This window comes from Salvia splendens, chromosome 18 (assembly GCF_004379255.2).
Source record: "Salvia splendens isolate huo1 chromosome 18, SspV2, whole genome shotgun sequence".
Classification (NCBI taxonomy): Eukaryota; Viridiplantae; Streptophyta; class Magnoliopsida; order Lamiales; family Lamiaceae; genus Salvia; species Salvia splendens.
Genome location: NC_056049.1, coordinates 23776156 through 23828576, shown reverse-complemented (window position 1 = coordinate 23828576; position 52421 = coordinate 23776156). Strand labels below are relative to the sequence as shown.

Below are 52421 nucleotides of genomic sequence, written 5' to 3'. Positions count from 1 at the left end.
CTTCGGGGTCCTTCAAGCTCGATTCAACATTGTGAAGGCCCCGGCTCGGCTGTGGTACGTGAATAATATCGCCGACATCATGTTCACGTGTATTATATTACACAACATGATTATAGCCGACGAAGGGCCGAGGGCGGCTAGCTTCTACGACGAGGACGAAGCCGGAAGCTCAACAGCGAGGTCTCCCCTACGCCGAGGCGAGCATACGACGGTTGGCCAGAGGATCGAGACAAGACACACAATGCGCGATACTCGAATCCACAATCAACTACAAGAAGACCTAATCAACCACATGTGGGCGAAATTCGGCAACGAGTAGTGTCATTTTTAATTTTTAGGATTTTAATTATGTAATTTTTAATTTTTAGGATTTTAATTATGCAATGTTTAATTTTATTTGTCATTTGTAATATTTATTGTGGGTTTTAAATGAATTTTAATATTATGGAAATGTTTTTGTGTAATTGAATTTTATATTAATTGTGCTCGTCCTTGCGGAAGAGCACAGTTGTGGGTGTTGTGCTCTTGCCAGAGAGCAGGCATGAATAGTACCGCCCGGGCCCACAACCGTGCCGCTGGCAAGAGCACGGTTGTGGATGCTCTTAGGTTCGTTGATTACTTGTAGTGATCAAATGGCTTGAATATTTAAATTTAGTATGTAACATTATTGATTCATGAAATTGCCCTTATAACTTTGTAAATATGAATGGGCTGATTGAAAAGTTCGGGTCGACCCGAAACCTGATAAAGGAGCTGTCTAATACTATCTGACAAGACGACCACAGTTTATATAACAAACGCTACTCTTTGTTTAAAATTTTAATCATCGCCGACCCTAATATCGATTTCAATCCAACCGCGAAGCACCGGAGTTTGGCTGTGCCCTTCTAATCGGAGGTGAGATTTCCTGTCTTTTGTTACAGTCTTTGAGTTTTGTGATTTTTCGTGTGCCTGATTGAAAATTTTCTACTTCTTGTTCGCGCGCTCCGTTTGTGAATAATCCTAATCTTAGATCTGTTAGGTTTTGATGTGAGAACATGATGAGGAACTTGATTTAAGATTTTGTAGCACGTACGGTTCTATATTCCGTGTGAAATTATTTTTTCCCTGCTTCAATTTTTAATTTAGGGTTTCCGGATCTGATTGATTGCAGAAATTGGAAGAGGGTTGATTTTTATTGTTACTGAAATCGGAGTTCGAAGATGGCGGCGTTGACAGATATTCTGCCGAAGGCGAAATCTGCGGTCAATAGTAACTACGATCACTCTAACGATCCTTGGTTTAAAAGCCGGTATAGTTTATCTGAGGTGGAGGAGGAGATTGTGGCTGTGAGGGCTAAGCCAGTGCCTCCTTATTTGAAACGGGCTGGGTTTAAGCCGTCGAAGCCCGAGGATTTTGGGGATGGAGGGGCGTTTCCGGAGATTCATTATGCGCAGTATCCACTTGGGATGGGGAGGAGTAGGAGTAAGCCTGGTTCCAAGACTTTGCCTCTGACTGTGGACGAGCGTGGGAATTTGAGGTATGATACAATTGTGAGGCAGGACGAGAATGCTAAGAAGATAGTGTATTCGCAGCACTCGGATCTTGTTCCAGTCTTTGCCAAGGATGATGCGAAGGAGGATGACATGGATGTTGATGAGAAGCAGAAGGAGATTGATGAGACAACCCAGCAAACCAAGGCTGCGTTGGAGCAGATTGTTAATGTTAGGCTGAGTGCTGCGCAGCCTAAAAATGTTCCTAATACGTCCACGGATTCTAAGTTCATCAAGTATAAGCCGTCTCAGCAGTCTGCGGCTTTTAACTCAGGTGCTAAAGAGAGAATCATTCGGATGGTGGAGATGCCAGTAGACCCTTTAGAGCCTCCGAAGTTCAAGCACAAGAGGGTTCCGAAAGCTTCAGGCTCTCCACCAGTCCCGGTCATGCATTCTCCGCCTCGACCTGTGACTGTGAAGGACCAGCAGGACTGGAAAATCCCACCTTGCATATCTAACTGGAAGAACCCTAAAGGTTATACAATTCCTCTCGACAAGCGGCTGGCTGCTGATGGTCGTGGGCTGCAGGAGGTTCAGATTAACGATAACTTTGCAAAGTTATCTGAGGCTCTGTACGTTGCAGAACAGAAAGCTAGAGAGGCTGTTGCAGTTCGATCGAAGGTTCAAAAGGAGATGATGATGAAGGAAAAGGAGAAGAAAGAGAATGAGCTACGGGTGTTGGCACAGAAGGCAAGGTCCGAGAGAACTTGTGTTACTTCAGCAGGTGGCATATCAATGCCTTCTGAGAGAACCGCTAATGATGGTGATATGAGTGTGGAATATGAAAGGGGTAGGGATGAGAGAATTAGGGATGAGAGAGTTAGAGATGAAAGGGTTAGAGATGGACCCAAGGAAACAAGAGAAGAGAAAGAGGAAAGATTGGGAAGGGAAAAAATTCGTGCAGAACGGAAGAGAGAGAGGGAGAGGGAAAGACGACTAGAGGCAAAAGATGCTTCCATGGGGAAGAAGAGCAAGATCACCCGGGATAGAGACCGTGATATCAGTGAGAAAGTGGCTCTTGGGATGGCCAACACCGGAGCAAGAGGGGGTGAAGTTTTGTATGATCAGAGGCTGTTCAACCAGGAGAAAGGGATGGATTCTGGTTTTGCCATAGACGACGCTTACAACATCTACGACAAGGGCCTGTTTACTGCTCAATCTGCTATGACTACTCTGTACAGACCTAGTAAGAATGACGATGATGAGATGTATGGCGGAGCTGATGAGCAGCTCGATAAGATAAAGAAGACTGAGCGATTCAAGGTTGACAGGGCGTTCACTGGTACATCTGAGAGGTCTGGCCCAAGAGACAGGCCTATGGAGTTTGACAAGGAGCAGCCCGAAGAAGATCCCTTCGGTCTGGACCAGTTCTTGACGGAGGTCAAGACTGGTAAGAAAGCCATCGACAAAATTGGGAGCGGAGGTACCTTGAAGGCAAGTGCTGGATCCATGCGAGATGGGTCAGATGGATCTACTAGGTCCCATATTCAATTCAACAAGGGGGGACGTTGAGGAGGTAGATTACCTTTAGCTTATGTCCCAAGCTGCTTCTAATTCATCACTATGCTGTTCGAATTCAGAATGATATACGACTGTATTATGCATGATGGGATGTTGTCACTTGTTTGCACTTTTGATTATGCTTTGATCAACTGGCTGTGAGATTTACTATTCAGTGAGATGTCAGAAAATGCTAACCTTTTATGGGATTAGGGAAAGAAATGGGAGTTTATGTAAGGATTGTTGGGTTGTATGTGTAAAGTATGTATTTCGTGAGCAAACAAAATATATACTATTGTGCTATTGAGCAAACAAAATATATATATATATATATAGAGAGAGAGAGTTGTGATCAATGTCGAACTAATTTTAAAGACCGAACTAGAGACCAAATCTGGGTCATTAGATCTAGTTTTTTTGATGAGATGTGCTGATGTGTAAATTTTTCGGTCTTCATTACAAGCCCATATTACTTCATTATATAGGTTTATTACTTCATTCCGTACGTAATACCTTGAAACTACAACATGTTTTTACTTTCTTCCAGTAGGTTTTGAAACGATTCAACATATGTTTCATTTGAATTCATTGATCTGAGTTTTACTTTATTTACATTAAAAAATACAATTTATTCAAGTGCGTTTATTACTTCATTCAGAAACGTTTTTACTTCATTGGATAAGGTTTTTACTTCATTCCAGTAGAACTTCAAATGCTTCTACACATACTTCATTCCAATAATTTATTACATCATTCCATGTGTTTATTACACCATATCAGCGTTGTGGCAGTGGTGATAGATATTGTAGAGAGAAAGAACGGCACGCGACGGCAAAACCGCATTTACGTACTGGAATGAAGTAATAATCCTACTGGAATGAAGTAAAAATCTACTGGAATGTAGTGAAAACCTACTGGAATGAAGTTAAATCTTCGTAACATGTTAGTATGACTTATTTACCTTCGGATGAATTAAAATAGGCTCGTAATGAAGGCGAAAATAATTGATAAATTTGTGTCTCTCATCCATAAAAAACTAGATCTAAAAACACTAATTTGGTATGGTTCGGTGGTTCGGTCTTTAAGAGTGTATTTGTGAATAATGGGACTCTATATATATATATTTATATCGAGTGCAATGTAGATTGCTACTTTTCCACCCGCAAACTGCCTCACCAGTCATCACGATACCCATCGATCCCATCTCAAACGAGAATTGATCCATATATAACGTACTTTGATTTATTATAGTCATTTATTTAAATTGATAATACTCTCTTCGTCCACGGTATAATATCTTATTTTATTATTAAGTTACATTCATAAATAGAATTTCTTTATTATTTTGAATAAGAGAATCCAATATGCTATTAATCATCACCTATATTTTATTAGTATAATAATACTCTCTTCGTTCCTAAAAAGTATGAATATTGGTTCGGCACGGGTTTGGTGCATAATTAGTAAAGTAAAAGAGTGATAGAAAAAAAATTAAAGTATTATTAGTGGAAAATGATTCTCACCTTTTTAGAAAAAATATCAAAATTAGAAAATTGATATTTTCAGAAATGGACTAAAAAATAAATAATTCATACTTTTCAGAAAGTGCGTGGTCGGAGTTCTCCTTGGAACTTCCTTCAAGGGCACCGTCGACGTCACTAACAGCTACGCACGCAGGTTGTTATGACATAATAGGGATCAGTATTTCTAGATGTACTTCACTATTTCAGATCATTCGTGCTGAGGTTTTTCTCATAATTTTCTGTAACGTATTGACCTGATTTGAGCAGTGCCTTTTGAAGAAGATGAAAGGGACCATAGCATCTGGTTTCTTGATCATAACTACCATGAATCAATGTTTTCCATGTCCAGAAGAATAAATGGTTAGTTATTTTATCATGACCTGGCTGAATATATTTCAAAGTTTTGCATCTAATTCAACACATTTATCTCATGTCAGCCAAGGAGCATGTTGTGGGCTGGTATAGCACTGGTCCAAAACTAAAGGAAAATGATCTGAGTGTACATGGTCTTTTCAGTGAGTAAGATCTCTTTCTAATACTGTTATATTTTCCTTCGGGCTGATTCATAACAGATGTTTCTGTTTGCTGGTTAGTTGCTGCTGGTTTTTGTTGTTCATGACCTTATTAGAGACAATATCATGTTAAAAAAGATTCCTTTCAAGCATGGAACACAAACTTGTTCAGTGTCACTGTACAAACTCATTTTAGTCTATTCTTTACGTTGGATGCTAGCATTCGTCTCTACTTCTTCGGTTGCCTTACTGGTCAGATGTAAGGAACTTATTATTCAGTGTCACTGTCCAATTCAATGTTAAATTAAACAATTCATGTTATTTCAGCTATGTCCCCACTCCAGTCTTGGTCATTATTGACGTTCAACCAAAAGAGCTTGGGTCCTTGGGATAAGCCTATTACGCTGTTGAAGAGGTTAAAGAGGTATCTAGATACTACTGATGTTTTACTCTATGGCCATGTTTGGTTGACGAAAAAGAAAAGTTGACAAGGAAAATGATTCCAGGGAAAATGAATCCCAGGAATATGATTCCTAATAACTTTACTTTCCCGTGTTTGGAAAATATCGAGATTTTAAATTTTATATTTGATTTAAACACCAAACTAAAATTATACTCCTACTTATTATCATTTTTATTTATAAAAAAATAATAATATAAAGTTTTTAATAAATTATTAATTACGAATAATAATAATTATATTATTATAATTATTAATTTAAATATAGATTATACATATAGTATTTAAAATATTATTACAATTATAGTTACATAGAGTATTATAATCATTTAGGATTAATAACAAATATAATTATTATAATTATAATTATACATATTTAAGGATATTATAATTGAATAAATTTTATAATTTGAAATTTTACTAAGAATTTATTGATTAATTATTAATTTATAAAATAGTAATTTTTAATTATTATTATATAATTTATATTATTTAATTATATTTTAATTATTTAATAAATTATTATTATGATAATAACAAATATATATTATAATAATATAGTTATAATTATGATAATTTCAATTATTGTTATTTATTATACGATAATCAAATATGGTTTATAATTATAAAATATTTTTTATACATTGTAATTAATTAATTAATTAATTAATTAAAATAAAAGTATACTTATATTGCATTAAATATTAAAGAATCCTAAGACATGGAAAAAGAATATCTAAGAAAAGTTAGGATTCAAAATCCAGAAAGTTGTACTAACTTTCCTTATCTTGTGATTCTGATTACTTTCTCAAGTTGATTAAAAATCGAAACAAACACAAGATTTTAAAATTTAATGAATCAGATTACTTTTCCAGATATAATCCTGACAATTATACATGGCCTATTGGTAAATGTAAATTGTCTGTTTTTTCGTTCTTTGAGTTTGAAGTTCTTCCTACTCAATGGCACATTGGCACAAAATGTTCGCTTTCTAGAATTTTTCTATCTCATATCCAAAATCAATTTACTATTTAATATATTAAATTATAAACACATCATCATTGCGGCTCATATATATGATGGCCAAAATGACTTTCTCCAAATCAAAAAATGTGATACACAACTTACATGAGACAGAGATTGCCGTGGAAATATTGGGTGGAGAATTATTTATCTTATATTTAAATAATCCAATAAAAACGTAATGAGTAGTGTTTGTTTGCTCAAATATCATTTGCAATAAATAGTGATGTCTAGAAGTAGACAAACTTGTTATCAATTTGAACAGTGAGTTTTAGTAGTAGTATTTTATATCAAAACAAACTTGTGTTCCCACTCTATATATGTTATTTTGGATATATAGAGATTGCGTGGGTCTAAAAATAATGGTTGAATTTATAATTTTGTACATATTTTTACCCATTTTAGAGCAAACGTTTAGACTACTAGGTTCCCATATTCAATTAATTGAATTTGTGTTCACCTAGCTAGGACCATTTATAATTTTAATATCATAGTGGAACTATCATAAAATTGTTGAATGACGTTTATGAAAAAATTAAAAGTGCATGAAATTGAGAATAATATATTGCCTGCGGTATAATAGGTGGGGCTAAGGCGAATTCACTAAATTTTCCATCTCTAATTGTTTAAGATACAAATAAAATAGGTGTCTGATTTTAGGTAACTCATTTGGTAAAGGCTTAAATGTGATGAACTTGGAGATCACAAGTTCAGTCTTATAGTATATGAACAAAATTTCTTTTTTTTCTTTTTTTTAATACAAAGGATTAACTAGAGCTAATTACTCTAAAATGTTAAGTTTGATGGAGCCTTTAGCTTATCGAAAAAAAAATACATTAAACCAAAATGTCAAGTTTGAAAATACACTCAAAACATTGAGACATCTAAATGTGATATGCGCAGCATATCCTATTCTTGGAATAACCAAGGGTAATTTTTATCATTTGGCTCAAAAAAGGACTTTGAGTCCATTGTTGATTTATTATAGCGTTACAATTTACAAAACTTGTTGATGACAACAAACTCCCAAATTGAATCAATTGCAAATATGTAAGAACAAATATGATGTAGCAACCACAAAGAATAGATGTGAAGGAAATAACCACAGGTAGATATTCCAATGAAGTCTGTGTTGAACACCAATAATCAGATATTAACTTTCAAACCACCGAAACTAATCAAGATCATAGAAGGCTAGAGCATAATACATTTCATTTTTGGAAATCACAGGAATATCTGAAACTTAATTATTTACTAGAACAACATGGAACCACCTTAACAAAGCCTCAAAAGGCTGATCAGAATATATGAATCTTGCCATGTATATCATGCACATTTGTTAATAACTCTGGTCTTATTTCTACCACGCACCATCGGTCCAGGGAAAGAAAAGCCTTTGTTTTTCATACTCTTACTAGACGCTCTATCTATTAGTACCAGCCGCGGAGCTCCTTCTTCTCGAGCTACATTATATGAACCCTTTACTAGAATGTATTCCACCCGGCATTTGGAAAGGTTCTAACATCTTAAGGGTGCCGTTCTAAACTTCATAAGCTCACAAGCCCCTTTACTAGATTAAAGGCCAATAGACATCATCCCCCCTCCCCGAGCTAACAAATAAGCCCTAGATCAGCACACTAGAAGCATATCTTCATAGAAAGAAACCTAAATATGCAGCTTAAAAGGCTCTACTTCTATCTAGATTTATAAATAGAGAATCACGATGACCAAGCCCGAAAAATAGTATAAAGTTGATAACAAGCTGTATCTCATATTCTCATAAAGGGTTCAAAATAACAGATCAGACTCCTGATTGTTATCTCAAAATAAACTAGCTGAGATCAAACACAAAACACAAACCAACTGTGATGTTGCTTACAGATAAAACACACAAGTATTCATATTGAAACTGCACAATGACAATTAAGCCCAACTGCACAGCTGAACCCTATGAAACTGCAAAAGAAAGCATACAGCATATCCATCTCAGTACAAAGGCCTTGCAGAAGATCAAGAACTAAAACATACGAGACCAGATGCCAGAAATTAAGCACAGTGTAGTGGAAAAAGAGTTTACTCCTCGGAATACCGTAAGTTTATATACATTTATCAGCACAAATATCTCATGACACACTTCTCAGAGTTCAAATCCTCCATAGAAACACAATTCAAAGAAAGCACCAATCTTTATCTATAAACTTTAACACAAAGCCATACTCGGAGCAAAAGGTTAAGAGTGAATCAGATAAAACGTAAAGCAAATGTAAAGTTGCTTACATATAAAACACACAGCAGTAATCAGAATTTAAAACTGCATAATCACAAATTATCCCAACTGCACAACAGATCCCTATGAAGCTGCAAGAGAATGCAATGCAGAAATTCAAGAAATACAACCAACGAGACCAGATTCTATAAATGAGCATAACTTACTCCTCGCAACACCAGAAGTTTATATACATATATCAGCACACAAATGTCACACAGTTCAAATCCTCCATTGAGGCACAATTAACATAAAACCCCAATCTTTATATATAAACTTCAACACAGAGACATACTCGGAGCAAATAGTTAAATCAAATCACAGCTTAAACTAATAATCACTTCGGTACTCCCCATACCGATTATCATCCCTCGCAACCAAAACAACATCATTCTCCACCCTTTCCCCAATCTTCTCTTCCTCATATTTAATACCATCCTCCAATGCCATGCCTCCTAGAGCTCCTGCCGCTGCTCCCACCGCCAATCCCGTTCCCATCCCCATCCCCGGCTTCCCCACGGTCCGTTTATGGTAATCATACGGCGTGTAGTCCACCGGAGCGCTCGGCCCCGATGCCACCGATCCACCATAACTCGGCTGCCGCTCTAGAAAAGGACGCGGCGGCGGCGGCGGCGAGTAATAGGAAGAATAGTACCCCGAATGCGGATCCGAGTAGGAGTAATAAGGCTGCGGAGGCGGAGAAAACGACGACGGCGGCGGGAGAGTGGAATACGGAGAAGGAGAGTATCCTCTGTAAGGCATCGGCTGCGGAGGAGCGGAGAAATTGTAGTAATTGGAGGCAGGGGCGGGGGCGGGGGCGGGGGCGGGGGCAGGATGGTAATTTTCCACGGGGCGCTCGATCAAGCCGATCTTCACTCGGATCTTGCCGTGGGGGCGGCCGGAGGGGCGGTGGAGTTCGAAATTCCTGAGTTGAATCGACGATTGAGCTGATTCGGAGGCGAGATCTCGGAGGTCGAAGCGGTGAGCGCCAACCAAGGGTTTGGGCGTCTCGGAGGGCTTGGAGTGGAAGACCTCGAGCGTGAGGGCGGAGTCGCGGAGGGGGAGAGTGAGGGGGAGGACGAAGCGCTCGTTCCAGACGGGTCGGGTGGATCCGGAGTCGTCGGGTTTGGTGGCCTGGCGGCGATCCGGGTCGACCCAGAGGATGACGTAGGGCTTGAGATCGCCGTTCCTCCAATTGACGTTCTTAAGGTGCTTGGCGGAGACGATCGTGACGTCGAGGTCGTAGAGCTTGGGCTGCTGCGGGCGGTGGGTGGTGCCGGAGGCCATGGCGGAGGAGGTTTGGTGGGGTAGGATAACGTGCGCCGCGGGGAAAAGTTGGAGTGCGCAGGATTGTGTAGAGTGAAGAAAATTGGAGAGATTTTTATTTTATTTAGTTTTTTTTTTCTTTTTGGTTTTTGTGGAGAAAAGGTAATATTGTGGACCCCGTTTTAATTATGGTTTAGGTATATTTGGTGCAATAAGAATTTTGATTATTTTAGGAGATTATATTATACTTTCTTAATCTCATTACAAATAAAATATTTACTTTTCATTAACGAATTTATGTAATGTAGTTTTGTAAATTAATAAATAGAGAATAAAGTAAGAGTGACAAAAAAGTAGATATAATATTATTTTAGACTTTTCATTTTTAATAGGACAATCTAAAAAGAAAAAAACATTTTAATTTTAATGGAATAGGAGGAGTTCTACCTTATTTCTAATTTATAGTTTTACTTTAATTCTGAGTAGGTTTTAAGAAATATTATAAAGAACTAATGATGAAAAAAGTTAAATATAACTTTAAATTAAGAATATTTGAAATGAAAAAAAATAATATTATACTATATGCAGATGAAATAATATAGTACTTCGTTCGTGTAATTAAGAGTCTCAATTTACCATTTCAGTCTGTCCGCGATTAGGAGTCATGGTTTACTATTTTAGTCATCCGGAATTATGATTTTTGGTTCATTTTTTTCTAAAAAATGGGTTCCAAATTACTATCTTTTTCACTAACTTTTCTTTATTATCATCTTTACAAAACAACGACCGAAAAAAAATATCTTACTTACAATGGAACAGATGGAGTAACTAACTTTTATTCAGCTAATAGGTTGAGAATTGGGTAGACTATAATTTTTGTGTTTTTTTGTCTTGTTGGGCTAAGCCTTAACCCAAAGCCCACTTAAAAGAAACTACAAATTTTTTGGTTTTTTTTTGTCTCTGCAAGCTTGTTAGGTTATCTACGGCGCTGTCACTAAACTGTCCCTTAAATTACTATGTTTTGACCCCACTGTACTTTTTTACTACATCCCTTAACTAAGGAACGAAACTTGCAACCCTCCGTCCTTTAACCGTCCATTAAATTACTATAAATTAAATTTCATTTTTTATTTTTATTTCCAACCAAATTTAATTAAAAAACACACTTCATTAAAAATAAAATTACAACATAAAAAAATACAACTTAAAATTCAAAAAATAAAAAAAAGACATAATTAAAATCCTAAAAAAATAAAAATGACATAATTTAAAATACAATTTTACAGAAAATAAAAAAAAAAACTACTCCGTCGGGGAATCATCCCCCGGAGGCGGTGGAGGTGCACTGAAGCCGTGAGGAGGCGGAATGCCAAGTTGTGCCGCCATAAACGCAACTCCGTTAAGCAAGGCTTGGTATTAGGCGGGCGTAAAGAGGGAAGTGTCCGCCATTGTGGCGGTCATGTACATGGCCATTAGGGAGTTGGGGGGTACCCCTAGCCCGAGCCCGCCTGGCTTGATTCGGCTCTGTCCCTCCTCCCTCTAGCCGCCTTCGCCACATTTCTCCCTTGCAGCTGACGGCACCCACGGGAAGATCCCCGGCATCGTCTGACGGGGTCTCAACCTCCTGCGAGGCAAACTCTTGTGGCCCGCTGCCCGAACCGCCCTCACCAGACAAGTATTGGCCACTCGCTGTGTGCTTCGTGCGCTTCGACGTCGAGCCCGTGCTGGACCACACACCGCCGACCCACCTTGCCTCGTCCTTGACTACTCTCCAAACATCGTCATATTTGAATTGTTTGCCGGTGTCGTCGAAGTAGACCCGCAAAGCCGACCTCAGAATGCCGGCTCCCGTGGCCCTAACCAGACGAGTATTGGCCACTTGCCGTGTGCTTCGTGCGCTTCGACGTCGAGCCCATGCTGGACCACACACCGCCGACCCACTTTTCCTCGTCCTTGACGACTTCCCAAATATCGACATATTTGAATTGTTTGCCGGTGTCGTCGAAGTAGACCCGCAAAGCCGACCTCAGAATGCCGGCTCCCGTGGCTCCGCTTTGGTAATGAACCGCTTCATTCTTGTGGATGGCGCAGAATCGTTTAACCTCTCTGTCGACTCTGTCAAAGTGAGCGCGGAGCATCTTATATGTGCGGCGGCGGGTCTTTTTCAGCTTAATCTCGTGGTAGGCCTCGATGACCTTTTTCCAGAAGCACTTCCGGGGTTGTTGATTCCCGACGATGCAATCGTACGAGACACTGATCCAGACGTTGTACATCGCCAGCGTTTCTTTGGGGCCGTACGGATGCCGGCCTAGATCCTCCTCCTCCTCGTCCGCCTCGGCCTCCGCCCTGGAGCTTCCCCCGCCTCGGCCTTCTTCCGGAGTGGGTTGAACCGGATAATCCTCCCGAATCTGGGATAATCCCTGCGAATACCGCGGGCCGGAGGAACAGGCGTATGCATCAACATCAAAATTGGGTGGTTGGTACCCCCGGCGTCGACGAACCCTGGGTGCCCGGCGTCGACGAACCGGAACCACACAATGTGTTGTACATGCTCCCCCAGTCGCCGAACGCGTTGAGGTCCTACCCGCCGGAGCTACCACCGCCGGAGTTTCCGTCGCTGGACATTTTGTGATGAGATGTTAGATGAAAATTGGAGAGGAAATGGAGATGATTTGGGAAGAATAGATGTGTAGTTGTGTGTGAAATGAGGATGAATTAGGAGTATTTATAGAGTAAAAACGGCTATTAACGGTAATGTTACCGTTTCACATTTTTTATTTTTATTTTTATTTATTTAATTCGAATTTAAAAAATGAATTGTCGCGTCAGCGTGACGATGCCCACTCGCGGGATGGCGAGTGGGTGTCACGCATAGCCTGGGAGCGCGCCACGTCGCCTCGGCGCTTGGCGAGCCGTCTCGCGTTTCGTCACGGCGGAACTGGACGGGTGACGGGCTGGGGACGAGACGGGGCGCGGCAACGCGTCACGCCGCCGTCCCATCCCTGACGCGTTGTGGGTGGCCTTATTGGGCTCATTTGATGCTTCTTTCTCACAACTTCTGTTACAGTTAGTTCTATTTAGTGCATAGCTCACTCTTTAATGATTGATTATATATTCAATAATCTTTCTGGATAAATTCATACCATAATCCATGAAGTAAGAAGAGGAGAGATTATCACTAAAATTATTGTGTTGACAACAATTGTTGGCCGATACTTTCCTTTTAGGAAAGGGAGATTTTCTTAATAAAAGAAAAAATGTATCTATTAATATTCTAGGGGTGTGCATTCGGGTTTCGGTTCGGTTTTTCGCCCAAACCGAATCCGAAAAACCGAATTTAGGCTAAAATTGAAACCGAACCGAAAACCGAAAACCAAAAACCGAACTTAAAAAACCGAATCAAACCGAAAAAACCAAAATTTAAAAAAAAAAACAAAAAATATATATATATATTAATATATATATTTTATTTTATTTTATATATACTAATAGAATATAAATATATATAATATAAAATTAATAGAATATATAATACGTATTATATAAAAATATATTAAAAGAATATATATTATATATGTAACATAATATACTAAATTAATAGAATTAATATATATAATATTATATTTAAAATATAATTCGATTTTTCGGTTTTTTTCCGCCCGAACCGAACCGAACCGAAAAAACCGCACCGAATTTCAAAAATATTCGGTTTTCGGTTTTTTTGCTCACCCCTATAATATTCTTGTTTTCACCTTGATCATTTTAATTCAGTTAATTTACCATGCCCAGTATGTAATATATCTTTTTCGATCACATCATACTGGGAGCATTTGAATCAGCCGACTTCCAACTACTCATCAAATGGTGCGGTGAACGCAAACTACACAAGGAAAAACATCGAACGGGTTAGAGATGATCAGCAACATCATTCTCGAATGCAGCATAGGCACGATCTATTGTTGGTTATGATGGGCTTTTATCTGTTGGTGGACATCAGTTGGGCTTTATGTACTTGGGCCCAGGTGAGTTTTGGGCCTGTGCTTGCCCTAGCCCGATGTGTGTGAACCCTTATCTCTCTATCTCTCTCTGCGCCGTTTCATTATTCAACACACTCACTCTCTCTCTACTCTCTCTGGCGATTCAGCTCCTCTGTGTGATTCCTTCATCCTTGTGATGATTTTCAGTGTTCTTCTCTAAGATCTTTCATGATTTAGTGGTGTTTGATCTGTGGTGAGGAGTGGGGAGGTAACCAGTTCGGTTTCCTGAAGTCTGAGAACTAGGGTTTCTTTGTGTGAGAGTTTCTGTGAGATTCCTTCGGTTGGAAGGATAGATCTGGTGTGTGGGAGAGAAAAGAGGTTGGTTTCTGGTTCGTGAGGTTGTTCACGGTTGAAAACCTTCGGTGCTCCCTTGGATCTATGTTCTTGAGAATAGATCTCCCTTATTGGCGGGTGTCTGAGCTGTTGTTTGTTGGTCACTTGTGTTCCTTACTGTATTTCTTAATTGTTTGCATCAGATCCGTTTGGATCTATTATCTTGTGATACTAACAAGATCTGTTGAGTGTGCAGGGTTATTGAAGCTTGTCTTGGAGTGATTAAGCTCAAGGACTTAGTCTGTAATAGCTATTGTGTATATTGACTGTAATAGCTAGATCCCTTGTACATATCAGTCGCTTGGTTGATGGTTTGACTGAGCCATCTTGTAACAAGACCAAAGAGGTCTCGGTAAATAGTGAATCCGGAATTGTCTGATCCCTACAGTGGTATCAGAGCCACGGGGGGACGATTCCGGCACGCCGAGTCGCATTAAGGAGGTGGGCAAGTTGAACCCTCCCTCGAGTGGGGGTTTGCTCTGGTAAATTGGCTTGAACTCTCTCTGTCTTTTGGTTTTCTGTTTAGAGCCACTTAGGTTTGGGCTTTTGCTGCTGGTAGTTGACCTTGGCAAGGTTATAGGCTTCTCTGTGAGGTTTTCTTTGTGTTTTCTTTGCTTCCGTGGTTGTTTGCTGTTCTTGCTGCTTCTCTGATCCCTTATTACCTGGCCACCAAGCATATATACTGCCTAAGTGACCCCCTGCGCCCTCCAAGAGTGAGTGCTTGCGATCTGGGATAGCCTTAGCCAGTGTTGCTCGTGACAGTCAGGGATTTGGGCTTGACCTGTGTGTTCTTGGGAAAACTCTATGTGGAGTTAGCTGTTTATGCTTGCTGTGTACTGGTCTCTGTGCTCTTGGGTGATTTCTGTGAAAATCTGTGAATCTGACCTTGTGTGCATGTCTTTTTCCTTTATTGTGTGCAAAGTTGTGTGTTCTTACCTTGCTCACTGTGTTTTAGCTGAATTTGTGTCTAAAATGTCTCAGCCTATTGGATTGGTTCCCTTTAATGGGAAAAATGATTTTATGATTTGGAAACAAAAATTGAAGTGCATTTTGATTCAACAAAAGGTTTTCAAAGCTGTTGATGGTACTTTGCCTGATGATGTTTCTCCTGAAAAACAAGATGAAATGAATGAGTTGGCTAGAGCCACTATTATTCTCAATTTATCTGACTCTGTGATTAGAAAAGTTGATCATGTTGAATCTGCCTCTGAAATGTGGAAACTTCTTGATACTCTGTTTACAGAGACTTCTATGTCTTCAAGAATGTATTTGCTTGAAAAGCTGTTTAAGTTCAAACTTGATTTGTCTAAGGATATAGATGATAATGTGGATAGATTTCAGAAACTTGTGCAAGATATTAAGAGATCAGGTGATAAAACAATTGATGAATATACAAGTATTGCTTTAATGAATGTCATACCTGATTCCTATAGTGATGTAAAGGTTGCCATTAAATATGGCAGAGATTCTGCTCCTCTTGATTTAATAATAAGTTCCCTTAAATCTAAAGAACTTGATCTAAGGGAAAGGGGTTCTGACAAATCTACTGCCAATAAAGTGTTTAATGTTAGGGGTAGATCAAATTTAAGGGGGGGATCTGAATCAAATGGTGGTTCTAATAATAGATCCAACTCAAGGAAGAAATTTAGGTCCAGATCCAGTAGTAGGGACCCTAAATCCTTCAGAAAATGTTATAATTGTGGAGAAACTGGACATTATAAAAAGGAATGTACCAAGCCTAAGAAGAACAAGCCTTCTCACCATAATAATAACAATTCTCAGATTGAAAACATTGCTAGTATGGTTAAGTATGAAACTGACAATGAATCTGTGTTTATGGTGCATGATTTGTTGAATATCAATGCTTCCCCCATGTGTCCTTACACTTCAAATGACTGGTTATGTGACTCTGGATGTACTTTTCATGTAAGTCACTTCAAGGAAGTGTTTTCTGACATGAAGCCTGTTTTAAATACCTATGTGTCAATGGCTGATGACAAGAAATGTGAAATTCTTGGCATTGGCACAGTGTGCTTAAAGTTTAGTAATGGCTATGTGCTAAATTTGAAGGGTGTTAGATATGTCCCTAATCTGTGTTATAACTTGATGTCATGTAATGCTCTTGAAAGTTCTGGACTGAGTGGGAAGTGGGGGGATGGATGTATGAAAATCTGTAAAGGCTCTATGTGTTTATTCAAAGCTCAAAAAAGGTGTGGTCTGTATGTTTGCAATGCTGTGCCTCTTACTTGTGATAAAGCATCTGCTAATGTTGTAAAATCTGACAAAACTTTGCTTTGGCATAATAGGTTAGGACATATGAGTGAGAAAGGTATGAATATTCTGAAAAAACATGACATTCTATCTGATTCTGATATCTGTGGTGAATTACCTTTTTGTGACACATGTGTGCTTGGTAAACAACATAGGGTGTCTTTTCTTACACCTGTCCCTACTAAGGTGAGTAAAAATGTGCTTGAATACCTGCATATGGATGTTTGGGGGCCTGCTCCTGTGTCTTCTCACTCTGGTTCAGTCTATTTCCTCTCTGTGATTGATGATTTTTCAAGGAAAGTGTGGTGTTTTCTAATGAGACATAAGTCTGATGTTTTTGGAAAATTTACTACTTGGAAAACCTTGATTGAAAACCAAACTGGAAAGAAAATTAAAGGAATTAGAACTGATAATGGCCTTGAATTTTGCAATCAACAAATGGATGACTTATGTGTTGTGCATGGTATTAAAAGACACAAAACTGTCCCTTATTCCCCTCAACAAAATGGAGTTGCTGAGAGGATGAATAGGACTTTACTTGATAAAGTTAGATGCATGCTTTCAAGATCTGGTTTGTCAAAAAGGTTTTGGGGTGAAGCTTTGTTGACTGCTACTTATCTAATAAATAGATCTCCCTCTGTTCCTTTGTTGGGGCAGTGCCCTGAATGTGTTTTTACTGGAAAATCCTTAAATCTTTCTCACCTAAGGGTGTTTGGCTGCTCTGGTTTTGTGCATACTAAAACTGATAAGCTTGAACCCAGGTCTAGGAAAGGTGTTTTCTTGGGTTATCCTGAGGGTGTTAAAGGATATAGGATCTGGCTTAGAGATGAGCCTGGATTTAAAGTCATAATCAGCAGGGATGTAATCTTTAATGAATATGAATTCCCATGCCTGACAATGACTGATAGCTCATCTCTAGAGAAAGTGGACAGTGACCCTCCTAGTGAGGTGGAGTCCACAGATATACCCACTGTTGTGGAGCATCCAGTGGATGCTTCAAGTGAGGTGGAGCCACCTTTTTGGAACTCTCTACCAGTTCCTACTCCTAGTGATACACTCCTTGAGGGATATTTACCTGATAATGATGTTAATAATGTGGCTTTACCTCAAGATGATATGCATGTTAGTCCTAATAGGGGGAATCCTGCTGTACCTGCTCAGAACTTGTTGTACAGTCCAAATGGAGTTCAGAATGTCATTGATGCACCAAACTTGAATGACTATGTGCTTGCTAGGGATAGATCCAGAAGGGTGAATGTGAATAAACCTGTTAGGTATGTAGGATTGATTGCTCTAATAAACTTGGCTTTCAATGTACATGAATCTGATGGGGATGAGCCTCAAACTTATAAGCAGGCTACAAAGTCTAAGTTTTGGGATAAGTGGCATCATGCAATGATTGAGGAAATGAATTCTCTGAAAATTAACATGACCTGGATCCTTGTACCTCTGCCTCTTGGTGCCTCTGTTGTTGATTGTAGATGGTTGTATAAGCTAAAGAATGAGGTGGAGGGGCTGAGGTATAAGGCCAGATTGGTGGCTAAAGGCTTTACTCAACAAGAGGGGGTAGATTACACTGAAATCTTTGCTCCTGTTGTTAAGTTTACTACTGTGAGGTTAATGCTTGCTTTGTGTGCTCATTTTGATTGGGAATTAAAACAGATGGATGTTAAAACTGCTTTTTTACATGGTGACCTTGATAAACCTATTTACATGAGACAGCCTGAAGGTTTTGTTGATCCAAAGTTCCCTAATCATGTGTGTTTGCTGAAAAAGGCCCTATATGGTCTAAAACAGTCTCCTAGGCAGTGGAACATTAAGTTTAATACTTGTATGCATAGTTTAGGCTTTGTAAGAAGTACTTTTGATGCATGCTTGTATGTGAAGAATCTTGGTACTGTTCCTGTGTTTCTGTTATTGTATGTGGATGACATGCTGATCATGGGTCCTTGTTTGAAAACAATTAGTAATGTGCAAGCTGCTTTGAGCAAGAATTTTGACATGAAAGACTTAGGGGATGCTCAGAAAATTCTGGGAATTAATATTTTCAGAGATAGAAAGGCTTATACTCTTATTTTGCATCAGGAACCCTATGTGTACAAAATTATGAAAAAATTTAACATGCATGAAGCCAAATCTGTTTCAGTTCCTCTTGCTGGTCATTTTGTGTTAAGTAAAGACCTCTGCCCCCAATCTGAACTTGATATCAATTCCATGAAGAAGGTTCCTTATGCTAATGCTATTGGATCTGTGATGTATTTGATGGTTAGCACTAGACCTGATATAGCTTATGTTGTGTCTTGCTTAAGTAGATATATGTCTAATCCTGGTCCTATGCATTGGGAAGCTTTGAAATGGTTATTGAGATACCTTAAACATACTGCCAAGTATGGTCTGTGCTACTCTAAGTGTGAAGAAGGTGTTAAACTTGCTGGATATGTTGACTCTAACTATGCTAATGACAGGGATAAGAGGAAGTCCACCACTTCCTATGTTTTTACTGTGTGTAGATCTTGTATCAGTTGGAAATCACAACTGCAGCATATAGTAGCCCTGTCTACTACTGAGTCTGAATATATAGCAATCACTGAAGCCATGAAGGAAGCTGTGTGGTTAAAGGGAGTGCTTTCTGAACTTAATTTTGTGAAAACTCCTCCTGTGGTATTCTCTGACTCCCAATCTGCTATTCAGTTGTGTAAAAATCCTGTTTTCCATGATAGAACTAAGCATATTGATGTAAGGTTTCATTACATTAGAGACATTGTAGAAAAAAGGTGAAGTTTTGCTTTCTAAAGTGCATACAGACAAGAACCCAGCTGACATGGGTACTAAATGCTTACCTCTTGAAAAACTAATTTTCTGCATTAAGTTTTTGCATTTTGATTTTGGATAAGTGCATGTCCCGGGGTAAAAAGACCTCAATCACTTAGTCTACTGTGGTAAGGGTGACTAGTGATTGTAGGCATTAAGTCCTATAGGCTAATGGATGTCAGCCCCTCTGGAGCCTATTAGGCAGACCTGGTAGTGTCCATACAGCTTGTGAACTTTGTTCTTGGTGCTGTGGGAACTACCTTGTAGGCTGTGATGAACTTAAGCCTTAGCCAATAGTGAGATTGGTTTCCTTGAATGATGTCCAAGGTGGAGCATGTTGGTTATGATGGGCTTTTATCTGTTGGTGGACATCAGTTGGGTTTATGTACTTGGGCCCAGGTGAGTTTTGGGCCTGTGCTTGCCCTAGCCCGATGTGTGTGAACCCTTATCTCTCTATCTCTCTCTGCGCCGTTTCATTATTCAACACACTCACTCTCTCTCTACTCTCTCTGGCGATTCAGCTCCTCTGTGTGATTCCTTCATCCTTGTGATGATTTTCAGTGTTCTTCTCTAAGATCTTTCATGATTTAGTGGTGTTTGATCTGTGGTGAGGAGTGGGGAGGTAACCAGTTCGGTTTCCTGAAGTCTGAGAACTAGGGTTTCTTTGTGTGAGAGTTTCTGTGAGATTCCTTCGGTTGGAAGGATAGATCTGGTGTGTGGGAGAGAAAAGAGGTTGGTTTCTGGTTCGTGAGGTTGTTCACGGTTGAAAACCTTCGGTGCTCCCTTGGATCTATGTTCTTGAGAATAGATCTCCCTTATTGGCGGGTGTCTGAGCTGTTGTTTGTTGGTCACTTGTGTTCCTTACTGTATTTCTTAATTGTTTGCATCAGATCCGTTTGGATCTATTATCTTGTGATACTAACAAGATCTGTTGAGTGTGCAGGGTTATTGAAGCTTGTCTTGGAGTGATTAAGCTCAAGGACTTAGTCTGTAATAGCTATTGTGTATATTGACTGTAATAGCTAGATCCCTTGTACATATCAGTCGCTTGGTTGATGGTTTGACTGAGCCATCTTGTAACAAGACCAAAGAGGTCTCGGTAAATAGTGAATCCGGAATTGTCTGATCCCTACATCTATGATTTATCATTCATAGACGAGATAAGATCCGTCCATTTAGTAGCTCTTTAGAACTTTTAGCGATCAAACGAAAAAAACTCATTTCAAATTATTAACGTCATTTTTTTCTAGCTATAAAGGATCTATCTTTTAGCGATCAAACAAAAAACACTCGTTTCAAACAATTAAGGTGTCATGAGATAATGCATTTGATCTATAAATTTTACATATATTTTCTTACATAACTAGTGTAGGATATAAGTGTCCCTATGTAATTATATTAAAGTCCTAACATGTATATACAAATTTCATAAATTAAAAAAAATATTAGTCTCTATTTCTAATGTTTCAATCAACCGTGTATAGCTAATAGTATTATGATAATAATTAATAAATGTGCAGTTAATATAGCCCTATACGGAATGCTGATAACAATACTAAGTAAATTAGCTCAAATGTACTTCAAGCTACTATTACAAATTTACAAATTTACAAATTTACAATTGACTCTGCTGCTATTTTCATTTATTTATATGTTAGTTCTTTTTCTCATAATAAAAGTCCAATTTGATTTGGGCACGAGATTTAAGAAGGTAAAGAAACATAGATTGAATAAGTTAGTAGAGTGTGAGTCTCACTTATAGTATATATTAGTTTTATTATAATAAAATGTAAGTGGAATAATTTGGTGGAATGTGAAGTCTACTTACCATCTACGATAAAAAGTGAAATACGATTCTTATTGTGGGACTGACAAAAATGACAAAATAAGAATCTTATTATAGGACGGAGGAAGTAGTATTTTATTCTGAAATGATTTTGGATTTATTTTTATATTTATATGTCAATTTTATTATTTGTAATCTTTATTTTAATTCTGAATTATTTCTGTGTTGTTATTTTATTGCTCATCATTTTCAATGGATCGAGAAACAAACACTCTCTATTAAACCGTGTAAGTACGAATTATTGATTTCTTTTTGAGGATTTGAATTATTGATTTAAAAATGAGAAGAAGTAAGAAAATAAATATGTCAAAAGCAATTGTGTGATAAATGTCTTTGAAAACTCAAGTAATGGAATCTTAAAAATATTTTGTTAAAAAGGACAAATTATATTAAAAAATAATGGAATATCGTCTAATTTGTCGTAACTTTAAAAAACTGTGAAACTTAGAATTTTTTCTCAACTATCCTTTGGCAAATAAATGCTGCATGTAATATATAGATAATGTTTCAACTTTCAATCAAAGTTTATTATAAATATACATCATTATTTAATTCAATGGCGTGGACGTATACATATGATTTTTCAACCATCTTCACATACATGATTAGAGGATACAATAATTTTTGCCATATTATTCAACTTTAAGCTAACAACTGAATATTAGCTTTATGTATAACATTTTGATTTTAATTTTTTGTCAATAAATGTTCATTATAGTTAATTTGTTACTATATTATAGTATTATCAAAATCGTGAATTAATAGCGGGATATTATCTGAATGCAATAATATTGGAAGAGACTTCCCTAAAATACTTATAAATATACTATATATAATTTCAGCAATATCCCAAGTTTAAAATACAGTGGTTTTTTAAATAAAAATAATACTTCAAACTACGAAGATAAATGTGTCATAACTATGTGCCCACACTGATTGCAATATCTGCTAGACTACTAGTGCTCCCACGTCTGTACAAATGCATAAAATAATAAATTTAGAAGAATATGAATTTAGACAGCAAAGAAAAACAACTGGAATTTTGAATTTAATGCGAATTACATTTGGTAAAATTATTTATGAAAACACAGTAATTGTATTTATGTAAATTAATATAATGTAGGCCACAATACATAAACTCTTCACATGTAGTTTGAGGCCCACCAGCTAATATTTCTAATTGGGCCCTAGAAATTGTTCAGGAGTTCTTTGGTGGAATAAAAAATCTAAATTAAAATCATTTCCAAAAATACATGATCGTTGTCATTTTATATCTTTTAAATGGTTAATAATGATTTTTCATTTAATTCGTGATATTAGTGACTCTAACCCCTAATTATTGGTCGTAGAATTGCACTTCATAATCTATACTTCCATTTGTATGAGCTTTATCAATAATTATTAAATCTAGAAATTACACATAAAATTGGTTTTTAAAACAATAAATCTTCAAAATTGGAAATGTTGACAGTATAGCACTCCAGACAACATTTCTCATCATTGCATTAAGCCATCAACTTACTTGAGTTTTCAACATCACAACAGAAGTCCCTTTAGAATGGCCTAATTATGGAGTTTATTTTAGATATTCTATACCACCTTTCATTTTCACTATATTTAAGTGAGTCTATTAATTTACATTGATATTCCCAGTGAAAACAAGAGTTATGTACATAAGGTAAAAATGAATACTTTGATTATATTTCTTTTTTATTTAAAATTCACACTCACTCATTCAATGTGCTTTTTTTCAATAATTGAAAATATTTCATATCAAAAATTTTGACAAGCCACGTGCAAAAATTACAACAAAATATTACTGTCGTCTAATAAATATCTTGAGAATCAACAAAACATTATCATCTACACAATAAAATACTTCCTCTTTCTACGAATAGGAGTTTCATTTTCCCGTTTCGATCTGTCCGTGAATAGGAGTCTCAATTCACTTAAGTATAAATGGGGAGTATATAGATTTCATAGTCACTAGCTCATTCCACTCACATTTCATTTAAAATTATATATGAGTGTGACTCATATTTCACTAACTTTTCTTAACATTTTTTAAAATTCATTTCGGGAAACTCCTATTTGCAGACAAGTAATAACATCTCTAGACTAAAAAATATAATAAAAGAGCCAAAGACGAGCAATCTTCAAGATCAGTGTAGACACTATTTGATTGAAGAAAAAATGTTTACCAACTAAATTTGTATCGTCGAATCATTTAATACGTTACTTTATACGCATTATAAATTAATTAATTAATTTATAATTTATCTGTCGGAAAAGGAAATTTGTTTGGACCTTGAGCAGCAGTAGCATTCAATAACTTAATTAATTGATGTTTGAATATGCAATTCAACACCGTGAGCACTAACTAAGGTACTATTAAAGCTAGTATTAGTTTATTAATCACCTAGTAATTTCATGTATATCACTATAAATGTAGGATTAATTATTATATTCGCTCGATTTAGTTATAATTTTATCACAATCTTTAAAATGATTTATTAATTTTTTTATATATAAATAAAAGGCTCCAGCCGATACTCCCTCCGTCCATGAAAACTAGTCTCATTTTGTCATTTTAAGATATCCATAAAAAATAGTCTCATTTCTAAAAATAAAAAGTTTCTCTCTTGCCTACTTTTTTTCTCTATCTAACTTAATCCACTTTTTCTCCCTCTCTAATTTATCATTAAAACTTATATCGTTCACACAAATGAAATTATTTTTTATGGAAAACGAGAGTACAAAGAACAAAGAAAAACAAAGACCAACCAAGTAGCTAGAGCAAAACCAAGCCGAAAAACAAGTCCACCAAAAAAAATCCACAAACCTACAAAAACGAACAAACAAACGGCACACTAGCACAAACACGGACCATTCACTCAAACCTATTCAACAATTTAGTAATTGTATCAATTATATCTCAATCTTTTAATTTATTAAATTTTTTCCAATTTTTTTATATGTATCAATTTATCAATTATATCTTAATATCTAAATTTATTAATTTCATGTATCAATTTAGTGATACGACGTGTCAGACGACATGTAACATTTCTATAATTTGGTACTGATGAGGACGACACAAAATCTTGCTATATATAATTTGGTACACATTTTTTTTTTGAATTTGACATATGGAATTATATTTCTCATTTATTTCCATCATTTTTTATAAAATAAGAATTTTCACATTTTCTTTTTCATCATTTTCATTCCAATGCACGATAATAAAAGAAAAGATCTAGTGGTAATATTATTATCCCTCATTTGTTATGATAAAATTTATTTCTAAAGATAACGACGCCCTAATCGAAATAATGGAAATTTTTATTCGTAAAGGTGAAATTCGAACTTGGAACAAGCGATACACCATTTGATAACGCAAATTCCCATTTCTCAATAATATTCCATAAAATAGTTGGTTGAAATTTCTTTATGCTAATTCCGAATTCAAAGTATTTTTCTATTAAATCATGATTCGATACATCATCTTTACTTTTTTTTAATCATAAAGACAGATACATGAACAAGTATTCGATCCCCTTCAAATCTCCTATGAGTCAAAGTCAAAATAGCACTTGGAATATTTATACTATGTAAATGACACACATATATGATTTTTTGTAATCTTAGCTATATTATGACAATTTTTAATATTAATTTATAATTGTATCTCAATCTCTTGCAACTGTATCAAATGAGCTGCACTCCACAGTCCATAAGCGCAAAAAAAACATCATGGAGCAGTAGTTAATACATTTAATTAACATATAATCAACTTAATTAGAAATTAACTGTAACGACCCGCTAAACCGATATTATTATAAACTATATTATCAGCTTGATTATTTATATAAGTGACTTTTATGCGATTAAATCCGAGCTACGATAGATTATCGTTGTTGTTTGTTTTGACGATAGGCAAGCGAATAAAACATTCAAATATATAATACATCTATATGAATAAAAAAAAAAGAAATTATATAAATAAATAAATAAGATCCCAAAAATTATAAAATGTTAAATGTCCGATACATCCAACAAAAGTCCAACGAAAATTTAATTTATACATCGTATGTTTCAAGAAAACGGGTACTTCAACGCGAACGGCCACGAACTTGAAACGATTATACCTACACCAAAATTTAATAAACAAGTGAATAAATCAATAAACAATTATTTAAATAATTAAAAAAAAAAAGGGAAGCAAATCCTAGAGGATCATTTTCCGACAGCTCATTTAATACTGCATCTATATTTTGGCAGGCAATCTTTCTACTGACAAAAGTGAATATTTGAGATAGGATTTTGTTAGGCCACTTGCTTTTCCTCACACCTAAATACCATCTATTTCACCTCTCCTACCAAAATTTACTCATCTCCAAAAAAAAAAAGCAACAAGAATCCTTCCACCATAGCAGGGAAAAGGGCGTCCACATCACATAGCAAAGTCCAAAAACAACAAGTCACTTTATTCTTCACACCTTCACACCACAGAGGTGAGTACCATCAACACCCATTTTTTTTCCCCACGTATTACAGCATATTGCATATAGACAATTAAACATCTCCAATTGGACCTTGAATGATCGAAACATACATGTAAGTATCATTTAATCCATAGTTTTATAAGTATACCAAATTATAGGCATCGTCTAACTGATTGACGACATATTGTATGAGCTTTGAAAACAAAGTTAATATCAAAAATGTATCTGTAAATAGAATCTGCCACCACAAGTTTAACAATCTAATGTATTTCACCATTAAGTCTTCCATATAGCAAGGCATACTCAAAATTTGCAAAATTCAGTAAATAAAAAAAAATGAAATCCTACTGCCTTAACAACTAGAAAGAAGGAGAAAAACTTACCTCTATGAATCTGCCGGATTTTGGCAGCGAGCTCGGCAGCCCGGAGACAACGAGGGCAGCCCACACCCCTATTATGTCTTTCAATAAAATCTTGGCAATTCTACAAAGTTAGAACACAAAACATATAAATGAAAGATTAAATCTTTATAGAAATTTAACAAAAGAGAAAGAAAGTTAAAACTTAACCTTGTCGATATGGCGACGGTGAGAACCGACGGAGAGGGGGACAGCAGCGGTGGGCTGCCGCCGTGTGCAGAAACGGCGAGGCGAGGAGGCAGAAGCCGCCACCTGTGCATGCACAGTGGCGGCGGCGGCAGAGCCGAAAGAGAAGAAGAGAGGAGAGGGGTAGCCGAGGGAGAGAAGAGAGAAGAGGGAGAGAAGAGAGAGAGGGGAGAAAAGAGAGGAAGAGTCGATGGCGACGGCGAGCGGTGGAGCTGAGGATGGCTGGGCGCTGCTAACTGCGACGGTGGTTGGAGCTGCTGACGGCGGTGGTGGCTGGGCGAGTTTGGAGAGCGACGGATTGGACGACGGCGGCGGTGGCTGGACGCTGAGGACGATCGGCGGCGGTGGCTGGCGGAATCGGAGGAGGCGACGCCGGATTGAGAGTTTCTTCAATTTTGTCGAGAGAGAGACGAGGGATGAAGGATTTCTCAATTTGGGGGAAGTTGGGAGGAAGGAGAAAAGAGATAAGAAGTAGGAGAATATACCGATAGGAAAGAAGATAGTATTGTTTGGTGGGCCATTTTCTTGGGCCTTCCTATTTTTTTATAAGAAATTGATTTGGGCTCACTTATTTTTTTTTTTAACTACTAAATTATTAGTTGGGCTGGGAATAAAATTTACTTGGGCCAGATTAATTTAAATCCTTGGGCCTATGAATAAATTTAATGGTGATGAATATTAAAATTAATTCCGGAATATTTCTGAGGATGAATAATTTTATCCTAAGTCCGAAATAAGTATTTTTTTTCGAGGGGAAATGGTTGCGATAATTTAATTGTGCACTTTTATAATTTTTTGGGATTTTAATTCGATATCATGAAGGAAAATACGAGGAGTCAAAGGTGGAAATATGGGCGTGAGTGGCCGACCGGCATCTCCCCGCAATGCCTCGGGCGGCCGCTAAGGAAATGGAAAGAAAGAGGGAGACGAAGTTCTCAAGTCTCAGAAATAATTAAGTTTAATAAAGAAGTGCTATTAATTAATATGCAAGTTTCTAAAATTTAATTAATATGCAAGTTTCTAAAATTTAATTAATATGCAAGTTTCTAAGATTTAATTAATATGCAAGTTTCTAAAATTTCTAACGGTGAACAAATGATAAAATAAATAAAGTAGGGGCATGCATTCCTATAAGTATGTGAATTTCTCGAGTCTTATTAGTACGTTGTTTGTTTTCAAAAAGGTTATCTCCGCAAGTAAGGTCGGAATAAGAAATTCAAGTTAAAGGAACTAAACGAACCAGGTGAGCTTTCTTATACTAAAATACAAATAGTATTCTATGAAAACTCGAACACATGTTCGTGATTTTTAAAGATGTTGTCTTGCCATAAATGTTTTGTGTATGATGCCTATCTGTTTGGCTAATGCCAAGTGAATTATGAATGATGATATATGTGAATCGATTCGATTTTGAGTCCTGGTAGGGTGGTGTCCCTACTTGGAACCTCTGACCGTGAACGGCAGAGAAGATGACCGTGGAAGGTGGCCACCTTCCCGGTACATGGAAACCTCTGACATGATGGGCAGGGAAGGTGACCGTGCGAGAACACCATCTCGACGGCACAATGTGATCAGATATGGCTAAGTACCGGAAAAAGGGGTTGCAACCCAATGTGAATATTTTTAGTAAGCTCGGGTCTTTTCAACAACACCCCGAGTGTTACTGTGATGATGGCTTGACAATATTTTCAAATGTATATGTGTAATTTTCGGCAATGTGTTCACTGAGTACTTTTTGTACTCAGCCCTGCATATATTTCTAAATGTGCAGGTTGAGCAGCGAAGTGGTGAAGGAAGTGTTATTGAGACAAGACATTTAATTCAGTCAGATTTTGACTCTCGGAGGTTCATGTCTTCATACATGGAACCGCGTTCATTTGCTTCCGTTGTGCATCTTAAAAGACTCAAGTCTATTTTGTTCAAAACTCTGATTTTATTTCGAGCTATTCCCATTTGTTTCGGGCTGTGGTTGAGTTGTGTTGATTTTCCCCTTTCTTCCCCGCTTCTTTAATCCTCCCCTAGTCGCGATTAACCGTGTTTTCTATCCTTAGAAAATGCGGTCGTGACATTAACAACCCTAATTAATAGTATCATAAAACCTGCGATTAGTGATAGTTAATGAGTGCGCGTAACTGATGGGGAGAATTTAATAAAAAAACATCATAGAGTAGTAGTTAATACATTTTCCGTATATATCTCTATTTAATTTTTATAACTTATTAATTTCATCCAACATTTTTCAAACTTAGTAGGAGTATCAGATTTCACTCCAATGGTTGAGCCGTATCATATTATTTTGCTCTGAAAAATAAAATACAATAGTACTCCTATTAATAATTATACATAGAATTAGTTAATTAAATTGACACAAACTTAAAAGTTGAGATAAACAAGTTTGGAAATTTGTGATAGACTTAGACACAATTGATTTGTTCCTTTGAAATTTGGACTTTGCTAATAACACAAGTTTTAATGTGAAATTGATAAAATTTTAGAGATAAATAAAAATTGATTGACGTGTTATTTAGTGGAAATTGAAATCTAGCATAAGAGAAAAAAATTACCAAAATTGGAAGAAGAATAATTTTGTGAGACAAATCGAAATATATAAAAGAAGACTATTTTTATGAGACGGAGGAGTATAATATTGATAAAAAAAACTACGTACTAATTAAAGTCGGACATTTTTTATTATCAACACAGTATTTATTGAGGAAGAAAATAGTCACTTCCATATATAAAATAAATATTTTATATTTGAGTGACTATTTTTTGACGCCTAATCTATTAAACTCAATTAATGGCCCATCAAGTCACTACAATTCATTGAACTTGAGCAACAAAATAATTAAATGTATCGTTTTATCTAATAAGGTGCTAGTATCTTATTTTATTTTTAATAAATGTGACTAGCATTTCATTTACTCGCTCCCTGGAAATGCTAGTATTATAAAATAGATATCGCATTTCATCCAATTATTTCACTTATCACATACTCAATCATCTCACTAAAAATACATGTAAAAAATAAATACTCCTTCGTCTTCCCTTCGTCTACCAAAAGTAGTCTCATTTTATTATTTTGGGATATTCACAAAAAATAGTCTCATTTCTAAAAATAGAAGTTTCCCCCTCCTATTTTATCCACTTTTTTCTCCTTTCTCCTATACATTACTTACTTTTTCTTCGTATTTCTCTTTTTTTACCTACTTTTTTTCTCTCTCTTTCTCTTTACTTTACTAATTTTTTTATTAAAATCTTGTCATCCTAAGACTATTTTTGATGGATAGAGGGAATAACACATTTAATTTAGTAAACAAAGGCAATATATCATAAACACCATTATATTGCGTGATAATAAATCATAATTTAATTGATAAGATATATCTCTTCCTCTAATCAATAAATTAGAAGTTCAATTCCAACACTACATAAATAAATGAGGAACCATCATGGAGATCATCCCCATCCATGCTCTTGCCAAAGAGTATAGATGTGGTCCCGTATCCATATTTATTAATTTTTTACTCTCTGCTCTTCCTCAAGAGCACAACATCCACATTCATGCTCTTCCGCAACGGCATGCTAAAGGGTCCCACCATGCTATTATTCAATTTAAATACTTCAATTACTAAAAACATTTTCATAATATTAAAATGCATTAAAAATACCTGATACCATTACAAATTACTAAAAAATTAAAAATTACATAGTTAAAATCCTAAAAATTGAGATTGAGAGAGTTGTTTGGTATAGTATCTTTTTTTGTGTTAGAAATGAGAGTATTTATAGATGAAAGTATGAATTTTAGGGTAAAAACAATGACAAAATAAATTAAAAGTGTGAAAAAAATGGATATATTTTATTAGGAAGTGAGATTTTTTTTATTAAATCAGATTTTTTCAGATTTTTTCAAATTTTTTTAATAAATAATAATAAAAAATGATAAATCAACGGCCAACCAGAGCATGCCACGCCGGCTGCTCGTGCTCTTGCCATTGGCACGAACGTGCTCTATGGGCCGTGCCGTCGGCAAGAGCACAACGGCGGACAGCAGGGTGCCGCGCCGTCTGCACGGACGACGTCCTTCCCAAGAGTACTGTTGGGATGCTCTGATTATTTTTTATAAAAAAACTATTATTATGGTGCAAAAATTGAATCTCATAGCTAATCTTGATATGGACCTTATTAGTGAGATTTATTGATTTTGAATATTATGCGTAGTGTATGACCTTGTATTTTTGTGATTAAGAAATTTCATAGTATAAATTAATTTTTTCTTTTAAAATAAAAAATCTAAAATGATTAAGGGGACCACCAAAGTCCAAAATTGATGGTTGATGTGAAATATTGAAGTGGTCCATGGTCTATGTGTAGCCGCAATCAAAGCAATATCTTTAATTACATAAATTCATAGCCTTGCAACTAATCAATGTATTCATACTAGAATTAATTGTCTTCTATTCATAAATTGTGAACGAAGGTTTTCCAGTTTTATATTCTTATTTATTTATTAATTGGTATCAAATCTCCAACACCTATGTTATTAATTGCTTCTTCGAGTTATTAAGATGATTGAAATGAAAGTTTTTTATAAATATATTAATTTTTATAAATGTAGTAATTTTTAATTCGTATTGTAGTGTATTAATTTTTATAAAGGAAATAAAGTTTTTCCTCAATTTTTTGTTATTTAAATATTTAAATAAAATAAGTACATAGGGCGCGCCTTAGGGCGCCCCACTGCAGGTGGAAGGGTAGGAGGATAAAACTGATGACGTGGTGTGCCATAAGGCGCACCTTAGGGCTCCCCATTGCTAATGCTCTAAGACTAACTATAAGTGAGCTAGCTCCAACCTTCTTCCCAACATCCAACATTCCTTTATTATTCCTCATCAATTTAATTTGAAAAGAATAGAAGTATAGTTTTTTAACCATAACTCCATCAGTCCACTATCATATATACTATGTTTCATATATATTTGCATTTTTTGTTGTTCCTTAAAAATATAAATTTTAAAATCTTTTTATTTTAGGACATAGACCCCACAATCTATTAATACTTTCACTATTTTTTCTCTTTCTCTCTCTTACTTTACTCATTTTTCTTTTCATCTCTCTTACTTTACCAATTTTTCTCACTTACTTTACCAATTATGCATTAAAACTCATGTCGTTTCAAATGTTTCTATTTTTTTAATACAAAGGGAGTAACAAATAAAATATACACACAACAATGTCATGACCCACCGATCTCATTTGATAGAGGTATCGATGTTGCAACATATAGCATATATAACTCCTACACAACAAACGAAAAATGAAGAAACATAATATCTATGAAGATAAACTAACTAAATCAAAGCCAATTATTTACAATAAAATAACCAGCAAGTTTTTAGCATTGAAAAATAAACTACTACTAATAATCAAGGAGAAATTTCAGATTTGTTCTAAATTTATTTTAGCTAATTATTCACTAGTTTTTAATCGAACTAATTCAATATAAATGTTATTATGCTAATATAGTAGCGCTAAGTTGAAATTATATACTATAGTATAATAATTTTGTATAATGAAAAAGTTTATCCTAAAAACGATGAGCAAAGAATTCAATACAATCCAATTCTCAAAAAACTGAACAAACTCAGATGCCTAATGGCAATACAAACAATAGCAAACAACAAAGTGAGGGTAGAGACTCTCTCAAAATAACTACACAAAACACGCAACAAATCTACACAACAAGCAATTCATTTATCCTTTTGATTTTTAAAAAATAATACTACTTGATCATTTGATGTGATAAAATATAATTCTTTAGTATGCTATTCTATTCTACCATATATATCGCCTTTTAAGTAATAATTCGCAAAAGAGGCATCTATCTGGTTTCCCAATACTTCCTAATTGCAAATTTTATTAGTTTCTAAAATATAATAACCCAAACGAATTCAGATTCTCTCCCCCCAAAGTGGGGGCGAGGAATGGAAAAATGAATCCAAATATTGATAGGAATTCATGCCCACAAGATTAATTATTAAATATTGATAGGATTTTTTAAATGTAAAAAAAACTCAGGACCAATGGCAAGCTAATAATCCAACAATAATAAATTAGACAAGGTACAACACCACATGATGTCTAATGTATATGTACATAGGTTCTCCATATATAAACTTAGAAAAATAATACTCTCTATTAGAAATGAGTCACTCACCCCTTAAAATGTCTTATAAGGAGAGAGTTATCCATACTTATATAAATGAGTTAGGATCATAATCAAGTCGTTGTGGGATAAGATTTTAAGAGTTTTAACACACCACGTCACGTGTGGGTCGGAATGACACATCGGACTTCCATCACGTGGGTAGGCAAGGGAAGAGATAAAAAGATAAAATCCATCATCGACTTGGACCGACTCTGATACCATATTTGAAATGGACCACTCACCCCTTAAAAGGCCTTGTAAGGGGGAGGGTTATCCGTACTTATATAGAGGAGCTAGGATCATCACCAAGTCGATGTGAGACAAGATTAAGAGTTTTAGCACTCTCATTGTCTAATATTACTCGCACTTTTCTATTTCGGCTAGTCCCAAACTATTTATACTATTTTTTATATTAAGTATAAATTAAAATATTTAATTAATATATTAAAATTAATTAAGTATTCCCGTATTAATTGATCTTCCATTATACTCAAAATACTTATTTAATTGTATTAAAAAATCAATCCCAAAATTTATGATCTAAAATGATAGTGCGAGTAACATGAGACGGAAGGAGTAAGTGGCATCAAGAAAACTAACACAACACCAATAAACAATCACAAAACAAAAAATAATAATGCGGCAAAACTAAGTCACAAAAGTAAATCTAAACTACAACAAGAATATTTGACAATAGCTCAAATAGCTAGAAAACAAAAATGTGTTAATGTCACAAATACTAAAAGATGTACGTAGAAATTATTTTTAATGATTTTTTGTACATAAAAAAGCTTAAAGCTGGATTGGTGAACAACTGGTTGGTGCATTAAAGCAGATACTAGTATTTTTTATGAGAAATAAAAGTTTAACTCAATTAACAAAACATGGTCTTAATTACACAAACAAGACTTCAATCTTTAGAAAGCTAAGGATGATATTATAAGAATATTAATTCAAGATAGTCAAAATAACATTCTCCCACTGTCCTATTAAAAATGAAACATTTTTCTTTTTAAATTGTCTTATTAAAAACGAAACGTTTCTCAAAATGGAAACATCTCTATTTCTACTTTTTCTTCTCTCTTACTTTACTCTCTTTTCATTAACTCATAAAATAACACTACATAAAAATTTGTACTGATTCTTAAATATTGCATATTTAATGAGACGGAAAGTAGAATGTTACTAACTTACTAAGTTGATCTCCACATGAGTGATGGACCCAACAATGAATTAACTATTGTTTTGTTTTTTATTCATAAATATGTATTCAAATGTATGTATGTGATACATGTGTGTATGCGTCATTGTTTGATTGAGCCAAGGCAACTAACTAAAGTTACTTTGAAAAGAAAGAGTAAACTATATACTAATTTAAGTGCATTATTAAGATCATAAAGTCAATTTCCCCAAGGCCTAGAGTATGGAATAATTTGCCTCAAATATATATAAAAATATTAATGAGCCCACCTTGCCAAAGATTATTTGCTGTGATGCAATATGTGTGATTTGCAGACAAGAAATATATTCCTATGTTGTATATAAATAATAAGCATTTGGAGTAAGGTACAAATCTGGGATCCACAATTTTGTTTTGTGTTGCTTATAACAAGTTCATTTAGGTTAAATAAATTAGCAGCCTATATATAATTAAATTTAAAGGGGGAAAAATCTAATAAAAATGTTTAAGAAAAGTATTTAGCTCTAGTGAGTAGCGGTGTTTCTTCTATTTTCTCTTTTATTACATCTTAGGACAACTGTAACTGTATAATCAAGAAAGTAATGGAGCACGCATTGCCGTGCGTTGCAGGTTGATGAGCACGCGAAGGTTCTACACCTATGTGGAATGTGGCATTAATTAAATATTTTAATTATTAAAAAAATACTCCTATTTTCATCGACAATTTGAAATGGACAACAACAAATATCTAATTATTAAAAGAAATTCTTGTGTAGTCTAGAACATTGAGAAACAATTATTGCAACAATTAACAGTGATGTTTAAGTTTGGCCAAAAGTTTAATCAACTTTGGCCTACATGCTGAATATTAATAACTACAAGTGGGCCAGAAAAACATAAATTATGTGATTGTAAATGTAAAATTTGAATGTCGAATCAAGTCACAAAAGGCTGTAAAATGATGCAAGATCTTCTAGTAGCAAAAATTATAATTCACTATAAAATTGCAAGTCACCTTCAATTAATTTCTTTTTTTATATATTGCTGGAATTTTTATTTATACTATACCAGATCTAACTGAGGCTTCATTTTGATGATTCACTTTCATTATTATTAGGGTGATAAAAAGGTGAATAGACAAAAGTGATAGGAGTATATAAATAGATAATTCATCTTTTACTGTTTAAGGTTTCTTTTGGAATGAATTTTGTCATAGCTATATGGGACAATATATACGGAAATTTAAGTATTTTTCTTCGAGTAATAATTAGAAATTACTATAACTTTTTTATGGTCATTTTTTTTGGAATTTAATAGAGTGCCATGTGAAGGGATATATCATGCATTATCATATTACTATAGTCCAAATATTTGGTAACAACCACTTTATATCGTTTGAGAATCTTAAAAAAGATATTGTACTTTTCAAACCCTACTAGAATTTTATCAATTTGGAACCTTATAATAAAAGCAATCAACTCGAAATACACGAGAAACTATCATGTAAATCAAACAAAACGAAAAGACCATGCATGGAATTTTTTTTATTAATTATCAAAATTAATAAATACTCCATACACTGTTCTCCTATTGAAATTTTATCAATGATTTAATAAAGTGGATAATAAAAAAGTGAACAAATTCCCACACCCATTAGGTTCAGTTCCCCATTTTAGATACAACAAAAATTGACAAGTCTCCCCCCAAAACAGTTACCATGACAGGAAAAAGCACTAAGGTTTGTTGCTTTTATAAATTTGGGTATAAAACTGATAATACTTAAATACGAAAAAATTTACATATTACCGAACTAATAGTTTCTTCAAATATTACGAGCGTGGAAAGAGTCGAGAAAATTATGATACATATAGTATTATTTGAACATTATTACTGGATGTGTCTTTCGTGTAGTCTATATTAACATCATTTATTTCATTTATAACATAACTAACATACTATTTAAAACTAATAGTATTATTTTTTAGCAAATATCATTTAATTTATAAACTTATTTGAAGTTCTAAAGAAAATGCACAAAACAAAATACTCCACATAATGCTAACGTCCACTTAAATATCTATCTGATCCATTAAAATTATTATCAATACCATTAATTTCACAGTTACATGGAGTACAATTCAATAGTCAATTTGCTTTTATTCATTGAGTTTACTTCAGTTATATATGAAAAATTAAATATCAATAAAATAAAATTACACATATTAGTAGTTACTATATACACCACTAGATTGGTGTCAGTCTGACGTCCTCTTCCCCAATTGGTCGCCTCCTTTGTCCTCTCCACCCCCACACCCACCCCACCCCACTCCACCACCACCCACCCACCCTACTCCCACGAGCTCCCATTTCTTCGGCAAGTGAAAACCTTCCCTACTCCCTCTGTTCTATTGCCCTAAATCAATCCATTCATCCACTGCTGAATCACTCTCCAATCAATCCACAAATCCACATCCAATTCATTCCACTCCGATCGATCGACGAATTCATCAATCCGGAAGCTCTCCGCAGCCAAAATCGTTGATTTCACATGTCGAATTTGTAGGCGAAGCTGATTCCAAGCGATGGATGAGACTAAATCGAAGAGACCTAACGGTATCCAAGCCTGCGGCGGCGCGTACCATACGGTGGGGGAGTGCGTGATCCCGTACGTGCAGGACCCGCGCGACCGGGACGCGGTGTCGCTGGTGTGCAAGCGGTGGTACGAGATCGATGCAATCACGCGCAAGCACGTGACGATGGCGCTGTGCTACACGGCCACGCCGCAGCGCCTGTCGAAGCGCTTCCCGCGCCTGGAGTCGCTGAAGCTCAAGGGGAAGCCACGCGCTGCTATGTTCAACCTGATTCCCGAGGATTGGGGCGGATTTGTCACCCCTTGGGTGGAGGAGATTATCAGGTCGTTTGGGAGGATGAAGGTGCTCCACTTCCGGCGCATGATTGTGAAGGATTCAGATCTCGAGCTTCTCGCTAAGTCGCACGGGAAGGTTCTGGAAGTTTTGAGGCTGGATAAGTGCTCTGGTTTCTCTACCGACGGACTTTTGCTCTTAGGCAGATTCTGCACGTACAAACCCTAACCCCTTACTCCGTCTTATTGCTTTTATCTGATTTAATTTTGAATTGATTTTTTATTTCAGTTTCAACCTTTCATCAATTGATATTATTACTTGTTTCCGTTTTTTAATTTATTTTTTGAAGTAAGCATGTCTCTGGGAAGAGTTTCATGTGTTTTTTTTGAAGAAAACATTTACATAATGTATTTATGATAGTATTTATTATTGTTGAGGTGCTGCTTGCTGGTAGTTGCAGGATCTGAATTGTTTGAAGAAAGTAAATCAGATTTGGTTTGCCGATGCATAAGTTTGACTTTTCGTTTTCAATAAGATATGGCGACGATTTTTAGTTCCTATGTCCAAGTCAGCTCGTCAGATTCATTTTTAATCTTGATTTTGCGCCAGATAATAGTAGTTCACTGGTCTAATCGCAAGCTTGCTGGTCATGCTGATTATAGTGGTGGTTAGTCGATTAAAAGGTTATCGATTAACTGATAATTGGGAACCGGATATGCTGGTTATAACCGAAAATCTCGGTTTCAGCTAGCGGTTATGAAAAAGTTTGGTTTTTGGTTATAACTGAAACTCATGCATACCAATGTTTGTCGGATCGAAATATCGAATGGCTAGGCTTAAAATTTTCAAAGGAATTATTTTCTGCAAAGTGCTGTGGCGTAGATATGAAATATGACTCAGCAAATATGAATGTTTATGGTAAAAGGTCCCTTTTAATAGAGCTATGTGGTCAAGGAAGAACTGTTTATGATGTGTAAGCATTTCATATAATTGTTAGCTCCGACGTAATAAAGAAATATTAACAATGGTAGATTCTGTTGCCTTTCTGATAGGTTCATTAGTTGACATCACTTGATAAATTCAGAGTAAGTTTTGGTCTCTGGCTTAAGAAGATTACATTAAAAGTTGGATAAAGTTATCATTTTTACAGCAATGTGGATTGCAAGTGCTAACTTTAGCTTGAGTATGTGAAACTGTGTGCTCAATCTAAACCTTTTTTTCTTTTGTGTAGGAATTTGAGAAGCTTGCTTTTGGAAGAGAGCTCAATAATTGAGAAAGATGGAGATTGGCTGAATGAGTTTGCAATGAACAATACAGTTCTTGAAAGTTTGAATTTCTACATGACTGATCTCGTGAAAGTCAGATCTAAAGATCTTGAACAGATAGCAAGAAGATGCCCAAAGTTGGCCTCAATGAAAATTAGTGATTGTGATGTCTCAGACCTTATAGGCTTTTTCCGTGCAGCAGCTTCGTTGGAAGAGTTCTGTGGGGGATCTTTTAGTGAGCCCCCTGGACAGGTGGGTGAAGGTGTTTTTAATGAGCAATTGGAAAGGTATTCCAACGTTGTATTCCCTGGCAAGCTATGCCGCTTGGGTCTTACTTACTTGGGGAAAACAGAATTGCCCATCGTATATCCCGTCTCTTCCCGACTTAAAAAATTGGATCTCCTTTATGCTTTGCTGGATACTGAAGGCCACTATCAGTTACTGCAAAAATGCCCTAACCTCGAAATTCTTGAGGTAAATTTTAATGCTTGTGTTTGTCAATGTCATTCGAGATATATGCCTTATTGCTAATAAACTGTTAATGTGCTAGATATGTCTATCTGAAGTGCCCGTTAGAGTATATGCAATTTTTGCTGAAAGTACAGTGCCTATCAGTATTGTGATTGTAATAATCTTGTCTTAATCATGCAGTAGCTTCTAGGTACTATATCGGTAAACAATAGGTTATGTTTACCTTTGTGATGAGTAAACTTTCTGAGCACATATGTGTCTTTGTTCCCGGAAGTAGGGTTTTTTTAAAGAGGATCAACAATGGTTCCCCATCTATCCCCATAATGACTCGAACTCCCGATCTATTGGTTGGAGTGGAAGCGTCTTACCAAATGAGCTGCACTTCTGATATGAAGCGAAAGGGTGACAACCAGGGAAAGCCCTTGATAGTGTATCAAAGGAGGAAGAAGCGTGAGGATCGGGATTGAGTCTACATTCGTGGGCTGTGTAATTAGTATAAATATTGTAAATAGTGTGTATTTTGTAAATAGGAGTGTGTATCTTGTAAATAGAATAAGGGGCGGTTATGATGCGCCTGTTGGGGGGGAAAGTCGGTTATTATGATTATTTCCCTATTAATAGTTTAGGAGATTATGATTGAAAGGGACATATATTGTATCAAGGAAAAGCCTGGGGCTTGGGCGGCACTGCCGATTGAATAAAGAATTTCTACAATTGTTTTCCTTTCAATTCTGTTCTTAACAATTGGTCCGACCTGCCGGATCCCGTCCTCACTTGAAAATGACGAGATCGCAAACGGAAAGGATGGAAGCGTTGGAAAAAGAGCAGCAAGGGATTCGAGAAGATCAGAGAGCGATGAAAGAAAGTCTGGAGATAATTACTGTTACCCTCACCGAATTATCGGTCGCCGTCAAAACTAAGTCGGAATCTCACTCCGGCGGAGGAGGGTCCAACAACGACGATGGTAACAAATCAGAGGAAGGTAGCGACACGGGCGAGAAACCCGACCAGGGGAAGAACAAAGGGGGTTTGCAATTGCCGTCGTTCGACGGAATGGACCCCATTAGTTGGCTAGCCCGTGCCAACCAACAGTTCGAGATAACCGGAACTGCGACGGAATCCCGAGTTGCAGCGGCGGTGGTGGCAATGGAGGGACCGGCTTTGTATTGGATGACTTGGCTGCGTTCTCGTAAGCCCTCCCTCACATGGAAGGAATTTTCGGAAGCATTGGTTTCTCGGTTCGATACTCGTTTCCAAGGGGACGCATTTGAGAGATTGGCTGATATTAAACAAATTAAGGGAGTCGAGGATTACGTCAATTTGTTTGTTCAACTCTCAAGTCAAGTACCGGGCTTAACCGACGCTCATTATCTCGGCTACTTCATGAAGGGTCTTAAGGATCCAATACGAGGATTCCTACGCCTATTCAGGCCGACTGAACTGGAATCGGCAATGGAATTAGCACGTGATGTAGAAGATAATTTGGCAATCCAGGGGGGAGGACGTACAAGTTTGAATTGGAATAATTCGACGCCAAGGAGAAGCGGCTGGAGTCGAAGCGGTTCAATGGCTTGGACTGACTCGATAGGAAGGCCAAGTCAGAATTTCACTAGTAGTAACTCACGTCCGGGTGAGAAATCTTCTATGTCAAGGGCCAGTGAAGCGATGCAGCATCCACAACGACCTCGTTTTACGAGGATCTCTTCGCAAGAATTGGCGGAATTAAAGGCTAAAGGGCTGTGCTTCCGGTGTCGAAAACCTTATTCTCCGGGGCATGAGTGTAGCCTCAAACAGTTGCGAGTAATGATCACCGAAGGAGAGAAGATAGACCTGCAGCAGTATGAATTTTATCAGCCAACGGGACTTGAGGAGATGAACGAGGAGCATGAAGAGTCTGGCGAAGGAGACGTTGAGTTGCCATTATATTCAATGGCGGGCATTGATACCGCTCGGACTATGCGCCTGCGTGCAAAGTTGGGAGAACACACTATCATAGTTCTTATAGATAGCGGAGCAAGCCACAATTTTATATCAAGGGCACTCGTGGACCGGCTGCAACTACAGCCCGATCGAGAGGAGCGATTCGGCGTTCTCTTGGGAAACGGTTTACGCCAAGAAGCGGAGGGTGCATGCCGGAAAATTGAGGTAACATTGGCGGGATGTCAGTTCCTATTAGATTGTTTTGTGTTTCCGCTAGGTGGTGTAGATATGATCTTGGGTATGACATGGCTTTCGACCTTGGGAGAGGTGAAGCACTACTACGACAAAATGATAATGAAGTTCGAAAAGGAAGGTCGCTGCATCAAGCTGCGGGGCGATCCTCAATTGTGCCGGGGACCTATCGGACTAAAATCATTAATCAACTCTCGCGATGCACAAGTATGGGCGATAGTACTAGAAGAAAAGGGGGACGCTGAAATACACGAGCAAGAAGGGGTACAAGAAGTGCTGCAACAATTTCACGAAGTATTTGGGGATCCGAAATCCTTACCACCTGAGCGAGTGACAGACCATCGCATTACCTTGGAAGATGGTACTCGACCAGTTTCTGTGCGACCGTATCGTTATGGGCATCACCAGAAGGACAAGATTGAACGATTGGTGAAGGACATGTTATTGGCAGGGATTATAAGACCGAGTTCGAGCGCCTTCTCAAGCCCAGTATTGTTGGTTAAAAAGAAAGACGGGAGTTGGCGATTTTGTGTCGATTATCGAGAATTAAATAAGGTGACGGTACCGGATAAATACCCCATTCCGGTGATTCAAGAGATGCTTGACGAGCTGGCTGGGGCGGTCGTTTTCTCCAAAATTGATCTTCGATCCGGATATCACCAAATCCGAGTTGCATCCGAGGACGTACCCAAAACCGCATTCCGAACTCACAGTGGTCACTATGAATTCTTGGTCATGCCCTTCGGCCTCACGAATGCACCGGCGACTTTCCAATCCACTATGAATGACATGTTCAGGCCCTATTTGCGTAAGTTTGTGTTAGTTTTCTTCGACGACATACTCATCTACAGCCGTTCGTGGGAGCAGCATCGAGTGCACTTGGAAACTGTGCTTTGGATTTTACAAGAAAATCAGTTTTTGGCAAATCACAAGAAGTGTACATTTGGTTGTCGGCAAGTCGAATACTTGGGTCACATAATTTCGAAGGATGGAGTAGCAATGGATCCGGATAAAATTAAGGCTGTGCTAGAGTGGCCGAGACCTTCGAGTATACGCGAGGTACGAGGATTCTTGGGTTTGACTGGGTACTACCGCCGTTTTGTCAGGGAGTATGGCTTAATTGCGAGGCCATTAACGATGTTATTAAAGAAAGACGCTCCCAAAGGCTTTGAGTGGACTGTTAAAGCGGAAGAGGGCTTCTGTCGCTTAAAGAGGGCTCTTACGGAGGCACCGGTGTTGGCATTGCCCCAATTTGATCGCCCCTTTGTTATCGAATGCGATGCTTCCGGAACGGGCATAGGGGCGGTACTAATGCAGGAGCGTCGACCGATTGCCTATTTCAGCAAATCTTTGGCTGATCGTACCTTGACAAAATCGGCGTATGAACGGGAAATGATGGGCCTCGCTTTAGCCGTTCAGCATTGGCGACCTTATCTACTGGGAAGGAAGTTTGTGGTGCGAACCGATCACCGGAGCTTGAAGCATTTGCTATATCAGAAGATTGTTACTCCCGCGCAGCAAGTTTGGATTGCTAAGTTGATGGGATATGACTTTGATATTGAGTATAAAACTGGAATTTCTAATGCTGCGGCGGACGCTCTATCACGACGGGACGGTGATGCCGAGTTGTCAGCATTAAGTAAGGCGGAGTGGCTGGGCTTCGAGGGGATCGAGAGCGAGCAACGGAGTGACGAGTATCTCAAGGCCATCATCGAATCAATTCAGCGGCAGCCGGACAGTAGACCGGGTTTTCGGTTGGTGGGAACGAAATTATTCTTTCACGATCGCATCACGCTACCGGCAGCATCGCGATGGATTCCCGAACTTCTTCATGAGTTCCATGATACCCCGTCTGGGGGACACGCAGGAGTATTGCGAACATATCGACGGATCGCAACCAACGTTTATTGGAAAGGTATGTTCCGTACTGTTAAAGAATATGTTGCTAAATGTTTGATTTGTCAAAAGATGAAATACGAGGCAATGTCGCCAGCCGGGTTGCTACAGCCGTTGCCTATTCCGCAACAAATTTGGGAAGATATTTCTATGGATTTCATCACATGCTTGCCTAAGTCGAAAGGATTTTCTGTGATATTGGTGGTGGTTGATAGGTTATCTAACTATGCTCATTTCTTACCATTAAAGCCTCCGATCACTGCTCGCTCGGTGGCGGAAATCTTCATGAAAGAAGTGGTCCGCTTGCATGGAATTCCCAACTCCATTGTTAGCGATCGTGATTCCATGTTCATAAGTGTTTTTTGGAAAGAATTATTCGCGCAGTCCGGTACTCGCCTCAAGTTCTCTACAGCCTACCATCCTGAAACGGATGGTCAAACGGAGGTGACGAATCGGGTGTTGGAGACATACCTCCGTTGTTTCACTAGCGAGCAGCCCAAGCAATGGGTGAGATGGTTGGCATGGGCAGAATTTTGGTACAATACTTCATACCAAACCGCGGCGCGAATGACTCCCTTCGAGGTGGTATATGGTCGGCCGGCTCCAACTCTTCGCCGTTTTCTGCCCGGGGAGTGTAAAATGCCGGCAGTGGTTGAAACTTTGGCCAGCCGAGATGAAGTTTTGCAGCGACTTCGGGGAAATCTAATGCAAGCACAGCAGGAGATGAGCATTCAGGCCAACAAGCACCGTCGAGACGTAGAGTTTATGATTGGTGATAAGGTGTTTCTGAAGGTCCGACCGTTTCGGCGAGCCTCGTTGCGGGATGGTAAGGATCATAAGCTGTCGGCTAAGTTTTATGGGCCTTTCGAAATTCTTGCTCGGGTTGGGAGCAGAGCATACAAGCTGCGCCTTCCGGAAGGCAGCAAGGTACATCCGGTGTTTCATATCTCTCAACTAAAGAAGGTGGTGGGAAATCATGAAGTTACAACTGAATTTCCGGAATCTATAGAACTGCCGGTCTTGCCAATGCTCGAGCCAGAACAAATCTTGGCATTGCGGGTGATTCCAATGGGGGAACGTGAAGTTGAGCAACTATTGGTGAAATGGAAAGGTGAGGGTGAAGATGGGGCTACTTGGATCGACTTGCAACATTTTATGGGGCAATTTCCAGATTTTGACCTTGAGGACAAGGTCGATTCTAAGGGGGATGGAATTGATATGAAGCGAAAGGGTGACAACCAGGGAAAGCCCTTGATAGTGTATCAAAGGAGGAAGAAGCGTGAGGATCGGGATTGAGTCTACATTCGTGGGCTGTGTAATTAGTATAAATATTGTAAATAGTGTGTATTTTGTAAATAGGAGTGTGTATCTTGTAAATAGAATAAGGGGCGGTTATGATGCGCCTGTTGGGGGGGAAAGTCGGTTATTATGATTATTTCCCTATTAATAGTTTAGGAGATTATGATTGAAAGGGACATATATTGTATCAAGGAAAAGCCTGGGGCTTGGGCGGCACTGCCGATTGAATAAAGAATTTCTACAATTGTTTTCCTTTCAATTCTGTTCTTAACAACTTCATTGTCTTACCTTCTTGATTTATTATTCTGGATGTCCTTTTCTTGCCAATGCATTATTTTTGCTGCTGACATTATTTTCTATCCACATTATTCTTGATCTTTCTATGCATTATTTTCGCTGCTGACATTTGTTTTTTCCGACATTTCTATGTGAATTTCTTCATTTTGTAATTTTCTACTGAACTATGGTTGTGTTTTCAACATAACTTTTACAAGTAGTAGATCGAACAAAACTTATTTGATATCAGAGTTAATATTTTGAGTAACGACAAAGGATTGAAGTAGCAATATTATTTTCCTAATGCATATGAAACTGATCTTAATGACAATATGGAACAGACAAGAAACGTCATTGGAGACAGAGGATTGGAGATTCTGGGTGAATTCTGCAAGAAAATGAAAAGACTGAGGATAGAGCGTGGAGCCGATGAACAAGAAATGGAAGATGTCGAAGGTGTGGTCTCTCAGAGAGGACTGATGGCTCTAGCACAGGGATGCCTCGAATTGGAGTACTTGGCTGTGTACGTGTCCGATATCACAAATGCATCACTGGAGTGCATGGGAACATACTCGAAAAACCTATGCGACTTTCGGTTGGTCTTACTGGACAGAGAGGAAAGAATTACAGATCTCCCTCTCGACAATGGAGTCCGGTCTCTATTAATGGGGTGCCACAAACTGAGGAGGTTTGCATTGTATCTACGGCCTGGTGGCCTGAGCGATGTGGGTCTGAGCTACATAGGCCAGTACAGCCGCAACGTGAGATGGATGCTTCTGGGATACGTAGGAGAGTCGGATGAAGGCCTGTTGGAGTTCTCAAAAGGGTGCCCGAGCCTGCAGAAGCTGGAGATGAGAGGGTGTTGCTTCAGCGAACGTGCACTGGCAATGGCAGCCCTCCAGCTGACTTCTCTAAGGTACTTGTGGGTGCAGGGGTATCGAGCGTCAGCAAATGGCCGGGATCTGCTGGCAATGGTGAGGCCGAACTGGAACATAGAGCTGATACCATCGAGACAAGTGGTAGTGCAGGACCTGGAAGGAGGGCCGATAGTGGCGGAGCATCCAGCGCACATACTCGCGTATTGGTCCCTTGCCGGCCCGAGAACAGATTTTCCATCAACTGTGAGGCCCTTGGCACCTTGAATCACACTTTCTTGTTACTTTTGTTTGCATACACACTTTTTTTTTTCTGTAGTTGCCTTGTCTATAGATCATGTCTTCTTCTTCTTCCACATTTTCTGAACTTTGATGTAGAGAATTTTAACAAATAAATTTTGCCTTGTAGAAGTGACTTCAGTAATCTGATTTCTGTAGGGCTAAAACAGGATGTTTTTGTTATTTGTAAATACCTAATTGTTTGATTTCTTCCGCATTCTAATTGCTTCATGTGATTGGCCATCTTTGTTCTATATTTGGTAATAGTATATGTAAACATGAACCTGTTTTGGAGATCTATTGATGATTTATTTGCAGATAATGACAGGGTCTTAATTGCCTCTTTACTTCCATTTTGTTTGTATGTAGTGGTTTTGGACCTGTCATCTTTTGTTTTTTTTTTTTTTTTGTTGTTTTTTATGAACTGTTTCTATCTTGTTTGTTAATTTTTGCTTCTGAGCATGTTTTTTGTAAAAAAAATAAAAAATTTCTCTAATTGTTTCCAACTAACGTCCAAACTGTTATTAAACATATTGATTGATGCTGCTGCTTTGTCAAAAAAATAAATGTAGATGATTAAGATTTGACTCCAACTTTCTATACCAATCTTGAAAGTAAAATCCAAAACTCGATTATGGTAACTCTTATATGATTGAACGAGAGAATAGAAAATTTTAAATTTATATACCACAATAGTTATTCCTTCAAAACGAAAAAAATAAATACTCTTGATCACTTATTTCATTATTTTAATTAATTATGTACAACTATCCCTTTGACTATTGTGGTATAGAAAGTGCATATTTTGATTTTAATTTTTTTAAAGAAGACTGGAATTACTTACTACAAAGAAAAACTATTTTCTCTTGATTAATTAATTGACAAATATAGGAGTTTAACAAAAGCGGGATATATTTAACTATTGAAAATAGTATTGATAATGACGTTAAGAATTTTAAGGCATAATTAATGAAAAACATAAATGAGAAGATAAAAGGGTTAAAGTATGAAAAAAATAATTGGTTGAATAAAGTGATTAATATCTACCTGGATAAATTCGTCGTCTTCCTCTATTTGATTGATTCTTATTGCTTGATTGATCCTATAACTCTTAGATGTCTTTTCTAGACGAGAAATATTGAAGAAAGTTTAAATTTTTTTTATTATTTAAGAAAAATGATGTTATATTTAGGTTTGTGGGTTAATAATGTTGTATCTCATATGTAACAATCTATCATCTATCATCATCATATAAAAGCCGAGTTTTAAGACACTAATTAAGATATTTTTTGAAATAAATTGGAATTGAAAAATCTTAAATAACAACCCCCCCCAAATTCGGTCCTCAAGCTAGGTTTATTGAGAGAATTTTTCAGTTTAAAAACACCAGAATTTTCAGCCATTCTTCTTCCCAGTCATTTGTATAACCTATGCAAAAATAACTCCTGCAACTTCTTTCCCACTGTAAATAGAAAATGCAAGTCAAAATAATGACTTGTATAACCTTTTACCATTATTACATTGACTAAATAAAAGGGTATGTTAAAAAAAAACTTATCTTTAAAGGACACAAAATTAAAATGCAATTATTAGCGTTTGAAATTTTTTAAAATTAACTATAATTTAGGACACATTATAAACCGTTGGTTGTATAATTAGAAACACAAAATTAGCGTCTCTAATAGCGTTCTATTTGTTGCAGTGGTATTTCTTTAATAAACATGCATTAGAAAAATGTAATGTAGATGTGGATGAATATAAAAATAAATTTGAGATGCATTCATAGATCATAGCACGGGTGCGATACTGGTTATCATAATAAGCAAAGTACTAAATTTGTTTTCTTCAATAACGATACATTTTTAAAAATATTCCGGTGGAGGAGCATGATGGTGCCGTTGGGGAGGAGGAGCATGGCGGCGATGGTGAGGCGGAAGAGCATGATGGTGGTGTTGGGGAGGAGGAGCGTGGTGGTGATGGTTTCTTGGTGAGCCATGGCTTCGAGGAGAGGGAGCGTGACGACCTCGGGGGTGGCGGTGGCGGTGGTCGTGCTTGAGCAACTCTATATTCCATAACATCTCTTCATCTTCATTACTTTCATATGTATTAGAATCCAACACATCTTCATCTAAATCACGAGCTAGAGATGGGGTCATTACAAGAATCAAGACTCCAATGAGCATCAAGAAAGAGAGTGTACGAGACATTTTTTCCAATGATTGATATTTTCGATGTGAAAAATTGAAGAAAGCTTATGATATTTTATACTGGAGGTGAGGAGTAATGTTTAAGTTTGTAGGTCAATGATATTAAATACGTAGATTTACTATTAATGCAATTTTCTCTATTTATTTATTATTTTTATATTTAAGAATGATAATAAGGTAAATGTAGATAATTAGATTTTATGCTTTCCATTTATAGTTAAGTAAATTCCTGGATATTTAAATTCTGTGAATATTAATGCACGATTTATTTGACTTAGTCTAAACTTCTCAATTATCAGTTTCTCACTATAGTTAATAACTTAAAAAAATATCGTATCAAAAATCTTCACAACTATTGAATTAGTTTAGAGTTTTTTAAAAAATAATTACTTTCAAATATATTTTTTATAGGTAGCTAATCAAAAACCATCTAATAGTGCACATCTTGCATAAGCAATTGCGAAGTCAAATTTTGGGAAGGTTGAAATATGCCGCAGCATTAATTAGTTTTTCTTTCAATTAAAACAATCTCTTTGTATTTATTAATTTTTTAGAATAAATAAATAAATTTGACCCCATATTATATATACTGCAAAAGTGGATGTCTTGAAGAACAACTTTTAGGAACAATTCTATTTTTATTCTAGAGAACTAATAGAATTTCATTTTAATGAAGGAGATTAGATTTATTCCGAATGGGGGAGTGACGCACAAGGGTTATGCGTCGTTATTATTGAACGACGCACAACCCTTATGCGTCGTTGGTTAACGACGCACAAGGATTATGCGTCGTTCAAAGAAGCATAAGTATTATGCGTCTTACCCTAATGATGCATAACCCTTATGCGTCACACTGGTAAGCATTCCCGCCTGTCACTCGGGTGACCCGGGTTCGATCCCCGGCAACGGCGCATTTTTTTAAGTGATTAGTATTTGATAAAAATGAGTTATTCTAAACATTTGTTTTTGGCAAATTGATATTACTATTATAAAAGAATTAATTAAAGAAGTTAAGAATAAATGCACAATCTAATTGGTCCCCCAAAACGAATACATGTACATTGACAAATTAATTTATACTTCTATTATCTATGACCACTGTTTATTTTATTTTATATATTAAGTTTATTTTCAAATATCTTAAAAATTATTATTGTTTATGCCGTTAATTGTATAATAACATAAAAATCAAAACTTTATTCACTTATAGATTACGCTTATAGATTACGCTTATATAGATTACATGGCATAATATTATATACTATTATTTAAATAATCCAAGTCTTTATGTTATAAGAAAATAAAATAATGCTTATTATAAAATAATTTCCAAAAGTCCTTGCTGCAATAGTAATAATAATAGTAAAAATGCGCCATTGCTGGGGATCGAACCCAGGTCACCTGGGTGACAAGCGGGAATGCTTACCAGTGTGACGCATAAGGGTTATGCGCCATTAGAGTAAGACGCATAATCCTTATGCGTCGTTAACTAACGACGCATAAGGGTTGTGCGTCGTTCAATAATAACGACGCATAACCCTTGTGCGTCACTCCCCCATTCGGAATAAATCTAATCTCCTTCATTAAAATGGAATTACATTAATTCTCTAGAACAAAAGTAGAATTGTCTCACAACTTTTACAATAACTAGATCATTAAGAATGCAATTTACCGTTAATGCACTTTTCTCTATTATTTTCAGATTTAAGAATGATAATAAGGTAAATGTAGATAATTAGATTTTGTGCTTTTCATTTATAATTAAGTAAATCCCTGGATATTTAAATTCTGTGAATATTAATGCACGGTTTATTTGACTTAGTCTAAACTTCTCAATTCTCAGTTTCTCACTATAGTGAATTAACTTCAAAAAAATCGTATAAAAAATCTTCACAACTATTGAATTAGTTTCGAGTTTTTGAAAAAATAATTACTTTCAAATGTTTTTATAGATAGCTTATCAAAAACCATCTTACAGTGTATATCTTGCCTAAGCAATTACTACAGGGGTTGACAACGGAAGCGTACATAAATCAATTACATAATAATTCTGATTTATTTAGCAAATTATTTAGACAAAATCTATTCGCGCAATTATCTCATGTATCATGCTAATAACTTGAATTAAATCATGTTTTGGCGTAATTGAAACCTAAAACATGCTTTCTACGGATTAGCCATTTTACCTGAAAATTCTCCAAGAATCGAAGATAGCTAGCGTCTTCTCCACGTGAATATCTTGAGTACTAAACCACGGATCTTCTGACTGGTTCCCGAGCTGTATGCTGATATTAGTCTGGGCTGATCTCACCAGAATACTAGGACTTAAATAAAGAAGACAGAAATTCTATCTCACGGGGGAGAGCAGAAGGAAAAAAACGTCCCTCTTAGTAAAGGAGAGAGGGACGAAATTATTTATGAAAATAAGTGTATTTTATGTCTCCTTTATTCTCCTATTTATATTAGAGTGAACTACGCAAATAGTCCCTGAACTATGCGTTTTGCACTCCAATGGTCCCTGGACTTTAAAAATATCGTAGATAGTCCCTGAACTAAGGTATAATCACAATTTTGATACTTTTTCACTATTCATCACAATTTTATACCAAAAATGCCCCCAAGGCATGAAGGGCATTTTTGAACTTTCATATCTAGGTATTGAATTTGATATTTTCTTTATCTAGTATTAAATATGATATTTTCTTATAGTTTGAGTACCTAAAATGATATTATTTACTTCAAGTACCTAAAATGATATTATTCACTTCACTTTTTTCAACATTTCTTCTTTCTCTAAAAATAAAAATAAAAAATAGTACTATGAAATTATTAAATATATTAATTATAAAAATCAAAATTATAAATTTAATTATAAAATAATTTTTTCAAAATTTAATTTTAATTCTGATTGATTCTTTTTTTAAAATTAAAGAGTTTTTTTTAATTAAAACTAAATTCTTAATTTTTCAAAAATTAATCCTAAATTAAATTTGTAATTTTGATTTTTATAAATAATATATTTAATAATTTCATAGTACTATTTTTTATTTTTATTTTTTACTTCCTAAAAATTAATTTTACAAAAGTTCTTAATTTTTCGAAAATTAAGAATTTAGTTTTAATTAAAAAAATTAATTTTTAATATTAAAATAATAATCAAGTCACAATCAAAATTAAATGTTGCGAAAATTATTTTATACCTAAATTTATAAATTTGATTTTTATAATTAATATATTTAATAATTTCATAGTACTACTATTTTTTATTTTTATTTTTTACTTCCTAAAAATTAATTTTGCGAAAATTCTTAATTTTTTGAAAATTAATTCTTAGTTTTAATTAAAAAATTAATCAAACCACAATCAAAATTAAATTTTGTGAAAATTATTTTATAATTAAATTTATAATTTTGATTTTTATAATTAATATATTTAATAATTTCATAGTAGTATTTTTTATTTTTATTTCTAGAGAAAGAAGAAATGTTGAAAAAAGTGAAGTGAATAATATCATTTTAGGTACTTGAAGTAAATAATATCATTTTAGGTACTCAAACTATAAGAAAATATCATATTTAGTACTAGATAAAGAAAATATCAAATTCAATACCTAGATATGAAAGTTCAAAAATGCCCTTCATGCCTTGGGGGCATTTTTGGTATAAAATTGTGATGAATAGTGAAAAAGTATCAAAATTGTGATTACACCTTAGTTCAGGGACTATCTACGATATTTTTAAAGTCCAGGGACCATTGGAGTGCAAAACGCATAGTTCAGGGACCATTTGCGTAGTTCACTCTTTATATTAAGTCACATATTAGAGATCTATGGAAGGTTTTGAATATGACATCCCCCAATTAGCTTTTTACTAATTAAATTGAACCTACAATTTGATACAAACTTATATTGGAATATTACGAGCAGCCACTACAGAAGTAATATTGCACTGCCCATCCAAATTCAAAATTATAAGTAATTCGGGTTTCCATTTGTTTGTCGTTCATTTCCCGAGCTTAAGATAGAAACGTCCATTAATTAATTAGTGCCTGCTATGAACTTAATTAATTAACATCTTATTAATTCCAAGAGTGGACTTAACAAGAAATGCTTATTTATTATTCATAGAGTAATTAAACTCCAACTAGATTGGTTCCGAATAATAAAGCCTTGTTTTGAGCTCCTCTTGCGGACGTTATCAAACGAGACTCACCTCGCGCACGATTCAATATAATAGCAATCATAGCACCGCTAGATATTAATCACCACTACCAAATATACCGGGATTATTGGGTTGCGAAAACCCGCACCATTTGGTAAGTCAAAGTAGTGCATAATCAATACCATATGCTCAATGCTAACGTACATTGATTAAGAAATAAATAATTTATCAAGACCTCATCTTTCAGTAGATAGCATAAAGACTTATCTCGTTTTTAGATCCAATACAGTTCTCTACCACACCAATGTCATCTTATTTCAGTAAGGCTTAGAAATATGCGGACTGGCATTGCAACATTTCACGATAGGTAGTCTAGGCCTATCTGGGTTGTGAAATTCTTATTTTACCTTAAAGTGGACGACGCCCACAACCGGTCTACTAAACGAAGACTTAGACTTTGTTAAGTTACTTATACATTTAAACATGTAATAAACATTCATTAAATGTAAAACATAACAATATTATGACAAAAATAATATGTTTCATCATTGTAAAATAAAATAAAGAGTTTTACAATATTCAATCACTAGAAAGATGATTTTTAGTATACAAACTCTAACAATTATAAAGTCAAATTTTGGGAAGGTTGAAATATGCCGCAGCTTTAATTAGTTTTTCTTTCGATTAAAACAATCTCATTGAATCGAAACATTTAAATAATTATTATTTTTTTAAAATAAATAAATAAATTTGACCCAATATCAAATGTACTGCAA

General features: G+C 36.2%; 4 protein-coding genes and 1 long non-coding RNA gene across 5 annotated transcripts; 3 read left to right on the top strand and 2 right to left on the bottom strand.

The window, feature by feature from the left end:
• The first annotated feature begins 746 nt into the window (after positions 1-746).
• Positions 747-3344, top strand: LOC121777691 (SNW/SKI-interacting protein A-like). The gene is made up of 2 exons (XM_042175031.1): positions 747-897; positions 1154-3344. Exon 2 carries the CDS (start codon positions 1203-1205, stop codon positions 3042-3044), a length of 1842 nt encoding a protein of 613 aa, XP_042030965.1. The 5' UTR covers positions 747-897; positions 1154-1202; the 3' UTR covers positions 3045-3344.
• A 1237-nt stretch (positions 3345-4581) lies between these two features.
• On the top strand, positions 4582-5231 carry LOC121777127. The gene is made up of 3 exons (XR_006045374.1): positions 4582-4709; positions 4823-4915; positions 4993-5231. It is a non-coding gene; the product is annotated as an uncharacterized LOC121777127 (long non-coding RNA).
• A 3710-nt stretch (positions 5232-8941) lies between these two features.
• On the bottom strand, positions 8942-10209 carry LOC121777643 (formin-like protein 20). The gene has a single exon (XM_042174959.1). It carries the CDS (start codon positions 10101-10103, stop codon positions 9147-9149), a length of 957 nt encoding a protein of 318 aa, XP_042030893.1. The 5' UTR covers positions 10104-10209; the 3' UTR covers positions 8942-9146.
• A 15146-nt stretch (positions 10210-25355) lies between these two features.
• LOC121776963 (pectinesterase inhibitor 10-like) lies at positions 25356-31368 on the bottom strand. Its single transcript, XM_042174098.1, has 4 exons — positions 31291-31368; positions 26455-27021; positions 26269-26368; positions 25356-25528 (listed from the first exon to the last, which is right to left on the bottom strand). Exons 1-4 carry the CDS (start codon positions 31366-31368, stop codon positions 25476-25478), a joined length of 798 nt encoding a protein of 265 aa, XP_042030032.1. The 3' UTR covers positions 25356-25475.
• Positions 31369-36198: 4830 nt separating this feature from the next.
• On the top strand, positions 36199-45495 carry LOC121777817 (coronatine-insensitive protein 1-like). Its single transcript, XM_042175174.1, has 3 exons — positions 36199-36960; positions 37977-38484; positions 44466-45495. Exons 1-3 carry the CDS (start codon positions 36464-36466, stop codon positions 45264-45266), a joined length of 1806 nt encoding a protein of 601 aa, XP_042031108.1. The 5' UTR covers positions 36199-36463; the 3' UTR covers positions 45267-45495.
• Positions 45496-52421: the final 6926 nt, after the last annotated feature.

Excerpts from the sequence above, each read along its gene's own strand:
- LOC121777691 (XM_042175031.1), top strand. The coding sequence starts at position 1,203 with ATGGCGGCGTTGACAGATATTCTGCCGAAGGCGAAATCTGCGGTCAAT.
- LOC121777643 (XM_042174959.1), bottom strand. The coding sequence starts at position 10,103 with ATGGCCTCCGGCACCACCCACCGCCCGCAGCAGCCCAAGCTCTACGAC.
- LOC121776963 (XM_042174098.1), bottom strand. The coding sequence starts at position 31,368 with ATGTTGGATGTTGGGAAGAAGGTTGGAGCTAGCTCACTTATAGTTAGT. Across the intron at positions 27,022-31,290 it reads TAGCAATGGGGAGCCCTAAG|GCCCAAGAAAATGGCCCACC; the intron begins GTGCGCCTTATG and ends AAAAATAGGAAG. Across the intron at positions 26,369-26,454 it reads ACCGTCGCCATATCGACAAG|AATTGCCAAGATTTTATTGA; the intron begins GTTAAGTTTTAA and ends CTAACTTTGTAG.
- LOC121777817 (XM_042175174.1), top strand. The coding sequence starts at position 36,464 with ATGGATGAGACTAAATCGAAGAGACCTAACGGTATCCAAGCCTGCGGC. Across the intron at positions 36,961-37,976 it reads CTCTTAGGCAGATTCTGCAC|GAATTTGAGAAGCTTGCTTT; the intron begins GTACAAACCCTA and ends TCTTTTGTGTAG. Across the intron at positions 38,485-44,465 it reads CTAACCTCGAAATTCTTGAG|ACAAGAAACGTCATTGGAGA; the intron begins GTAAATTTTAAT and ends AATATGGAACAG.